The 72089-nt window shown below is 36.1% G+C and overlaps 1 pseudogene; it reads left to right on the top strand.

The window, feature by feature from the left end:
- Positions 1 to 27244: 27244 nt before the first annotated feature.
- On the top strand, positions 27245 to 51741 carry LOC116589307 (annotated as a pseudogene).
- Positions 51742 to 72089: the final 20348 nt, after the last annotated feature.

Below are 72089 nucleotides of genomic sequence, written 5' to 3'. Positions count from 1 at the left end.
TTTGTCCAAATATATCCGTTTTACACCCATTATTTAGCTTCAGCATTCTGTCTTCAAATAATATTTATGGTGTGATTTTCCATAAAATTTCTATAGGTATGAGGTTATTTTTTATCATTTAAGGAGGAAATTTGAGGAGGTATTTACTACCATACCAACATTGTGTACAGATAATCAGAATTCCTACTCTAAATATTCCACATTTATTTTTGACTTTTTTAACTGTCTTGTTTGTTCTTGTAATCAAAGAAGTTAAGTTTATTTTTGCTTATGATGTAAGGATATTCTTTAAACCTTTGATAATTTAAGGAAACAATGGGACATAGCTGTAAACCATTACAGCTTTAGGAAACATCAACTATTTCACTAGCTATAAATGTCTAAAAGTTCAGTGATTGTTTCTGGAGGCATTTTGTTAAGGATTTAGAATGTAAATGTATATTGCTGTTTTTACTGCAAATAAAAGCACATTATTTCTTTTAAAAAACACAAAGATGATGATAAAATCAAATTCATATATGAAAAATGGCAAAATCATCAGTCTGCAAATAACAATCTCTCATAATCTGATTCCCAGAATAAATGACCACCAAATAATATGTGTATTATTATGTGTATAATATGTCAAAACCCTTAAAATACAAATGCACTTTCACATATTTTACCTAAAATCCCACTATATAAAGGTAGTTAAGAATACACAGTAGAATGGGGGGGCATAATTTTACAAATTTGTATGTAAATGGAAAATATTCAGCTATATCATAATTCCTTGTGCCAGATGAGGATAAAATAAATATAGCAGGTGGTATTTTACTCTCTTTGAAAACAAAGCACTTAATTTGTTGAAATAAGCCTTGAACCCATGAGGAGATAATTTTAAAAATATAAAAATTTAAAATGTGTAGACTGAATTGCAATCTGATATTAAACCTTGGACCTCTGACTCATCTTTTATTCTCAGGAATATGGCACATTTGGGCACAATTATGTTTCTCGACACATATGTTTATCAGATGATGGGGGTAATAATCACAATCTAGGGTCAAAGAAATGCAAGTGAGTCCAGCTAGGGAGATTTAATGGACAAGTATTATTCAAATTGGATCATGAAAAATAGTTTAGAGTTAGAGAAAGAAAGGAACGGGAGGAACACACTCAGTATGAGAAATAATGTGACAATTGAAGAGAGCACTTGGTTGCCACCAGAATTACTCTCCTTCTCTATAGGACAGAACCACAGCTGGCCATGCAGACACCCATATGGAAAATATACTTCAAGTCCTTCTTTCAGGTAAATGCAGCCATATTAGTAAATTCTTGTCAATGAAATATAAACAGAAATGAAATAAGTCACTATCAACATTAAGTCACCACTGGTTATGGGTAGCTCTATATTTTTTTCTCTTCCAGTAACTTAGATATTGGAAACACTGATATGATCAGGAAGATGGAAACAAAAACTTTGGAAATTGGTAGAGAAACAAGATAGGACTTGCCTCACTGAGTGACTAACAGAGTAAAGATGTCCAGCCAATTCCGACTATTTACTTTGAGACTAGTAATGAAAGAACTAAATTTCTAGCATATTTAATTCATTATGTTGTAGGGATCTCATTTTTACAATGCATCAAACTCTTAACTATGTTAACTAATATTGACTAATATAGTAAACACAAATACAAAAGGGAGGAAGCACCATAAAACATTATGTACTTGGATTGTATTATTTGATTATAATCTTGAAAAAAAGCATGTGACTGAGGGAAATGTATATAAATGAGCTCTATCATCTCTTCCAAGAAGTGTCTTCAGAAAAGAGAGATGTGCAAGTTGATTTCTCTAACTGTAGAAAGGTTATTTATGAACAGTGGATTAAGATGACATACAGATCCTAAAATGTGAAGTTTCTTAAGACAAGACTGAAGAATAAATTTTGACACATACATTTGGACAATAACATTATCAATCTGTTTTTCTTTGTTTCTTCTCTTTGGATATAGAAGTAATTACAGGAAACATTTCACTTTATTCCTAACTCTTCTTAAGGAAAGAATGTAAATGTTACCATGAGTAACAACTGACAGGCAATCTTCTTGTTGAGGAGATATCAGAGAGTACATGTTCCATCCAGTGTGGGTAGTTGTCAATTAAAAGTCAGGCTCAAATTTCTCTATCTGCTGTCATTGTTTTATTTTGTTGTTGTTGTTGTTTGTTTGTTTGTTCCTCAAAATAAGCCTGGAATGTGGGCTTTAAAGAACACAATTTCCTTGTCTTAAGTGTCGGTAGAAAATTGTAGCTTATAATGCTGTGACAACCAAACTGACCACATCTGTAGGCCACATTTGGTCCATAGTCTACTAGCCTATGCTTTTTTGAGAACATTCCAACAAGGGAGAAACAGTGAAAATAAATCTTGAAAAGAGACACCCAACTGATGCACAGATGATTTGAAATAAGCAAGTATTACTTAGGGTGAAAGAAAAGAAAGGAAATAATATTTCTTGTGCTCAAAATAGTTATTATATAAAATGCTTCACATATTTTTTTTCATTATACTCACAAAAATCCTGTACTTTGATATTTTCTTTTCTTTTCTATAGTAAGTAAATTGGACCTTAAGAAAGTCAAATAACATACTGTTTTGGATTGAGTAACCCAAGAAGAAACCAAATAAAATATATGAGTGCAAATAATTTCTTTGGAAAGTAATCTCATGAACCAATGGTAGGAAAGTGAGACGGGGAGAAAAGGAAAGGAAGTCAATATAGTCTGAGTTAATGAATATATTACTTGGGTTGAATATAATATGCTCAGAATTGGTATGCCCTGCCCCTATCCTCCCAAGGTACAAGGAAGTGGGTTGGGTATCCACTACATCTGCCTGTCACTTGTTGAAAACTGCTTCCAAGAATATTAATTGTCTGCCACCTCTCACATGCCTCGTGTTGTGGCTGGAGAACATCCCTGTGGCCAGAGATAGTCCTCAGGCACAGAATTGCAGATACTGCAGAATCAATCTGCTGGCATGTATGGATACCCTGAATGCTGAGGGGTTATGGAGTCCCAACTGTATCTTCCACACATGACCAAATTTGCTTAAGTGTTTAACTAGAGATGGGAGCAGAAACTGAAGGATGAACAAGTGAAGGGGATAAAGAAGAAATATTTAAATAGTAAGCAAAAACTAGAGCAATATGGCTTTATAGAATTCAAGGGTGGTTGGAATGAGAGATTTCTAAAAATTAATAAAATCAAATAAATTATCTATTAGTGTATAAAATACATTATATTCTCGTTGGAAAATTCTCAAATGTTTAAATATTCCAGACTCATATTGAAATTTGAAATAGGGACCAAATGACAATTTTTGTCTTCAGAGAACTTGAAATTTCATGGAACATGGTCAGTAGAAGACAATATTGATTGTCTTACTCTTAACAATTTAGCTATGGACTTTAAACATTACAAGGTAATTTTATTTTCCTCAATAAGGTATCAGATCTATTTTCATTTGAAGCTTTCAGATACTTATGTAACCTCACATTCAATCCAGATTGACCTGGCCTATTTATTACTTTGTTGTGGTGCACACATCTATAAGATTTATTTAATATTCCTTTTCAGTTCAGATATCCCTAGGTAATAGTCCTTCATTAAGTCCACTTCCTGGCTGACTCCTCCTTGTCTTTTTTCTGCAAAATGTTTCTGGAAATTTATTCAGTTTTGTATATATATATTTTTAAATTTTATTTTATTATTTTACTATTTTATTTATTTATTTATTTAGTTAGTTAGTTAGTTAAGGATCCCAGCTGAGGGAAGGAGTAAATATTGTATAGTGAGATCTGTGTTGATTCTATGATAATCACTGAACAATCAAATATAAATAAAACCATTTTTTCCAGGTCAACTTCAGAAACACCAGAACCAATATAGATTTTGAAAGCAGAGTCTGGTTGTACCTTACTAACTAGCACAGGAGGGAATAAATCTTGCCAAGCAACAACTTGTTATTTGTACTCTCCCTGGAGGGAAAAGGTGATATTGACAAAGAACACACACAAGGTCACAATATGGAAAATATGTTCAGTAAATCCACACCAAACTCAGAATGATAACTGAGATTTGCATCGTCTTCCTGTTACTTTGCCCATACTTTCCTACTTAAAAGTTCGGTAATGTGTTGCTTTTTGTCAACTGATTTTTTTCAGTTTCTGGAGTTTAAAATTCTGTCCTTAAAAGCATCTTTCAGTCAAAAAGCATAAAAGTTTGTCCCAAGTCTTGGTTCCATGACCCGTGAAAAAAGTAAAGAACACTAGATCTGTCAGATAGAGAGCTGTTGCTTAGTAGCACATACTGGAGTGTCACTTTAGAAAAGAAAGATGTATTTATATGTGGAGCTAGATTTCCCAGAGAAGCAGTTTACACCATGCTCTGCAAAGTATTTATCTGGCAGTCAATAAATGACAGTGATGATGGTGATCTGTTAGACTTACAAGAGCACCTGAAGGAACTATCACGCCTGACTGATAAGCTGAGAAAAAAAAAAAAAAAAAAAGAGTGAGAAACAGAATTGGGACCATGAGAGCTCCACTTGATAAATTGCCCACAGTTCATAGTCCATGAAAAAAGATTGAAGTTACTTTTGGGGACTAATTAATGGGAGATGGCAAATAATCCTGGAATTCCTAAATTGTTATACCCTGCTAATAAGTACTGCCTAATGAACAATTCACATTTTGCTTTCAAATTATTTTCCATCAAGAAATGGTAGGGGGAAAAAAAATCTACCAAGGGCCAACTCATCTTAACATAAAATGTTACCAACATAAAATGACCAAAACCACTATGTGTTGAGATTTTATGTAGTAAGATGTTTTAGTAGTGATTAAAGTGAATGGAAAATAAAAATACAAAACTAAAAACTAACATTTCTGAAAGAATGGAAAGTGATATTAAACTAAGATTAGTGGTTCACAATCTTTACATATCAGGATGGAAAGCGTGACCTACTGTTTTATCTTACGGTTTACTCTAAGGGATACCCGTAGATATACTACCCTCCCTGGTGTTAAGCCTCAACATTTGGCAATTCTGTGCTGCATTAAATTCAGCAGTCTCAATGCAAAGAAAGAGGGAAATCTCACAAGCCAAATCATACAGAACTTCACCAGGGGAAAGAATGTGAAACAAGTTCAGGATACAGCAAAGAGCTCAGGGAACAGAGTTGAGAAAAGTTTCATCTATAAATAAAAGCAGCAGTACAATGTTGCCCCAATTTATATTTGAAGACATTATTCTTTGATGATTGCCTGTAGAGCAGTGCCAAGGTTTGACTCCTAATAGATTTACAGAGCCTTCTTTTGCACTTGTTCTATTCTCTGTGTAATTCTGAATTTCAAGCTGCTGGATAACCTAGAGGAGTTTATTGCTATGGCTACAATGAGGTGTGATTGTGAAAATAGATCAGAATGTTTGTTTTTCTAAGCATTCATTTTAAACACTTGTTTACAGCTTCTTCATGTTTTCAATTTGTTCATACAGTACCATTTTGGCTGTCCATTTCCCTTTGTTCTTACCACTTACCCCAAAGCAGAGGTTTACCTATTCTAACTAAAATTGCCACACTAAAAATAAATGCTATAAGTACTGTCCTTGGCATTCGCCACCTTTATTGCTGTAAGACTCTCATCTCGGTTTAGATTAATAATGACCATAGATTTAACAAGGTAATAAAAATTATTATCCCAACTACCATATCAATTCAAAAGAGATATACATCATGAAACCCATAAACTATTTTTAACATTTTATTTACATTGAACTGCACCAATTACACAAATGCAGACCTCAGTAGCAAGACTATAGCAGTAGGAAAATATAAAATAGGTTGGAAAACAGGGCCTCAAGGTAGACTCCCCTTAGTTCTCCATGTTTTCTGGGCCTTAGACATCTGAGCGTCAGAAGTGTAAGCTTTCTACTTAAATTATCTGTAACTTGAGAAATGTATTTTATTAATAACTATCACTGATAATGCTAACAGAATGCATTTAGGATGGAAAATTTCTACAAATTATCCTACGAGTTTTTTAGATTATATAGTGCTATAACGAGTCTGTGACATAGATAGAAAATGTGGAGGTACATTTGCATTATAGATAAAACCAACTAGTCCTAGATCTTATGTTAATAGTTGATAAATTCAGGATTGGAATCTTGCTGATTGCTTTGCTTTCCACAACAGAGTCAGCAACACATATGGTTTCAGCTAATTGGTAAAAATCATTTTACACTCCATTCAGAACCTGACACAACAAACACTGACATATTAGAGGAATAGATGTTTAATAATGAAGGACTGTTATCTCTACAATTCTATCTTTTCACCAAAATATTTTCAAAATAGTTAAGCTTGATTCCTTGTTTTTTTGTTTGTTGTTGTTGTTGTTGTTTTTTAATCATATTAGAGTAATCTCCACAGAGGCTAAAGCCCTATCTCAGCATCCAGTGTAACATCTGTCACATAGTAAAAAGTCAACGTAGATTTTTTTGAGTGAATGGATGGTTGGATGGTTCTCTGATTGCCTGCTGGGCTTGATGACTGCATTTTTTATTTATACCTAGAGATCTTGAAATTATTATTAGATTGTTTAAAATGAACAATAAAAGCTAAGGAATTCTTCACTTCATCTACAGCAGTGATAATTGTGATGGTTAAATTATTCATTTCTTGACTTCACTTCTCATGAAATGATTCCATGTGTCTAGGTTAGGATCTAAAAATCTGCATTTTTAACACATTCACATTTATACTAATGCAAGCTGTGGATTATGTTTTGAGAATACTCTTACATGGTATATAGGTCTGATTAGAACAGACCCTGTTAACAATTCTTGAGCAAATCTAGGATAAAATTGTCAGACTTTAGATTCCATACATCTTGAAGTACTAAACTGATCTTTGAACTCCTGGAAGAAGTCTCACAAAGCAGTAAATATTGCTATGAACATTAACAATAAAATTAAGAAATTTGCCTTGAGTAATGTTCATATTGCTATGAACATTAACAATAAAATTAAGAAATTTGCCTTGAGTATTATTTAGTGCCTAGAGATCACAAGTAGGCAGAGAGGCAGGCAGAGAGAGAGGTAAGCAGGCTCCCTGCTGAGCAGGGAGCTCGATATGGGGCTTGATGCGGGACTCGATCCCAGGACTGTGAGATTATGACCTGAGCAGAGGGCAGAGACTTTAACCCACTGAGCCACCCAGATGCCCCAGGGTGTAAGGTATAATTCTTGATTCAGATAGCTGGGTTAAAATCTTGGCTCTCTCCTTTAGTAGTTGTGCCTCCTTGGTCCCATTGTCTAACTTCTTTCTTCTTTAGTTGTTTTATTTGTACAATGTAGGAAAAACATTTAGAAATAACATTTTCTTTTTTTACCCTAAGATGTTTGTAACAATAAAGTGGATTCATTAATGTAAGGGACTTAAAACGATAGGTGTCATTTTATAAGCTCTTAGCAATATTTTCTCCCCCAAATCTCTATTCTTCTCTTCCATTTTCCTAATATCCTTGGGATGCTAAATTAGAGATTCATAAAGACAACAACAATCAAACAAATGTGAAGCTTAATAGAACTTGAAGACCTATTAACAGATCCTCTTCATCTTTTGAATAAAATATAATCAATTATGTTGAAAGATCACACATCTAGCTTGAGAAAGTGACTAAAGCTCCAAATTTTCTATGCTTCCTGTCTTATATTTATCTTTCAAAATGTATTTGTCAACCACTGATTGCCTGGGCTTGATCCCAGAGGTATAGAATGAACATTTTTTTTTCTTGGGGAATGGGGTGTTATAGAATTCAGATTCATAGACTGAGATTTTCAGTATATGAAATCTAAAAATTCACTATAAGCCAGCATTTCTATTTTCTTTAATAAGCTGATATTATTTGTTGTATACTTATTTATTGAGTAAACAATAATTCATGGGATATATCTCATCCTATGAGGTACTGAGGACAAACCTATTCTTGATTAAACAGATAGTGGATACAGAAAAAAACTGATCATTAACATTAAGAAAAAAGCCTTATGGGTAAAAATAAGTGTCTGAAAATTTCCTGTAATATAGAATAATGAAAAAAATACAGAAATATCCACTTGACAGATTTCTGCCTTCAGTTATTGTGATTTGTTTCTGTCATTGATTATTTTGAAGACATTGAAAATCAAATTTCATTATCAATTAAAATAAACACATTTCTTATTTTGGAAAAAATAAAGCAAGTGCATGCTAAGGTATTATGGGCAATATAATGGTTAATATTTACTCATAGAGGATGCAGAAAAAGGGGAACCCTCCTACACTATTGTTGGGAATGCAAAATGGTGTAGTTACTCTGGAAAACAACATGGAGGTTCCTCAAAATGTTGAAAATAAAGCTACCCTATGACCCAGCAACCACACTACTGGGTATTTACCCTAAAGATACAAATGTAGTGATCCGAAGGGGCACCTGAGCCTGAATGTTTATAGCAGCAATGTTCATAATAGCCAAACTATGGAAAGAACCTAGATGTCCATCAACAGATGAATGTGTATACATAAATACACACACACACACACACACACACACACACCACATCTTCTTTATCCATTATATATATATATAATGGAATACTATGCAGCCATCAAAAGAAATGAAATCTTGCCATTTGTGACAATGTGGATGGAATTAGAAATTTATTATGCTTAGCAAAATAAGTCAATCAGAGAAAGACAATTTTCATATGATCTCACTGATATGAGGAAGTTGAGAGGCAACGTGGGGAGTTTGGGGGATAGGAAATGAATAAATGAAACAAGATGAGATCAGGAGGGAGAAAAACCATAAGAGACTCTTAATCTCACAAAACAAACTGAGGGTTGCCAGAGGGAGGTTGGGTTATGGACACTGGGGAAGGTATGTGCTATGATGAGTGCTGTGAAGTGTAAACCTGGCGACAGACCTGTGCCCCTGGGGCTAATAATACATCATATGTCAATTTAAAAATTAAAAATTTAAAAAATATACATATATATTTACTCATAGTTAAACTAAGGCAATTTCCAAAGATAACTAGAATTTTTCATGAATTTTATACCTTTGTGCTATCATACCTGCAAGAATGGGCTTTCTTTACTAAATACTCTGAAGAAACTTTATCTAAGACTTAAAAATCATAGACAAAGCTGCATATAGAGATAGCAATACAAAAAATTTATGAGAGCTTCATCCTTTTTATCATATATTGGACAAGAAAAGAAAAGGAGAAATGGGAAAGGAATAAAATCCTGGAATGTAAAATTTGAAAGAAAGTTGAGAATTCCTCTAATCCACTGATGCCATTTTACAGACAAGCAATTAATCAATGAACATACATCTAGCCTTATTATAATAGCAAAAGATGCCCAAATCTCTAACACTATAATTCATGTTAATTGCCATGCTAGCCTTTTATATAACTGAAGCAATAAATTCTTGATTAACCAAAGAATTTAAGGTTTTAACCAAAGATATCATCACATTTTTTATATATGAAAAATACAGAGTGTCCTATGTATTTACATAGTGTCTTTAACAAAATATGTGTTTAATTAACATATATATGAGCTATGTAAAAATACATATTATATAATCAACAGAAATAAAAAACACATATATATACATATATAGGTACACATACTATATATATGTACACACACAATTATATAGCAATACTCAAACAAGGCTGTTATTATTCTTTGATTGAAACAAACACAAAAGCTGTCTTAACCAATCATTAGCACTAACACAAAGATCAAGTCTCTTTGTCACTTTCCAACATTAGTTGTTTTTTATTTTTTTGTTTTGTTTGTTTGTTTTTATAAAACAAAATCTTATTGTAAAATAATTTATTTGACAGACAGAGATCACAAGTAGGCAGAGAGGCAGACAGAGAGAGAGAGGAGGAAGCAGGCACCCTGCGGAGCAGAGAGCCTGATGTGGGTCTCAATCCCAGGACTCTGGGATCATGACCTGAGCTGAAGGCAGAGGCTTTAACCCACTGAGCCACCCAGGCGCCCCATATTAGTTGTTTTTTTCATAAATTTACTAAAGACTAATTCTAAAGTTTATTTTATTTTATTTTATTTTATTTTTTATTATAATTTTTTATTTTTTTATAAACATATGTTTTTATCCCCAGGGGTACAGGTCTGTGAATCACCAGGTTTACACACTTCACAGCACTCACCAAAGCACATACCCTCCCCAATGTCCATAATCCCACCCCCTTCTCCCAAACCCCCTCCCCCCAGCAACCCTCAAAGTTTATTTTATTTTTAAAGATCTTAATTATTTGACAGAGAGAGAGAGACAGCAAAAGAGGGAACACAAGTCAGGGGAGATGGAGAGGAATAAGCAGACTTCCCACTGAGCAAGGAGTTCAGTGCGGGCCTTGATCCCAGAACCCCTGGATCGTGACAGGAGCCAAAAGCAGACGCTTAACAATTGAGACACCCAAGCACTCCTAATTCTAAAGTTTAAAAGGAACAGCAAAAGAACCATAATAGCTAACATAATATTAATGGGAAAAAAAACAAAATCAGAAGACTGACACAACAGATCTCCAAGGCTTACTATAAAGTGATAGTGATCAAGAAAGGACAGTATTAGTAAAAGAATAGACAAATAATCAATAGAACAAAATAGAGATTCAAGAAATAGACTCAGGTAAATATAGACAGCTGATGTATGACAAAGGAAAAAGGAGAGTCTTTTCAAAAAAATAGTGCTGAGTGCTTGCTTTGGCAGCACATATACTAAAAAAAAAAAGAGAGAGAGAGAAAAAAAAGAAAGAAAGAAAGAAAGAAAAAGGAAAAATAGTACTGGAAAGACTGGATAGACACATTAAAAAAAAAACTTACACTTTTCACAAAATTAACTTTCAAAATGTATTATCGGTGTCAATGTAAGATGCACAACAACGAGTCTCCTACAGGATAGCAAACTCTAGGTGATTTTGGGTTTAGTGGTAACTTTTTGGATTTAGTACCAAAGCACTATTGAAGAAAGAAAAATGGATATTTTTATATCATTAATATCATTAATATTAATATCATAGCATTAATATTAATTAATATTAAAATATGCTGTGTAGAAAACATTATCTAGAGAATGAAAAGACAAGGCATAGTTTTGGAAAAAATATTCGTAAATACATATCTGTTACAGGACTGGAATCTAAATTATGCAAATAGTACTTAAAACTCAAAAACAATGAAACAAACAGCCTGATTAAGAAGTGGGCAAAAGTGAATAGATACCTCACCAAAGAAAATGTACAGGTAGAAAATAAGCATATGAAAATGATGCTAATCATCACATCATTAGGGTATCAAATAACAATGATATATCACTACAAACTTACTTAGAATGTCTAAAATCTAATAACAAATACAGTGATGATGTAGGTGGGAATCAAAATGTTACAGCCACTTTGAAGATAGTTTGGCAGTTTCTTACAAAGCTAAACATGTATTTACCATATAATCCAGTAATCACTTTCCTTGGTATTTACCCAAGGGAGTTTAAAAGATATGCACAAGAATCCTGGGCATGAATGTATATAGAAGTTTTATTCATAATCGTAAAACTTGTAAGCAACCAAGATATCCATCAGTAGATGAATCAGCAAACAGATGGGGTACATTCATATAATGAAAAATTATTCAGCACTAAAATAGAAATGAATTAAGACATTAAAAGACGTGAGGGAAACTTAAATGTGTAATGCTAAGTGAAAGAATCCCATCTGAAAAGGCTGCACCTTGTGATTTGAGCCATTTGACATTCTGGAAAAGGGAAAACTAGGGAGACTATAAAAAAGATCAGTGATTGCTAATAGTTTACAGGAAGGAAGAAGCAAAGTGGATTTTTTGGACAGAAATTATTCTGCATGATACTCAAATTGGTGGACATATTATGTTGTGTATTTGTCCAGAAGTTTAGAATGTACAACACACAGTGAACTCTAATGAAATCTATGGACACTAGTTAATAATAATGTATCAATATTGGCTTCTCTTTTGTAACAAATGTTTCACACAAAAGTGAAATGTTAATTATAGGGGAAACTGGGGGATGGGGGTATTTATGAGCTCTCTATATTTTACAATCAATTGTTCTGTAAACTTAAAGTACTCTAGAAGTAGTTTATTAACTAAAGAAACAAAAAATAGTAATATGACACATTTTAATCATTTAGAAGAAAAAAAACAATCATGAATCAGTTACTGAATTTATTATCATTAAAATTTAAACAATAAATAAATACTAGGAAAACCTTTTCAGATCACAAAAATTGTCCCCACAACCACTTAAAAACTGTAGTTAATAAAGAATTTTGGATGAATTAGGAAACACACACACAATCTAAGTATGACAACATTAAAGAGTTACACAATTGGAGAATTTTTGCAAACTTTATTTAAATAGAGATTATTAAATTCATTCTGAAAATCAGAATAGTTTGAAAGGATTAGCATATTTTTAAAAAAATTTGAGTATAGTTGATACACAATATCACATTAGTTCCAGGTGTGCAACACAATGATTCAACATCTCTATATGTTATGCAGTGCTTACCACAAGTGTAGCTACCATCTGTCACCATACAACACTATTACAATACCATTGACTATATTCCCTATGCTGTGCCTTTTATTCCTGTGACTTATTCATCCTATAACTGGGAGCCTGTATCTCCCACTCCCCTTCACTCTTTCTGTCTATATCCCCACTAACCTCTCCTCTGGCAAACATCAATGAGTTCTCTGTATTTATAGATCTGATTCTGCTTTTTTATTTGTTTTTAGATTCCATGTATGAGTGAAATCATATAATATTTGTCTTTCTCAGCCTGGTGTATTTTACTTAGCATAATACTCTCTAGGTCCATCCATATTGTTAGAAATGGCAAGATTGTATCATTTGTATGGCTGCATAATATTCCATTGTGTGTTGACATGTACATGTGTGTGCATGCACGCATACGCGCGTGTGTGTGTGTGTGTGTGTGTGTGTATACATAATATCATTTATGAATACTTAGGTTACTTTGCTTACTTTTATATATAGGTTATTGTAAAAAAAATGCTGCAAAGGATATAAGGGTGCATGTATCTTTCTGAATTAGTGTTTTCATGTTCTTTGGGTGGATACTTAGTAGTGGAATTATTAGGCCATATGGTTTTCTATTTTTAATTATTTGAGATGTCTCCACACTGCTTTACAATGGCTGCAATAGTTTACATTTCCACCCACAGTGCACAATTTTTCCTTCTTCTCCACATCCTCCCCAATGCTTGTTATTTCTGGTCTTTTTTATTTTAGCCATTCTGACAGATATAAGGTAATATATCTTTATGGTTTTGACTTGCATTTCCCTGAAGATGAAGGATATTGAGCATCTTCTCATGTGTCTATTGGCTGTCTGTATGTCTTTTTTTGAAAAATATCTATTCAGGGTTGAGTATAATTCATCATCCTTAATCAGTGTGAGAAACCGAAAACTCACCATGCCTCCAAAGACCTAATTAAAATGAGATATTTTGTTGTGTTCTTTTCCTCAACTGAAAAATATTTAAACAAACAGCACATATTTAGAAAATTACTGCTTTTAGTTAAGTTTAATTAATAAAGATTTTATTATTCTTGTTCTGGGCAAATCAAATATTGCCTTCCTCTAGGATAGGATTCTTTCTGGATATAATTCGCATAGATAATGTCTTAAAAGTGACTTCCGAAGTGTTCTTTTCTCTTCTACTTTTTTAAATTAAAAATAAATTCTTTAGACTTTAGGTTTATCATTTTCATTACAGTTCTTTTGAAGTTATGCTGAAAATAAATAAAAAATAAATTTAAAAAAAAATGAAATCCAAGATGTTAATTTTCCCTAGTTTCCCTCTTTGAATTCTGAGTGCAGCCAGGTTCCACCTTCAATATTGTGGTGGTTTAATGTTTGTTGACCTGAGGATTGCAGCAACATGGTTTTATTTCTTTGAAGACCAATATGTAGTATAATTATTGCCCTTAGAATAGAAAATAAACAATGTATGTCTAGTTCATTGCTTTCACTATTTGAAAATACAGCTCAATTGCCTTCAAACTCATTAATTGTCTCTGTGTCTTCAAATGAAATGGTGTCTCATATAACACCTGAACAAAAGTGAATTATTTTACTCCAGAAGATGAGGAGAAATAGTTATGTCCTATTGAACTTTTAATATAAACCAACTGCTCCTTGAAATACCTAAGGATTACAGAAGAGACCTATAGGGAGATTCCAGACTCAATCTCTTTTAGAAGAATAAATGAAACATACGGGTAATTAAAAGCAAATTTAGTTCTTGGTTTCACTGCTTGGTATATATGCTCACTAAGGTTTAGCAGATCAGGAGTAGGACTGCAGAATACCAAGCCTTTGTCTGGTAGAAGATCTTTACTGTTTTTCACTGAAAATCTCAGCTATCAAAAATCTTCAACTTTTATAAACAATCCAATACAAAACAGATCTATTCAACAAATTTTATGATAGACATGAATTGAAATGATATCAAATTTGTGTGACAGTGTGTATGTATGTGTGTTAAATTGGTCTTATTTAGAAGATGTAAGCTTCATATATGTATATGAACATGCCAAATTTCCCGAGGGCAACTATTTGAAGATTAGCTCTCTTTTCTCTTATTATTTCCCCAAATATTTAATAATTCTCAGTGCCTAGCCATGTTTCAGATATACTATCTACAGAACCAGTCGAACTTTCAAACTTTTCTCTTTCCTTTTAATATACTGTTTATAATCCTGTTCTACCCTAATACACACCTCCCATCTTTGTTTCACCCATGATAAACATCTTAGGGGTAGAATGAAAGTAATTTTGACTTTAATTTTCATTTCATTGAATCAGATGGATTTGGAAATGCTTCTTATGGTTTTATAGTTTCTGTACTGCCCAATTCAATTAGTACCGCTTATGTACTAATTTAATGCCCCCTTCCCACCCACAACCATGAAAGCTGTGTTGTGTGTAATTTTGACATCCAAACATACTTGCTCTGACTAGAATCTCTTACATGGTCTCAATGGGACCTTACTGAATGCACTATGGTTAATTGGCATTTGGACTACAAAGTACTTATCCAACATCCATTGTTTTTCAAAATTCTCTAGTGTCAGAACTCTGGATGACTTATTGCTGGATATTTACCTCACTTCTTAGTTTTATTTAATTTTATATTGGTAGGACCAATTGGATATAAGTAGAATTAGGGGGTTGGTTTTCCAAGAAAACTCTTTAAAGAAAGATGATTTTTTTTTTCATGATTGTTTTGAAAGCTTATTTCATAAAGTGTTATTTCTGTTTTTGTTGGAATCATAGAGATGATGACTGAAGCTGCACAGGAAAACACATGGACATAAGACGATCCTGACAATAGAATGATGTGTTAAAATGACGCTTGTGAGAGAAGAAATTGGGATGTTAATGATGCCATAGACCTTCCACAGCAGTTATGATGGACTTCCTACTCTGGAATTCCTTTGCATGAGAAAAATATCAACCTTTATCTTTCAATGTTATTTAAATAATTTATTCTAGAAAACAAATATAATTCCCAATGCATACAACTGTTTAGTGCTTGTCTTAGCCTATTAATAGAGATGTTACCAGCTAGATGTCTGAAGACATTCACCTGGCTTGCAGTGAGCTTTTCACAGACATCTTCTCTTTCCAAATCAGGGTTACAACTGGACTGACTCCTATGGCTTTTATTATGCTTGCAAAATGCCCTTCAGCAACAACCATCAGGAAACTTTGAAAGAAATAAATGTTTATTACTTACAAGATCTGGAACTGACACAATACATCTGGGGCCCTCTGGGAGAGAGAGAGAGAGAGAGAGAAAGAGAGAACTCACATATTGGGGGTTCTGCTTTTATTGGGGTCAAGAGTGGGAGCCTCAGGTTTCACAGGTTCAGTCTTTAAGGGTGAATTTAAAACATAACAGTGGGAATTTAAAGTAAGGGAAACAGAAAAAACATGAAGGTGAGTAACTGAAACCAACCAAATTTTCTAAAACACAGGAGCCTAGTTGGGGGAGAGGGGATTGGTCTTATGTCCTGGCTCTTTATCAAATCCTGTGGCTGGTAAGGTGTTTATTCAACATAGTTGACTTTGAATGGATACTTTGAATGGATACTCTTCCAAATGGATACTAGCAGTTAAAGCTTAGTTCAGGTACTTTCATTACCAAAAAGAAAAAAAAAAAAAAAAATCTGTCAGGGCTCCACTATAACAGCATTACTTCAGTTCAAAAAATCCAAATCAGGGGGCACCTGGGTGGCTCAGTGGGTCAAAGTCTCTGCCTTCAGCTCAGGTCATGATCTCAGGGTCCTGGGATCAAGCCCCGCATGGGGCTCTCTGCTCAGCAGGGAGCCTGCTTTCCTTCCTCTCTCTGCCTGCCTCTCTGCCTACTTGTGGTCTCTCTGTCAAATAAATAAAATTTTAAAAAAAAATCCAAATCAGTACGTTTGTATCTTTAGGGTAAATCAGATCATTTATATACATTCTTAGGTAGCCAGTTACATACTGAGCTTAATTTTACTGGGCTTAGTTAATTAGTAGAAGTGGAAACTGATACAATTGAACATGAGAATTATTTTCAGGTCATTCTTAGTATTGAACCTCCATAATTCTCAATAGAATCAAGAGTCATAAAACTTTCCCAACACTGCAGTACAGACTGGAAAACAAGCAAAAAATTCACATGCAATAGATGCAATTCAAATCCTGCAGAGAGCATATAGTCAAGGAATATGTATTAGAACTTATATTTAAATTTTCAACCCTTAAAAATTATTTTAAAAAATTGAGAATTGCTTCAGTTTGCTGTCAAACCACTTTAGTTTGTAAATCTCAAAAAAAAGAAAATTGCTGTACCTATATCAAAACCAGTATAAAAAGTTGAAGTTCAAACATAGATCTGGAAGTCCCTGATGCCCAGGCTCCCTTTGTCTTCTCTATCTTTGGTACAACTTAAAGCTCAGCAGAATTAATAATGGTAAAATATATTTGATGACACTTGATAGTTAATTTTCTTAGGGAAAATAACAAATGACTTCCACATATAGGGAGAAAAAATGGTAGTGATGATAGTGGAAAAGAATCCACAAAAATCAGGGGTGCCAGAGTGGCTCAGTGGGCTGGGCCTCTGACTTCTTTGTTCATGATCTTGGGGTCCTGGGAACGAGCCCCACATCAAGTTCTGTGCTCAGTGAGGAGTCTGTTTGTCCATCTGCTTCTCCCTCTGGTCCTTCCCCCACTTGTGTTCTCTCTATATATATCTTATAAATAAATAATAATTTCTTAAGAAAAAAAGAATCCACAAAAATCATAGATAGAAATATTCTGATTTGTCCAGCAAAATACAGTTTTACAAATCATTAATTCTTAAAAACAAAATCATAAAGGCTTTACTGTTTTCTTAGTTTTTGCTTTTGCTAAAAAGTATGACTAATTATTTAACAAGGTGAATATCACTCTGTAATTTTAAAGTGTGAAATGAAGTTTGGAAATAAATAGCTTGAGACATAGTATAATTAATGCAGGCAGGCCAGTTGAAGACGCAGCAGGGGTCCTACAGGACCAGCCAAGAGGGTTCTTGGCTTCATGCAGGATGGAAATAAAATGTGAACCAGCAGGAAGTGAAAGCAGAGTTTATTGAAGATATATTTATCTAGAGAGAGGGATGGAGCATCCAGGAGACTTGGAAAGGAAAAGAGCATAAGTTTCTTTGCTTGGAATCTGGGTTTTTACTGGTAATTGTGGTCTGGTGCACATGTCCTCTTAGGCATCCTGGAACTGTTCAGAATAAGGACAGCGTCTGGGTGTCCTTCATAAGTCACTCATTCCCTGAAGCCAGAGGTCTTGGTGTCAGGTGTTTGGAGTCAGTGGTTTTGGAGAATTTTTATGAGGACCCTGCTCAGTCATGCCTTAGATATTATTTATAGTTCTGGAACACTCCAAAGATATCATTATTTCTTTGTCCCTTACAAGGAGGACATATGCTATTTGTATTACAAGGTGTGTGTAGAGTGGGGTGGGGATGCATGTTCCAGCAAGAATAGAAACTGGATAAGAAGCAAAAGAAGGAAAAAAAAAAAAAACAGCTTTTTCTTTCATGGAGTCTCTTCAGTTTCCCTGCCTCATAATTATGTCAGTTATGATTGAATGATTGCCCTAATTCTCTACACATTTCTATTTTCATCCCTTTGAAATATATCTTTCCAGGGGCACCTCGGTGGCTCAGTCAAACATCTGACTCTTGCTTTCAACTCAGGTCATGATCTCAGTGTTGTGAGATTGAACCCCAGGTCAGGCTCTGGGCTCAGCACATACATACTCTCTCTCTCTCTCTCTCTCTCTCTGAAATAAACAAATAAATATCTTTCCAGATCCTGCCATCAAAGGTCAGAGTCTATATATTCACTCCTTGAATCTGAAGTAGCCAGATGACTTATCAGTGGAATTTCTGAATCTAAGCCTTAACAGGATTTTATACATTTTCTCCTAGACCTTATCCATGAAAGCAAACCAGTACTATTTTGCTGGAGGTCGAGAGCTGAGATACCCCAGCCAAGAACCCATTTGACGCCCAGATGCAAAGCCACCTAGCTTCAGTAGCAGCCATTTAAGGGAGACCAGCAGATGTAAGAACCCCTCAACCTGGCCTAATTTTTAACATATCAGGAACAGTCAATTATTGTTTAAAATACTTGGTTTTTGGGTGCTTTTTCACAGAGCAATAATATGACAAAAATTACCAGTACAATAGCCTAAAATGGTTACATTATTCTGAGGCACTAAAAAGATGTTGTAATTGTACAATAGCAAGCTATATATAAGCTATTATAATAAAGTATTATAATACTTTATTCAAAATAGAAAGCAGAGATAAAGTAAGTTTGGCAAACATGTAGATTTAGTTACAAATTTCATCATTATTATGTATGTAAAAATAGGGGCACCTGGGTGGTTGGTTAAGCACCCACTCTTCGTTTTGGCTCAGGTCATGATTTTAGGGTCGTGAGTTTGAGGTCCCTGTCCAGCTCCAAGCTCATCCCTGGGAGTCTGCTTAAGATTCTCTCCCTTCCTCTATGTATGCCCCTCCCCCAACTCATGTATATGCGAGCTTGCATATGCCTTCTCTCTAAATAAATAAACAGATAAATAAACTGATAAGGAAAATGATGGCAGACTGAGCCAACAAAGGAGTCCCAGTCCCTGTGCTGGGGCTCTTCCCAGTTCTCTGTACTCTGCATCCCGTGCAGGCCAGCCTAGGTTTCTCCCCCTGTCCTGCTTCCCAAGGGACCAAAAGTACCAATATGGGGAAGAGGAAGTGTATAAATTACCCCCTTTGTTTGTGCTGGGGGCTCAGACCTTTGGAGATCATTCTTCTCTGAGCCTGTTGATGTTAAGTTAATCTCCTATCCTCCAAAATCTCTGAGTGTCGCTTGATTATTCTGTTGGGCAATCCAGTCCAGGTTCCATAACAAAACAATATCTTTACTATCTATGTAAAAATAGAAAATCAATTAGCTTATTTGGGCGTTACTTTCCTCATCTGTAAACTGCCCTAATAATAGGATCTACCCCTTTGGTGTTAGCAAATAGCCCTGCTTATTAAAAGCAAAATGATCAAAACAAAATACTATAAATCATTTTTAATGCCTTGGTCACTGAACTACATAAAGATTCTGTGAACTAACATATATGCTAGGTATCTGGCTCTCTTACTAAATGAGTTACAAAAAATATCATTTACTATTTAAATATCATCATCATCATCATTAGCTAATGAATGCTACCAGAAGTCCTCAAGCTCAGAAAATGAAAATTATTTTAATAATCCTTTTAAAAAGAGTTTATACACTGGATTCATTTTTTTGTTACCTAAATTTAATGCAAAAAGATGTATTAATGGATCACATAGAGTTTTGTTGAACATAGATATAGTGAACTCAAACTTTCAAAAGACATGTTAACACATAAAATACTCGGTAACTTTTTGAAAAACATAGTCAATTCTTTTCACACAAATAATATTGTAAGCAAGACAGCATTGACTAAAATCAGTTACATTAAAGATTCCTAAGTAAAAAATAATATTAAGAAAACTTTTATATTAAAAGATATTTTTTCAAAAGCAGTTATTTGGAACATACAAAAGAAAATAAATATATTATGTGTAATATTTATACTCATGACCAGGTGTGATTTATTCCACAAATGCAAGATTATTTAAATATTGAAAATCAATCAATATAATCAACCACATTGATAAGCTAATGAAGAAAACTTAGACAATCATCAATTGATATAGAAAAGTCATGAAGGACTTACAATTTAGAAGTAATAATCTAATCCAACAAAATTACAGGACACAATAAAAACATTCAAAAATCAATTGTGTTTCTATGTACTAGAAATGAACATTCAGCAACCACAATTTAAAATATGGCACCATTTAAAATTGTTTCAAAGGAAATGAAATACTTAGATTTAAATCTATAAAACATGTACAGAATCTATATGGAGAAAAATTACCCAAAAAAACCCTTGATAAATAGGGACACCTGGGTGGCTCAGTGGGTAAAAGCCTCTACCTTCAGCTCAAGTCATGATCCCAGGGTTCTGGGATCAAGCCCTGCATTGGGCTTTCTGCTCATCAGGGAGCCTGCTACCTCCTCTCTCTCTGCCTACTTCTCTGCCTACTTGTCATCTTTGTCAAAAAAAAAAACAAAAACAAAACAAAACCCTGACAAATAAAGGAAGAGGCATACTATGCTCATGATTTGGGAGATCTGACATAGTTAATGCATCAATTATCCCAAATATGATCTTTAGGATCAGCACAATGCCTGCTAAAATTCCAGCAAGTTGGGAGTTTTTTGGTTTGTTTTTATCTATATTCTTTTTCTTTTTCTTTATGAATTTGTTTACTTATTTGAGAGAGATAGAGAGAGAGAGGGTTCAAGCAGGGGCAGGGTTGTGCAAAAGGAGAGGGAGAGGAAGACTCCCTCCTAAGCAGGGAGCCCAATGTGGGCCCCTCTCTGCCACCTCCTAGGACTCTGAGATCTTGACCCTTGCAGAAGGCAGCTGCTTAACCTACTGAACCACCCAGCACCCCTATCAACAAACATCATAAAATCTATGGAAATTAAAATGTACTAGAATACCTAGAATAATGGTTTAAAAAGAATAAAGTGAGAGGAAACACTCTACTTAATTTCAGGAATACTAGTTATCCACAACAATCAAGACAGTGTCTGTGGTATTGAAAAGGTATGGATCCATAGATCAAAGGAAGTTTAGAAAAGCCAGAAATAGATCCACACAACTAGGCACAATTGAATTTTGGCAAATTTACAAAGAAATTAAATGAAGTATGAGTGACTTTTCAACAAATATTAAGCATGGAATCTCATGGTCTATAAAAGAAAATATTGATAAATTGTACTTCATCAAAATGTAAAATTCATGCTCTGTGAAAGACTGTTGAAAGGATGGAAGAACAAGCTACAACTGGGAAAATATATTTACAAACTACCTACTGGACAGAGGATAAGTTTCTTACATATTTAAAGAACTCTTGAAACTTAGAAAAAATCAGGAATTCAATTAGGAAATGGGCAAATACCATAAACAGATATTTTACCAAAGATGACATCCCAATGGCAAGTAAGCACATGAATATGTTCAATACCATTAAGCAGTAAGGAAATGAAAATTTAAATCATGGCCTATCAGAAAGATTAAGTTAAGAAGATATGATAATACTGAATGTTGACCAGGTAAAGGATATACTGAAGTTCTCATAAATTGCTGATAAGACTATACAGTGGTATAACACTCAGGAAAATAATTTGGCAGTATCTTGTAAAACTAAAATACACTTACTATGTGACCTAACAACCCTAATCCTGGGATTTATCTCAGGGAGATGAAACCTTGTGTTCACACACACACACACAATTGTGCATGGATATTCATGGAAGGTTTATTTGTAATAGCCAAAAATTATAAATAGCCCTGTTGTTGTTCAGCTAGTACATGGTTTAATAAACCGTGGTGTATCTTTGCCATGAAATATTATAACTACTGACATGCTCTATGGATCTCAAGGTGCTTAGTGGAAATGTCAGTCTCAAAAGGCTACATATTATACATTCCATTTATGTAAGGTTTGTGAGCCAATATGTGGACGGAGAACAGATTGGCTGTTAATGTAAAATAAACAGTCAGAGTTTAGCAACAGTCGGGTTGGTACAGACACAAAGAGGTAGTGTAAGGGAGTTTCTCTGAGATGATGAAAGAGTTCTGTTTCTTGGTGGTTGCAGTGGTAAAACCAATCTATATGTGGTGTAGTTTCATTGAATTACACACTGAGAGACAAGCGAGTGCATGTAAAAATTGTTAAGATATGACTAAAATCTGTAGTCTAACAGTATTATATCGCTATCAATTGCCTAATTTTCTGTTTGTGTTGTAGTTATGTGACATGTCAGTATGGAAGGCAGTAGGGAGATAAGTAAACTGGACTTGCTGTACTATCTTTGCAAATTAGTGATGAAGTTTTAGAATATAAGTGAGGTCCAGAGCTGAAGACCAAGAAAGAATTCTTACAAAAAGTGACTTTATTAAGCATGGGAATAGGACCCTTGGGCAGAAAGAGTTGGCTGACCTGGGTTGTCAGGGGGTGGCTGATTATATACTTAAGGCATTGGGGGAGGTAAGGAAAAGGGAGGTCTCAGAAGAACTTTCATATGCTAAAGAGGACCTACAAGATACCAAGGACTTGCCATTGCTAGGTTAAGGTTGTTTTTCCCCCAAGCAAGGTATTAACATTAGGATAGTTGGGAGATTCCTGGAAGAATGTCACATGTGTCCCACCCAGGACTGGGGGGTGGAGAGAGGTTGCAGGCTGTCAGCTTTTGCTTTGTCCTCAGCTAGCTTTCTGTTCCCTCATTATTTGTGTGTATTTATGATCATTTCAAAATTAAAAATACTCTCCAGTTTCTTGGATTTTGTTTTTTAATAAATGAGAATTTGAAATTTCGTATTAGTTCTGTTACAATCTCATTGGCTGCCTATGCATGGCCAGGCCCAACCACATGGCCTTTGCCCTTAAAAGCTAGTCTGTAAGGCAGAGAGAGGTCCCCTCTTTGCAAGAGATGGCCCTGGCCAGTCAGTTTGATTCTTGATGCTTGGCATGAGATAAAGCTTTGCTTGACATTCACTTTGTATCAATCTCACTCCTTTGACCATGGACCCAAGATTGGGGGCTTGTCTGCGATCCAACGACAAGAACTGAGACAGCATCAGAATTTCTGGGGAAAGCCTCCAAAGGTAAGATCTCCAGATTTTATTCTGTGAGATCCGATCTGTCTGCCTGGTTGTGGAGCTCCAGGGTTATGGCCCACTGGGGAGAATTTGGATGCAGCCATGCTCCCCAGGGCTAGAGTAGTTGCGGGGATGCCCCATACCTCTTCTGGTAGATTGTCTAGGGGGTTTGAGTCCCCCTAGATGGTCAGGGGGCCGAGAAAACCCCACCAGCAGCAGGTTCTGGGTAAGGGCCGCTGGGTCTCCAGTTGTTTTTGTCTTGTCTTTTTGTTGCCTGTTGTGTTGTTTGCTATGTTTGAAGAAATGGGGCAATTGGAGAGCACAGGACCTATAACACCCCTAAGTCTTGTTCTCCAGCATTTCAAGGATTTTCAAGGTAAAGCCACCCAGTCGGGTGACAAGGTTTACCCAGGAAAACTAAAAACACTCTCTCAATTAGAGTGGCCCACTTTCTCCATAGGGTGGCCACTGGAAGGAATGTTTGTTTTAGCTCAAATCTACTCTACCCAGAGTAAGGTCTTTGATCTCCATTGAGACCAAATACCATACATCATGGCCTGGCAGTATCTGGTGGAAGAGCCACCGACATGTCTCAAGTCTCACCTTCCACCTACTAATAAAACCATTTCTCTCCCACGAAGGCAGGTCAGGTCACCAAAGCCAGAACAGAAAGATGAGGGGGAACTGGGAAAGACCATCCTGCCTCCATCAGATGTGGAGCATGTGGAATTTTCCCCTCCTTATCTGTCCCTTAAGCCTATTCTTGGTCCTGAGATGCCCTTACCAGTCCACCTCATATGTGGTCGGTGTCCACCTATGGGACTACGAAGCAGAAAGACCACCCAGATCTTTCCCCTTTTTTCTATCCCCTCTGCCACCCTCTACCTCACGGGTTCCATCGGCATCGATGCTGCCTCTCTGTGAGGTTACTCTAAAGGATGGAAGAGGGTGCCCCCACTTAACCTATAGCCCTTTCTCCTCCTATAACTGGAAGGCCCAACATAAAGCCTTCTCTCTCCACCCTCAGGATTTAATTAGTCTCTTGGAGACTGTCTTTCTTACCCACCAGCCCACCTGGGTGGATATTCAGCAGCTCCTTATGGCCCTCTTTAATGGGGAAGAGAGGGATTGCATTATGCGAGAGACCCATAAGGTGATAAGTGAGAGGTTTGGCTGGGACCTTGATACCCGGCAAATGGAGGGCTACTGCCCAAGGGAACCCCCTGACTGGGATCCAAACTCCGATGAAGGTAAGGAGAGCTTACGTTTCTACTGCCAGGCTTTATTGGGAGGCCTTCATGCAGCTGCAAGGAGGCCCATAAATTTATCTAAAATTAGTGAGGTGACTCAAGGTAAGAATGAGTCTCCAGGAGCTTTCCTAGAAAGGCTTACTGAAGCCAATAAAATGCATTTTACATTTTACCGATTGACCCTGAGGTGCTGGAAAGTCAGAGGGCAGTAAATCTTGCTTTGCCAGTCAGTCAGCCCGAGACTTAAGGAGGAAACTTCAGAAAATTGAAGGATTTGAAGGGAAGAATCTGGTTGAGTTAGTGGGAATAGCAGAAAAGGTGTTTAACAACAGTGATGCACAAGAAGATGAAATATACAGACCAAAAAAATAGTTAAGGCTTTGACATTACATGAGATGGGAAGGAGACAGGGGGGAAGAAGACAATGGAAAAGAAAAAGGCAGATAGGGGATGGTCAGTGGAAAGAAATCAGGCAGGAAGCCTTAGATTCAGATCAGTGTGCTTACTGGAAGGAAAAAGGACATTGGGCCAAGGAGTGCCCCAAGAAGAGGATGGCAGTGCTGGGCATGAAAGACTGAAGGGGCCGTGGTTCAGAGCCCCCCCCCCCCCAACTTCGGGTCAAAATTTAGGTGAAGGGGAAATCAATTCATCTTTTGGTGGACATGGGAGCCAAATTTTCATCATTATTTAAACTTATAGGGAAACTATCTGTAGAGGAACTCTGGGTACAAGGAGCAAATGGCACAGAGAGACATAAATGGACAACAGAAAGGACTTTAAATTTGGCCTCAAGAGTAGTCAAACATTGATTTTTGGTTCTCCCTAATGCCCCATATAACTTGATGGAAAGAGATCTCCTCCACAAGTTACAAGCTGGCATTCAGTTCTCGGAAGGAGACATGGCTGTAACCTTGAGACAACGCACTGTGCAGGTGCTTATGGCAGCAGTAGATGAATACCTCCTTTATGAGCCAGTCTCAAAACCAGAGGAGACAAAGAGGAGGGAGCCTTCTCCAAACCCTACAGGTTGAGTTTCCCAAGGTCTGGGCAGAAAGGAAGCTCCCTGGCTTGGCCAAAGGACAGCCTCCAGTAGTGGTACAGTTAAAAGTGAGAGCTACAGCTGTTCACATTTGGCAGTACTCCCTCCCCTGGAAAGCAAAGGAAGGGATCAGAAAACACATTAACCACCTCCAAGGAGATGGGATCCTAGTTCCTTGCAAGTCTTCATGAAACACACCTTTGCTGCCCATCAAAAAGGCCAAAACTGGGGAGTACCGACCTGTTCAGGACTTGCAGGAAGTTAATAAATGGGTTGAAGATATCCACCAAACAGTGCCTAACCTGTATACCCTACTCTTCCTCCTGGGCCCCAAAAGAACTGTGTATACCATCTTAGATCTCAAGGATGCATTTTTCTGCATATCTTTAGCAAGGGAATCTCAGCCTCTTTTTGCTTTTGAGTGGTCCAACCAACAGGAAGGATTCCAAGGCCAAGGGTTCAAGAATTCACCCACCATCTTCAACCAGGCCCTACACGAGGATTTACGTGAGTACAGAACCTCCAACCCAGGAGTCACTCTGTTACAATATGTTGATGACTTGCTAATAGCCGTTGAGGACTACGGTAATGCTTGCGGGGGACGAGAGCTCTCTTACAGACTCTGCAGGGAAAAGGGTATTGGGGATCATCAAAGAAAGCATAGCTTTGTCAGAGCCACACCACTTATTTAGGCTTTGATCTCCCTGAGGGAGTGTGTTAACTGTCTGAGTCCAGGAAACAGGTGATTACCCAATACCCCTGCCCCACCACGCCCCAACAAGTGAGGGAGATTCTTGGGACAGTGCGCTACTGCAGGCTGCGGATACGGAGATTGCGCGACCTCTCTATGAACTGACTGAGAAAGGACTCACTATTGTAGAGTGGACAGCTGAGGCAAAAGGAACATTTTGGGAATACAAACAAACTTACTGCGTGCCCCAGCATTGGCCTCCCAGATGTTACCAAGCCCTTCCACTTGTATGTGGATGAAAAGGCAGGGGTGGGCAAGGGAGTTTTGACTCAGACTCTGGGGCCTTGGCAAAGGCCAGTAGTCTATCTAATCAAGAAACTAGATCTAGTAGCAGCTGGGTTCCCCCCTTGCTCCGCATAATTGCTGCCACGGCCCTCCTGGTCAAGGATGCAAGTAAATTGACTTTGGGTCAAAATCTCATCTTGACCACCACTCACGCTATCGAGGGCCTTCTCTGGACTCCACCAGACTGGTGGATGACAAACGCCGAGTGACGTGGTATCAGGCCCTCCTCCTCAATGAACCTCCTCAATGACTTTCCGTCCCCCAGGGGTGCTAAATCCAGCCACGTTGCTACCAGAGGAGCTGGCTAACCACCCACATGACTGCGGGGAGGTCCTACCCCAGGTCACAGGAATAAGGCCAGATCTCAGAGACACTCCCCTCCAGATGCAGAGATGACTGTTCACAGACAGGAGTAGCTACATGGTCAATGGAAAGAGGTATGCGGGGGCTGCGGTGGTTTCTCCTGAACAAGAATTCTGGATGGCAGTCCTGCCACATGGAACCTTGGTGCAAAAGGCGGAGCTGATTGCACTAGCCAAGGCACTGCAGATGGCCAAGGGTAAAACTGTCAACATCTATATAAACAGTACGTATGCCTTTGTTACTCTCCATATGCTTGGGGCTATTTATAAAGAAAGGGGCCTATTAAGAGCAGAAGGAAAAGGAATTAAAAACAGAGGAGAAATATTGGCTCTCCTCCAGGCTATTTGGGACCCAAAAGAGGTGGACATTATACATTGCCCAGGGCACAAAAAGGGGACTGATCTGATTTCTAAAGGAAACCAATCAGCAGATCGAGCTGCAAAGCAAGCAGCCCAAGAGACAGTGCAAGAGCTGGTTACACTCCAGGCTCCAGCCCTACCAGAAAAACCGGACTATTCAGAGGAAGATTTAAAGTATTTACAAAAATGGGTTAAACTGGACTTTGAAGGGGACTGGGCTAAGACTAGAACAGGAAATGTAATTCTTCCTTGAAGACTAGGAAGAAAATTAGTAAGCCAAATACATCAGGGCCTCATTTGGGGACATGCAAGCTTAAGGAGCTTATGGGCAAACAGTTCCAGGTTTCTAAATTAGGGCGTATGGCTCAGGATGTGGTTTCTAGATGTGCTCAGTGTCAGGCAGTAAATGTGGGAAGAACTAGAATGGGAAGAGGGAAGAAAGAAAGAGGTAAGGAGCCAGAAATTTATTGGGAAATGGATTTTACAGAGATGAAACCAGGAAAATATGGACACAAGTATATGTTAGTTTTTGTGGATACCTTTTCAGGCTCGTAGAGACTTTCTCCGCCAAACATGAGATAGCAGCGGGGGTAGCCTAAAAGCTACTAGAAGAAATAATCCCTAGGTTTTGGTTGCCTCTCACGATTGGGTCAGACAAGGGCCCTGCATTTGTGAGTTCAGTCTCACAGGCACTGGCCAAGGCCATGGGCACTAATTGGAAACTACATTGTGCCTACAGGCCCCAGAGTTCTGGGTAAGTAGAAAGAATGAACCAGACTCTTAAAGAGACCTTGACAAAACTAATTCTGGAGACTGGCAGAGGATGGGTGGATCTCCTTCCCTTAGCTTTCCTCAGGATGCAATGTACACCCTACTTAAACAAGGTGACCCCATTTGAAATAATGTTTGAAAGACACCCCCCTCCGCCTGCTCTGCCCTCAGCTACAGAAGGTTGCCCTAGCAGAAATGACTGATAAGTCTGTAATCCAGTCACTGCAGGCATTACAGCTGTCTTAAAAAGAACCCACGCAGGGATCCGAACTGCCCAACTGAGATGGAGACGGAGGTGGAACCACACCCTTATCAACCCAGAGACTTGGTTTGGATATGCTGCCACCAAGTGGGAAACCTGGAGTCTCACTGGAAGGGATCGTTTACTGTCATCCTGACCACCCCCACAGCAATAAAAGTAGAGACATCAGGGCATGGATTCATGCGGGTCATGTCAAACAAGCCAAGGATGAGGATGCCCCCCCTCCAGAGATGGATGCCACTACTGATGAACCCCGCTGATTGTGGACTTAAAGCTAAGACTCAAAAAATGAGTTCATTGAGTTAGCCTCTATTGTTAAAGTATAGGTGGGAGATATAGATAATTGCAAGATAGAGGAAGGCTTGACATACTATTCCTAGAAGAAAGGGGGCTCTGCGTAACTCTAGGAGAGAAATGCTGTTTCTGGGTAAATCACTCTGGAGTCATTAAAACAGTCTGACAGCCATTAAAAAGGTCATAGAACTGGCTAAAAGTCAAGGATTTGACTAATCTCCTAAGAAAAAAGGGGAATGTAAGGGCTTATTTATCCAGAGTGATTCCATCCGGTTAAACAATGACCTTGTTGTTTATATAGTAAAACTTAAACTGTCCTTGTCCCCCCTTTCCCCCAGGGGACTTTCTTAAAACAAGTCCTGGAAACTAGTCCCAAGTAACAAAGCCCAAATACAAGGGTGGTTCAGGCCAGGTGGAAGTATTCAATCAGTGGGGGCGCATACTATCTCCCTAGGTACCAAGGAGTATGGGCCCCACCCTTTGGGTGCCTTTTGGGCGCCAATTCTGACGAAAGTGATAGGCTCATTCAAACATCTACTATTGGGTAAATTGTAATTCAATTGGTCACTTATGCATGACCTAGCAGGACTGTGCAGCTTTCTCTGTGTTACAATCTCATTGGCCACCTGTGTGTGGCCAGGCCCAAAAAACATGGCCTTTGCCCTTAAAAGCTAGTCTTTAAGGCAGAGAGAGGTCCCCTCTTCCCAAGAGATGGCCCTGGCCAGTCAGTTTGATTCTTGATGCTTGGCACGAAATAAAGCTTTGCTTGACCTTCGCTTTGTATCAGTCTCACTCCTTTGAGCATGGACCCAATAAGTTCATCACAAGGCCATGGAGTTTCCTCAGATGTTATCCTCTAATTTTAACGTTCCAGACATACATATGTAACTAACCAAAAATATCTTATCAACGAACTTTTGTCTCCCTCTAGCATTGCATATTCTATATTCTTCTCTTTCCATACCCACAGGTGGCTAACTCTTACAGTACAGACAAATATAATCTATTCTGGAAAGTTCTCTTAGTCTTACTGTAAATGGTATTGTATTCTAAATCTACTATAAAGACTTCTCCCCACATCCGTACAGATACCTGTGTATGAATCTCTACTATGAAATTTGTTTTGTTATTACAGAGTATATGTTCCAGCTAGGATTAGGGTACAATTTATAAGTAAGAACTGCTCTTGATATTTCCATCTTCTCAAATGATATATAGAATATAGCGGTCCATATATATATAGGTTGATAATGACAGATTAAATGAATGAACAAACAAAATATTTTGGAGGGACATTACGATCTAGAAGTTGACTGTTTAATTATCTGGTTTAAAAGATAGGTTTAGGGTCACCTGGTTGGATCAGTCAGTTAAACCTTTGCCTTTTGCTCAGGCCATGATCTCAGGGTCCTGGGATTGAGCCCCATATGGGGCTCTCTACTCAGCAGAGATCCTGCTTCTTCCTCTCCCTCTCCCTTTCACTCCCCCAGCTTGTAATCTCTCTCTCTCTCTCTGTCAAATAAATAAATTTAAAAACTCCAAAAAAAAAAAGAAGATAGGTTTAATTTTTCAAATGGATCTGGAATATTTTTAAGGATATATATATATATATATATATATATATATATATTTTTTTTTTAAGGATATATTTTTTTTAATTTTTATTTATTTATTTGACAGAGAGAGATCACAAGTAGGCAGAGAGGCAGGCAGAGAGAGAGAGAGGAGGAAGCAGGCTCCCTGCTGAGCAGAGATCCCGATGCGGGACTTGATCCCAGGACCCTGAGATCATGACCTGAGCCGAAGGCAGCGGCTTAACCCACTGAGCCACCCAGGCGCCCGGATCTGGAATGTTTTTAACATAATATTGAGTTTTAGATCTTTATTATTATCTACTGTGAAATCCTGCAGACACTGATTTATTTGGTGAATCAAATTATTAAATATTGAACTCTTAGGAAATATTTTTATGAATATTTTAAACATAATTCTTATACCACATATATCATTTGACTTTTACAGTTCCTTAAATTATACATATAAATAAATGTTCTATGAAATTGTTTTGGGGAACTTCTAAATCTGAGAACGCTTATTTTACTTTCTCGTGAAAATGTATCTCGAGTTTAATTCTGAAGATCATGCATGCTGTGATATATCATCTATTACAATATACACATTTATTTTCTGTTTTTTACATTTCCAATACTTATTTTGCAACTCAACTTAACTCATCTTAACTTTCAACTCAAAAACACAACTTGCTTCTACTTACTGTGAATTTCATCTATGTCTTTCTATTAGAAATTTTACATTTAAATTTGTGCACTATAAATGGAAAATTCATTTAGAAGCTTTATTCTTATTTTTCATTCCAATATCTTCCCTTGAAGTTAAAAGAAGTAAATACTTTGTTTTCTGGAAATGTTTATATAACAAGATGTTCTTTTTGTATTACTTGTCGAAATTTCACATTCCAGTAGTTTAATAGAACAGTTAATTTGTTTCTAATTATGCAAATTTCTTTTTACATACTGTAGTTTTGATGTACAGGTATAGAAAATTGTAACACATAAGTTCTGTTTTTTTTTTTTTTAATTGAACAGATGCTAAGATTACAAAACTTTCCAATAGTAAAATACTTAGAGAAAACAGGCACTATGCAAATAGAGTCTACAACAAAGGCTGTTGAAAGCTGGAAAGCCTATGCATACCAAAATGTCTAAGCACATAAGAAGATAAAGGTTGGTCTATTCTCAGATATCCTTTTATATATTGTGTATATGGTAATATCTTTATGTATACATAATTGTAAGTGTATAGAAAGTAAACAAATATAGCAACTATTCTATAAGGATTTGGGAATGACAGAAGCTGTTTAGGGGAGAATTAATTTTAAGAAAGTGAAAGGAAACTTTATGACATTATATAACTACTTGCTGATAGGAACAGCTTTTATTTATTTTTTAAAAATTTTTCCCATGTTCAGATGGCAATGCCATTTGGATATGGTGAATACTTGGTGGATAATAAAAAAATAATGATAACAGTAAAGTTTAATCCAGGACCATATTGCAACTAAATAAAGAAATGACCTCTGCTCTCAGTACTCACTGCTCACATATGTGCAGGTGATGGACTTGAGGTCTACCTCCCTTCATTACATTTTGGAGACCATGTTATCGAACTAGACTTCACCAGCACTTGGAAATCCTTTTAAGTCCCCTACAGAGGTTTATTCTTTATTCCTCACACTAACTCTTTCCCTCCTTTCCCAATCCCATTAAATGCAGTTCAATCCTCTCATTCTCAGATGACCTTCCTTCTCATTTCAGAGAGAAAATAAAATGCATTAGATAGGAACTGGATCAACTTCCTCAAAAAGGCAAAACACACACAAAGAAAGAAAGAAAGAAAGAAAGAAAGAAAGAAAGAAGTCAACAAAGAAAGACAAGGAAAAAATACATACATGGATAAGAGTTTCTCCTGCAACTAAAATCTGATTTCCTTATCTCTGCCCTGATTCAATGCTCTTCTGTCTTCCCAGGGATTTCTTTAATAGCATACTCTTATCTTTATTTGCTTCCTCTTTTCTGGATCTTTTTATATGTATATGAAAACATTCAGGTTGTTTCACTGATGAAAAAAGTAAATAACTGTCCCTTCCTATGTAACTATCTACATCATCTAGGCCCATCTGGGAAGCTGTCAAATCCCATTTTAGAGCCACCTTGCTGCATGATACCGTTTACCACACTGGTCATGTGCACTACTTTTCCTTTGCTTTAGGTGAGAACACACACACACCACCTACTTTCCTTCTTACATCTTTGACCACTCTTATAGAAACATTTTTTTTTTAATTCTTTTTCCTGGGGCACCTGGATGGTGCAGTTGATTAAGCTTGGGATCAGGTCACGATTTGAAGGTGGTGAAATCGAACCCTCTGTGGGCCTCCATGCTCAGCATAGAGTCTGCTTAAGACTCTCTCTCCCTCTTCCTCTACTCCTCCTCCTTCCCAACTGTCTTTAAAATAAATCTTTAAAAACACACACACACACAAAAAAAAACTTTTCTTTACCAAACTTTGGTTTGTGTGTGTGTTTGATTTTATTTATTTATTTATTTATTTGCTTACTTACTTACTTACTTACTTATTTATTTTTAAATTTATCAGAGAGCACAAATAGAGGGAGCAGCAGGCAGAGGGAAAGGCAGACTGCCTTCTGAGCAGGGAGCCCGATTCTGGGCTCAATTCCAAGACCTTGGGATCATGACCTGAGCCTAAGGCAGACACTTAACCAACTGAGCCACTGAGGTGTCCCTCTTTCCTAAATTTTGTTTTTCTGAAATGTGTCTTCTAAGTCTTAATCTTAGTACGACAAATTTTCCCTGGGCTGTCACACTGATTTTCATGACTTTGGTTTTCATCCATTTTTTTAACTTCTCCAAAATGTACCTTTGTATCACAGCTTCTCCTAGATTTGGGAATGGAATTTTCAATAAGGCATTAGAAATGACTTTTTGGATATTAGGAAAGAACCTCAAACTCATCATGTTTGTATCTGAAATCTGGAGTTTCTCTCCCTGGAGCCATTGTCTTATGCCTCTGGCTAATACTAACACTAATACTAGAACTAGCACTAATACTAACACTCATACTAATAATATTTAAGGTAACTTATTTAGGAAAAAATGCAATATTTGATCAACTTAATGTTCAGTCTTCTCTAGTATTCTCTTAATTTAAATAGATTTCTTCAATTATTGATATTTTTAAGATTATTTTCATTAGATCTGTTGTGAAAATATATCATTTTTTTCTTGATTTAGTAGAGCTCATCTTTGGTCAGGTCTTTGGTTTTGTTTTTTCAATCTTATACCAAGAAATGAATATTTCAAATAATTTTCTTAAGAAACTTAAAAGAGGGAGTCAAGATGGCAGAGAACTAGCAGGCTGAGACTACATCAGGTAGCAGGAGATCAGCTAGATAGCTTATCTAAAGATTGCAAACACCTACAAATCCAATAGGAGATTGAAGAGAAGAACAGCAATTCTAGAAACAGAAAATCAACCACTTTCTGAAAGGTAGGACCGGCAGAGGAGTGAATCCATAGCATCGGCAAGATAGACCGTGGGGGGAGGGACCAGCTCCCAGCAAGCAGCGGAGCAACGGAGCATTAAATCAGGACTTTTAACTCTATTCCACTGAGGGACATCGCTCCAGAGGCTAAACCGGGGTGAAGCCCACATGGGATCAGCGTGACCTCATGTCCCGCAGGGTCAAAGAAGGATCAGGGGTGTCTGAGTGTCACAGAGCTTGCGGGTATTAGAACAGGGAAGCCTGCTACAGAGACAAAGTTGAGGAGTGAGCTCTCAGCTCGGGGTTACCTTGAACCGGTCGCAGCTCGGTGAGCTTGGAGTGTGGCTGGGGGCCAGGGAGACGGGAGTAATTGGGCACTATTCTCTGAGGGCGCATGGAGAAGTGGGGTCCCGAGCTCTTGGCTTCTCTGGGCCAGAGACTGGGAGGCCACCATTTTCATTCCCATCCTCCAGAACTCTATGGAAAGCATTCAGGGAATAAAAGCTCCTGAAAGCAAACCCGAGCTAATTACGCAGCCTGGCCCTGGTAAGGGCAGTGTAATTCTGCCTGGGGCAAAGACCATTGAGATTCATTACAACAGGCCCCTCACCCAGAAGATCAACAAGAAATCCAGCCAGGACCAAGTTCACCTTCCAAGGAGTGCAGGTTCAATACCAAGAAGAGCAGCGAATTCCAGAGGAGGAGAAAGCAACGCAGGGAACTAATGACTTTCTCCCCATGATTCTTTAGTCTTGCAGTTAATTTAATTTTTTTTCAATTTTTTTTCCTTCTACTGCTAAATTTTTTTTTAACTTTACCCTTTTCTTTTTAACGTTTTTTAACTAGTTTATCTAATATATATATATATACGTATATGTGTATATATTTATTTTCTTTTTTATATGTTTTTTTAATTGTTTTCTTTTGTTAATTATTTTTTTTTTATGAACCTCTTTTTATCCCCTTTCTCCCACCCATGATTTGGGATCTCTTCTGATTTGGTTAAAGCGTATTTTCCTGGGGTCTTTGCAACCCTTTCAGTATTTTACTTGCTCCTTCATATGCTCTTATCTGGACAAAATGACAAGGAGGAAAAATTCACCACAAAAAAAAGAACAAGAGGCTAGGGACCTAATCAATACAGACATTGGTAATATGTCAGATCTAGAGTTCAGAATGACGATTCTCAAGGTTCTAGCCAGGCTTGAAAAAAGCATGGAAGATAGTAGAGAAACACTCTCAGGAGATATAAAAGTCCTTTCAGGAGAAATAAAAGAACTAAAATCTAACCAAGTTGAAATCAAAAAAGCTATTAATGAGGTGCAATCAAAAACGGAGGCTCTCACTGCTAGGATAAATGAGGCAGAAGAAAGAATTAATGATATAGAAGACCAAATGACAGAAAATAAAGAAGCTGAGCAAAAGAGGAACAAACAGCTACTGGACAACAAGGGGAGAATTCGAGATATAAGTGACACCATAAGACAAAACAACATTAGAATAATTGGTATTCCAATAGAAGAAGAAGAAAGAGAGAGGGAAGCAGAACTTATATTGGAGAGAATTATTGGAGAGAATTTCCCTAATATGGCAAAGGGAACAAGCATCAAAATACAGGAGGTCCAGAGAACCCACCTCAAAATCAACAAGAATAGGTCCATGTCCCATCACCTAATAAACTCTACAAGTCTTAGTGACAAAGAGAAAATCCTGAAAGCAGCCCCGGAAAAGAAGTCTGTAACATACAAGGGTAAAAATATTAGACTGGCAGCAGACTTATCCACAGAGACCTGGTAGGCCAGAAAGAGCTGGCATGACATATTCAGAGCACTAAACGAGAAAAATATGCAGCCAAGAATACTATATCCAGCTAGGCTATCATTGAAAATAGAAGGAGAGATTAAAAGCTTCCAGGACAAACAAAAACTGAAAGAATTTGCAAACACCAAACCAGCTCTACAGGAATTATTGAAAGGGGTCCTCTAAGCAAAGAGAGAGACTAAAAGTAGTAGATCAGAAAAAAACAGTGACAATATACAGTAACAGTCACCTTACAGGCAATACAATGGCACTAAATTCATCTCTTTCAATAGTTACCCTGAATGTTAATGGGCTAAATGCCCCAATCAAAAGGTACAGGGTATTAGAATGGATAAAAAAACAAAACCAATCTATATGTTGCCTCCAAGAAACTCATTTTAAGCCCGAAGACACCTCCAGATTTAAAGTGAAGGGGTGGAAAACAATTTACCATGCCAATGGACATCAGAAGAAAGCAAGAGTGACAATTCTTATATCAGATCAATTAGATTTTAAGCCAAAGACTATAATAAGAGATGAGGAAGGACACTATATCATACTCAAAGGATCTATCCAACAAGAAGATCTAACAATTTTAAATATCTACGCCCCCAACGTGGGAGCAGCCAGTTATATAAACCAATTAATAACAAAATCAAAGAAACACATCAACAATAATACAATAATAGTAGGGGACTTTAACACTCCCCTCACTGAAATGGACAGATCATCCAAGCAAAAGATCAACAAGGAAATAAAGGCCTTAAATGACACACTGGACCAGGTGGACATCACAGATATATTCAGAACATTTCATTCCAAAACAACAAAATACACATTCTTCTCTAGTGCACATGGACATTCTCCAGAATAGATCACATCCTCGGTCCTAGATCAGGTCTCAACCAGTATCAAAAGATTTGGATCATTCCCTGCATTTTTCAGACCACAATGCTCTGAAGCTAGAACTCAATCACAAGAGGAAATTTGGAAAGGACCCAAGTACATGGGGACTAAACAGCATCCTTCTAAAGAATGAATGGGTCAACCAGGAAATTAAAGAAGAATTGAAAAAGTTTATGGAAACAAATGATAATGAAAACACAACAGTTCAAAATCTGTGGGACACAACAAAGGCAGTCCTGAGTGGAAAATATATAGCGGTACAAGCCTTTCTCAAGGAACAAGAAAGGTCTCAAGTACACAACCTAACACTACACCTAAAGGAGCTGGAGAAAGAACAAGAAAGAAACCCTAAACCCAGCAGGAGAAGAGAGATCATAAAGATCAGAGCAGAAATCAATGGAATAGAAACAAACAACAACAACAACAAAAAATAGAACAAATCAACAAAACTAGGAGCTGGTTCTTTGAAAGAATTAATAAGATTGATAAACCCCTGGCCAGACTTAACAAAAAGAAAAGAGAAAAGACACAAATAAATAAAATCATGAATGAAAGAGGAGAGATCACAACTAACACCAAAGAAATACAAACTATTATAAGAACATACTATGAGCAACTCTACGTCAATAAATTTGACAATCTGGAAAAAAATGGATGCATTTCTAGAGACATATAAACTACCACAACTGAACCAGAAAGAAATAGAAAACCTGAACAGACCCATAATCAGTCAGGAGATTGAAACAGTCATCAAAAATCCCCAAACAAACAAAAGCCCAGGGTCAGACGGCTTCCCAGGGGAATTCTACCAAACACTTAAAGAAGAACTAATTTCTATTCTCCTGAAACTGTTCCAAAAAATAGAAATGGAAGAAAAACTTCCAAACTCATTTTATGAGGCCATCATCACTGTGATCCCCAAACCAGACAAGGATCCCATCAAAAAAGAGAACTACAGACTAATATCCTTGATGAACACAGATGTGAAAATTCTCACCAAAATACTAGCCAATAGGATTCAACAGCACATTAAAAGGATCATTCACCATGACCAAGTGGGATTTATTCCAGGGCTGCAAGGTTGGTTCAACATTGCAAATCAATCAATGTGATACAATACATTAATAAAAGAAAGAACAAGAACCATGTGATACTCTCAATAGGTGCTGAAAAAGCTTCTGACAAAGTACAGCATCCCTTCCTGATCAAAACTCCTCAAAGTGTAGGGATACAGGGCACATACCTCAATATTATCAAAGCCATCTATGAAAAAACAACCGGCAAATATTCTCAATGGAGAAAAACTGAAAGCTTTTCCGCTAAGGTCAGGAACACACAGGGATGTCCATTATCACCACTGCTATTCAACATAATACTAGAACTCCCAGCCTCAGCAATCAGACAACCAAAGGAAATTAAAGGCATCCAAATCGGCAAAGAAGAAGTCAAACTATCACTCTTGGCAGATGATATGATACTATATGTGGAAAACCCAAAAGACTCCACTCCAAAACTGCTAGAACTTGTACAGGAATTCAGTAAAGTGTCAGGATATAAAATCAATGCACAGAAATCAGTTGCATTTCTCTACACCAACAACAAGACAGAAGAAAGAGAAACTAAGGAGTCAATCTCATTTACAATTGCACCCAAAACTATAAGATAGCTAGGAATAAACCTAACCAAAGAGGCTAAGAATCCATACTTAGAAAACTATAAATATACTCATGAAATTGAGGAAGACACAAAGAAATGGAAAAATGTTCCATGCTCGTGGATTGGAAGAACAAATATTATGAAAATGTCTATGCTACCTAAAGCAATCTACACATTTTATGCAATCCCCATCAAAATCCCACCCATTTTTTTCAAAGAAATGGAACAAATAAGCCTAAAATTTATATGGAACCAGAAAAGACCTTGAATACCCAAAGAAATATTGAAAAAGAAAGCCAAAGCTGGTGGCATCACAATTACGGACTTCAAGCTCTATTACAAAGAGCTTGTCATCATCAAGACAACATGGTACTGGCACAAAAACAGACAAATAGATCAATGGAACAGAATAGAGAGCCCAGAAATAGACCCTCAACTCTATGATCAACTCATCTTCGACAAAGCAGGAAAGAATGTCCAATGGACAAAAGACAGCCTCTTCAATAAATGGTGTTGGGAAAATTGGATAGCCACATGCAGAAAAATGAAATTGGACCAATTCCTTACACCACACACGAAAATAGACTCAAAATGGATAAAGGACCTCTGTGTGAGAAAGGAATCCATCAAAATCCTTAAGGAGAACACAGACAGCAACCTCTTTGACCTCAGCCGCAGCAACATCTTCCTAGGAACATCGCCAAAGGCAAGGGAAGCAAGGGCAAAAATGAACTGATGGGATTTCATCAATATCAAAAGCTTTTGCACAACAAAGGAAATAGTTAACAAAACCAAAAGACAACGGACAGAATGGGAGAAGACATTTGCAAACGACATATCAGATAAAGGGCTAGTGTCCAAAATCTATAAAGAACTTAGCAAACTCAACACCCAAAGAACAAATAATCCAATGAAGAAATGGGCAGAAGACATGAACAGACATTTCTGCAAAGAAGACATCTAGATGGCCAACAGATATATGATAAGGGCTCCATATCACTCGGCATCAGGGAGATACAAATCAAAACCACAATGAGATATCACCTCATACCAGTCAGAATGGCTAAAATTTACAAGTCAGGAAATGACAGATGCTGGCTAGGATGTGGAGAAAGGGGAACCCTCCTACACTGTTGGTGGGAATGCAAACTGCTGCAACCACTCTGGAAAACAACATGGAGGTTCCTCAAAATGTTGAAAATAGAACTGCCCTATGACCCAGCAATTGCACTACTACTGGGTATTTACCCTAAAGATACAAACGTAGTGATCTGAAGGGGCACATGCACCCAAATGTTTATAGCAGCTTTGTCTACAGTAGCCAAACTATGGAACGAACCTAAATGTCCATCAAGAGATGACTGGATAAAGAAGAAGTGGTATATATACACAATGGAATACTATGCAGCCTTCAAAAGAAATAAAATCTTGCCTTTTGCAACTACATGGATGGAACTAGAGCGTATCATTCTTAGTGAAATAAGTTAATCAGAGGAAGAGAACTACCATGTGATCTCCCTGATATGAGGAAGTGGAGATGCAACATGAGGGTTTAAGGGGGTAGGAGAAGAATAAATGAAACAAGATGGGATTGGGAGGGAGACAAACCATAAGTGCCTCTTAGTCTCACTAAACAAACTGAGGGTTTCGGGGGGGAGGGAGAGGGGGGTAGCATTATAGACACTGGGGAGGGTATGTGCTATGGTGAATGCTGTGAAGTGTGTAAACCTGGCGATTCACAGACCTGTACCCCTGGGGATAAAAATATAATATATGTTTATAAAAAATTAAAAATTAAAAGAAGAAACTTAAAAAGTATCTCTTAAAAAAAAGGAACTTAAAAAGTAGTATAAATCATGCTATTTTTATTTATAATCCTATTCATTATGGATAGGCCAGCAAATCTATTTTTTAATTCTGATCCTCCATTATTGATACATATGAAACCTGCATGTAAATATGAACTAAAGAAATAAAAATTCATATCCCTGTCTCCATCCTTATAGAATTATGGCAGTCTTGTTTTTAATCTGTGAAATCCCCATTTCTTTTGCCTGATTTCCTGTTTGGTTATTTATATTATTTACACGTTGATTTGTTACATTCATTCTGAATACTAAACTTTTATGTATTGAACATTTTCTCCACTATCTGAAAGTGGAGCATTCTTATGAAATCTTTTGTAAGCTGAAATGATATAAAGTGAAGAAACAATTACTATTAATTTATATAGAGAAGTTTTTAAATGTTCCTGGAGCCAAAACTACCTCTGTTAGGCTTTTCTGATCCTTTAGGATGCATCTTGCTAACAGATGCACAAAACAAATCAAGATGAAGCACAGATGCTCACAGACACCATTCAAAGCTCTGGTGGCTTGATGCTGAGATGCTGAATGTAGATCCCAGGGAAGGAGCTTGGTGGCGCCACTCTCACTACCTGGGTTAGGTGCCACCTCTATAATGCTTCACTACAAAACAAACTCTGAATGTTATTTTTGGTTTTTGACTTTTATCTTTGATGTGAAAATCCTTTTTGTATTTCTTTCAGATAGCAGGGGAACTTGTACTAAATTAGGGTTTTGTTTGTTTGTTTTAAGTAGTTTACACACCCAGGAAGAGCCCAAGGCAGTGTTTGAACTGAGATCAAGAACTGAACTGAGATCAAGAGTTGGATGCTTATGGGGTGCCTGAATAGCTCAGTCCTTAGTCCCCTGTCTTTGGCTCAGGTCATGATCCCAGGGTCTTGGGATTGAGCCCTGCATTACGCTTTCTGCTGAGTTGGAAGCCTGCTTCCCCTCTGCCACCTCCACTCATCCTGCTATGTTCCCTCTCTTGCTGTCTCTCTCTTCAAATAAATAAAATCTTAAAAAAAAAAAAAAAAGGTAGAGAGAGTTGGATGCTTAACCAGCTGAGCCACCCAGGTGCCCCTAAAGTAGGTCTTTTGTAAAGCCAAGTAATATAATGTGACCTTTTGAAAAGTGGGGGATACATATATTTTCATATTTTCCCAGTTTTTTACTTGTCCTTTAATTTTAAAAAAGATATTTGTAATACACATTTACAAGTGAAGTATAACTCCATATTTAAGGATAATTCTACCCTACCATTGTTCATTTTTCAAAAGAATTTGGAAATCTCTGAGCAGTAATCAATGATATTTTTCATTTCACCTCCCTCTCTTCCTTCAGTTTGACATTCTGATCAATAGAAAAGTATCCATTATAGTTCTTTTATACTTGTAGGAAACCACTGCTTCTCAAACAAATAAATACACCTGCCTCTTTAAATATATTATTCTTTAATGATACATATTTTAATATTAAGAATTGACGATTCAATAAAGGTATACATTGCAGACACAAGAAATTGCCATCGTACTATCTCTGACCCAAATGGAAACACGAGTCTTATCTACAATAACCTTCCATTATAACTTACCACAATGCTTTGTTTTACATGTGTCTTGTTCTATATAATTACTTTTGCTACCCCAGTAAGAGTTGTATCTACCAATATGGTTTGTAGTGTAATATTATATACATGAGTTTAAGAAATTGCATTTTTATTAAAATTTTCTTTGTGTGATCAGAACTTTATTATTTATCTTCAAGTGCATATTACCTCTCACTGGTACTTGATTCTTGCTTGTAATATAAAAACATCATCAAAACACTTTGATATGCATAGATGAATGGATATTATATATCAAAACCATGTTGCTGGCACCGCCTCAAATATCTGTTTTCACATAAAAATAATTATAGGATTTTAGTACAAAGAAAAGTTAAAACAAATATACCATACATCTGTTCTGATGTGTCAAATATAGCCTTTTTTTTCAAAACTCAAAATATATACAAGGTATACATTTTTTAAATGTTCTGATACTAAAATGTGATATTCGTATCCTCTTTAAGATATTTATAAATAAAAAAACAGAGAGTTAGCTTAAGTCTCTGTACTACAAAACATCTGGTGCATTCCTGTAGAAGTTAGTATCACAGTAACAATACCCCTTACTACTATTACTATTCATTATTGTTTTACTATTCATTTATTGCAAGTGCAATAAAATAAGATAAATAAATGAGGTTAATAAGGTAGTAATGAAAATGTTTATTATTTATATATTATATGAGATATCACCATCTAATAAGTCCCAACAGAGTTAACTACCCACTAATCTTAAATAATTTAAAAAAATCTATAAAGTGGCAAGTTAAAAAGTCAATACAAATAATATACAAAAAGTAAGAAAAACATATATGAATAAAAATGAAAAATTTTGTTGACTGTCATAAAAGGAAGTTTGAATAAATATAAAGCCTTAACTTTGTCAATTATTTCCACATTTTACTAAGTTATCCATAAATCAAATTCAACCCAAATGTAATTATATAATTTGTGGAATTCTACATATTTATTCTAAAATTAATATTGTAGATTAAGGGGTTAAGAATAACCAAGAAAATCTTGAAGAAGATGCAATTTTTTGGTATGAAATTAGTCCTATTTCAATATATCGCTAGGAAATACATTTATTTTTTACGTCAGCATTGCTTTTTTTATACTTTTCATCAGCTATTTCTATTTGTTATTTATAATATTTTTACTGATCTATAGAAGTTCTCCATATATTACTAATAAGATATTTTGATTATTATACATAGAAAATGAATGTATCCTTCCACTATCACTTGTCACTTAACTTAGTTTAAAATGTCTTTTCTCAGACAGATGGCTTTAATTTTCCTTCAAGTCTTTTGAAGGAATTTCGCATTTTGCTTGGGAAAGACTTCTGTACTCCATGATTATGTTATATGGTATTTGTTTTTTCTTTTGCTTGGAAAATTAATAAGATTTTGGCTTAATACAAGGTCCAATCGTGCAACTATTTTACAGGTCTTGGAATATAAGTGAATTTTTTTTGAATATTACATAGACTTATCGATTAATGTTTCCTATTGATTTTGTTAAAAACAAAATCATGATTTTTCTTTGTAATTCTATGATCATAACTGTTCAGTATACAAAATTTTAATGACTACATCTTTGTAATATGCATCAAAACAGTACCATAAAATGTCATAGTAAGAACTCTACATTTATCCAGTCTTTTTTTACATTTATTCAGTCTTAACTAGAATTTAGTTTCTTCCTATTGCATCTTAAACTTGTTGCCATTCTTTCTTTAGTTCATTTTTATGTTGCTAAAAAAGATTATTAGTATTATTCAGATATCATGATTAAATTGATTAGTTTCCAATTTTGCATATTTTAAAAAGCATTTATTATTCATTTGTTTTTATTGAGATGTAACTGAAATACAGTAAAACACAAATCCTAAGTGTACATAGAAGTGTAACTGAAATACAGTAAAACACAAATCCTAAGTGCACATTTGTACATGAGTTTTACAAATGCATGTACCTATGTGACTGGCAAAGGGAGAGCAGAAAGCAGGCTCCCTGCAGAGCAGAGAATCCAATGCAGGGCTCAATCCCAGGACCCTGAAATCATGACCCTAGCCAAAGGAAGAAGCTTAACCCACTGAGCAACCCAGGTGACCCTAGTTTTTAAATTCATTTAAACATTGTTTTCTCTATTTTAATATTATTACTTTATTTTCCCCTTATGTAAAAATTACTAAATTGCATAATTAAATCTGGCAATATATTTAATCATTATTTCTAATTTGATCTAAGTAACCAAGGTGTTTTAGATAATTTTTAGGCTCTCCAAATGTAGTGTTTTCCTTACACATATTGAAAATAGACTAAAATGTTCATGCATTTTTGTTACTAAAAGAAAAAGAAAAACCACATGGTACTTGCTCTTTGTCAGGAAATATTCTAAAACCTTGACCTTTATTGTCGCTCTCGCCAGCAAGAACGACCCGCAAACGTGATGAGGAGCAAACTTCTTTATTAGCGTCTCTGTTAGCGTCTCCCGTCTCAAGCAAGTTCTGGCAATATATACATGTAGGCGGTCCAGCCCAACTATCCAATCACTGCCCTGTGCACACGGTCTCCTCGTGGACCCTTACGTAACCGCGCAGGGCTCTATTGTTCTCAAGCAGTAATCATGCGTTTCTCTCTTGGCTCCTGGTGCTGTTCATGTGTCAGCCACGAGCGCACCCAAACCCTATCTAGCCAATCATTCTCACTTCCTCATTCTTCAGGCATATTCGTCTACGTGACTCCTTGCATCTGCTGGATGGCTCTCCACACTTTATGAATCCACTTAATCCTCTCAAGAAATGTATGAGATAGGTGTTATTGTTTTCACATTTTTTTAGATTTGAATTGATGACAGGGAAGCTAAATGACTTGCCTAAGGTGGCATTACTGGTATCGTTTGGCCTGTAGAAGTTGGCTTCCCTGTGTAAGCTATAGTCACTTCACTACACTAAAGGGTTTTTATTTTTACATGATTCCTATGAAAAACAAGCAAGCCTGACATGACTATTGTATACTCTTTTCCCTTCTTTCCTTGTAATTGTTTTGAAATTGAAGGTAACATTTAATTAACAAATTAGTTTGGTATTTTGTAACAAATGGACAGTTCTAAATTAATGATTCTGAAAAATAGAAAACTCCTTTAGATAAACATAGCCTATATATCATGAACTGTTCACTTACTATTTTTTTTTCTCCAGTAGAGTTTGTTGCATATAATTGCAAAATAATACCCTTCGTCCTCATAGCTCTGCCTGGCAGTTTTGGAGAGGGTAATGTACTTCTGACAATGGAAACTCATAGGAGTAAAAGCACATTTTACTCTGGGATTACCAAGTATGAAAGTTAAACACTTATAAACTACAATGGATCTGCATTGGATAGATCAAAACCAAGAAGAGTGTTCTAACAATTAAATACTCAAGTCTGACTGAAGATTTTAGGAAAGAGAGATAAAGTCATTGACTCCATAATATTTTTTACCTAGATTCTACTAGGGTTTTTTTTTTTTTTTTTAAGATTTTATTTATTTGACAGACAGAGATCACAAGTAGGCAGAGATGCAGGCAGAGAAAGAGAGGGGGGGAAGTAGGCTCCCTGCTGAGCAGAGAGCCCGATGCAGGGCTTGATCCCAGGACCCTGGGATCATGACCTGAACTGAAGGTAGAGGCTTTAACCCACTAAGCCACCCAGGCACCCCAAGATTCTACTAGTTTTCTAATGGAAAATATTTAGTTTTTTAGAATAAATATAATCATTTGGACTGAAGATTTAATATAGTTAAACATTATCTTGTTATTACTTTTTATTTTAAGATTTTATTTATTTATTTGACAGACAGAGATCATAAGTAGGCAGAGAGGCAAGCAGAGAGAAAGAGGGAAGCAGGCTCCCTGCTGAGCCAAGAACCTGATGTGGGGCTCAATCCCAGGACCCTGGGATCATGACCTGAGCCGAAGGCAGAGGCTTTAACCCACTGAGCCACCCAGGTGCCCCTCTTGTTATTACTTTTAACCTCTATTGCAGGGAAGAATCAATGATTACAGCCTTAATGCTAACCAATTATTAAATTGACTACTAGAACTATTTCAAATGGTTTTCATGGTAGACAACAAAACATTTTTTAATACTCTTAATGTTGTCAGGGTACCTGGGTGGCTCAGTTGGTTAAGCAGCCAACTCTTTATTTTGGCTGAGGTCATGCTCTCATGGGTCATGAGATTGAGCCCTGTGTCCAGCTCAGAGGGGAGTCTACTTGAACATTCTCTCACTCTGCCCCTTCCTCTACTCTCTCTCTCTTTAAATAAATATTTAAATAAATCTTTAAAATATACTCTTGATGTTGTCTTTTGTTCTTTCATTTTTATTTGTCTTGAGAAATTTTTCCCTATGCACATGGTTGAGAATATAATCCCCATATATTTTTTCTAGAAGATTTATATTTCTAGTTATATGTTTAATGTATGATATTTAAAACTAAATTTTTGTATCATGTGAGATAAGGGTTGAGATTCATTTATTTAAATATAGCCATCTAGTTCTAGCACCAATCACTGAAAAAATTTTCTTCTTTCATTGGATTATTTCATGCATATTTGGGAAAATCAATTAGTTATAAAAGCATGGGTCTATTTTTACACTATATTTTGTTCCATTGTCCCATTCAAATATCTTTATATTTAAATACCATACTGTCTTGATAAATGCGACCTTATTATTTTCCTTTTTAAAAAGATTTTATTTTATTTATTAGACAGGGAGAGACCACAAGCAGAGGAAGTAGGAGAGGGAGAAGAAGGCTTCCCCACCTGAGCAGGGAGACTGGTGTGAGGCTCTATCCCAGGACCCTGGGATCATGACATGAGTAGAATGCATACTCTTTAACCTAACTGAGCCATCCAGACGATACATAACTCTTACCTTACATTAAGTTTTGAAGTCAGGTAGAATCAGTCTTCTAACCATTGTTCTTCTGTTTCAAGACTCTTTCATTACACTTGGTTTTTCACATTTTCATGTATACTTTAAAACATTTCCTTTAGGGGCACCTGGGTGGTTCAGTGGGTTAATGCCTCTACCTTCGGCTCAGGTCATGATTCCCAGAGTCCTGGAATCAAGCCCCGCATCAGGCTCTCTGCTCAGCAGGGAGCCTGCTTCCTCCTCTCTCTCTGCCTGCTTCTCTGCCTACTTGTGATCTCCGTCTGTCAGATAAATAAATAAATAAATCTTTTAAAAAATACAATAAAAACATTTCCTTTAAAAATGTCCTCAGAAACTTATTTTGAAATTGCTACTATTAATCTATACATAAATTTATAAAGAATTGAACTGTTGGCAATATTCCATCAGCTAATCCATAGACATTGTTTAGTTCAGCCATGTCTTGTGATTTTCAATAGAGATATTTCACTTTTTTAAATTAATCTCCATTTTATTTTTGTCACTATCATAAATACATTGCTATAGGCATACATAAACACAACTACTGTTAATATACTGAGATGCATGTAGTTTTGTATATCGATCTGTGGTCTTGATAAATTCCCCTATTAGTTCTAGCAGTCTGTAGACTCTTTAGGATTTTCTACATGAACAATCTTGCTTTTTGTGAACAAGACTTGTTTTCTTTGTTTGCAATCTTTGTGTCCTTTATTCCTCCTTCAGGACATATTGTATGGACAGGAGCTGTAGGTAAAATGGTGAATAGAAGTGGTGAGAGTGGATAGTCTTACCTGGTTCTTGACCTTAGAGGGAAAGAGTCTAATACTTCATAATTTATGTTAGATATTAAATGTAGGTGTTTTGTATGTACCCCTTATTACATTTCAGAATCTTTTACATTTCTAGCTTACTGATAATTTTTATCAAGTATGGATATTAAAAAGTTGTCAAATGTTTTTTACTCCTTCTATTCAGTTTTCCTCTTTGGCATATATTAACTTTCATTGTTTTAATTTCAAATACTTTTTTTCTGCTGATATCAACATAAATTAAGTTCGGTTAATGTTAAAACAATTATATACTCACAGAATAAACTCCACTTGGTTATACTGTAATATCCTTTTTATATATTGTCAGATTTGTTTTGCTGAAATTTGTTCAAAATTTTATCTATAGTCACAGGATAAACCCCCAGTTAGTCATGATGTATTATTATTTTTATTTCTTGATGGATCTGATTTGACAATATTTTAGTAAAAGATTTATGCATGATGTTTTGGGGACTCTGTTATATATGTATATATATATTTTTTTCCTTATCATATCTTTATTGAGTTTTGAAATCACAGTTGCTTTGGTTTCAAGAAACAAGTAAAAAACTTTATTCTCTGTTTTTACTTTCTAACAATGTTTATAAACTTGTTTATTTGTTTTTGTGTTTGTTAAAATTTATAATTAAAACTATCTAGTCCTGGAGTTTTCCTTGAGAGACATTTTGTTGTATCCTTTTTTAAACACATTTTTATTTTTTTTGACATAAGGTTATTCTGATTTTTGGGGGGGTATTTTTATAAATCGCTTTCATTGACTGTGTCAATATAGTCTAAGCTGTCAAATTTATTGATTTTACCTTTTTATTAATTATTCATTTATTTATTTAAACCTTTGTCTATATTTAAAATCTGAAGGATCTATATTTCGATTTCATTCCTGTTATTAGTAATTTGTGTTTCTTTTCTTTTTTTCTAATAATTTGCTAGAGTTATATAATTTTTCATTGTTTTTTAAAAGAACTGATCTCTTTAAAATATCTGTACCATTTGTCTGCATGTTAGTTTCTTGACTTCCAATGTTAGTGTAAATTTATTTCTACATACTTGCTTCTTACATTTAAACACATATATTAACTTTATCATTCAGTACAGTTTGCAATTGTTCCTGCAATTCTTTGAACAATTCCTGTATTCTTTTTTGAACAATGGATTGGTTATAAATTTGTTGTTTAGCTAATAATACTTGTGGCCTTTCTAGATATTGTACAGAGAATTGTTTTTATTTTAATTCTGTTTGTTGAAAATTACCAAGAATTGCTCTATTAAGCATATAGTCTATCTTTGGGAACAGTCCACATGAACTTGAAAATACTCTGTAATTTTGGGGTGAAATGTCTATAAGATTCTATGAAACAAAGAATGTTGATAGCGGTATATAACTTTACTTATTTTTTCTCCATTTTTTACAATCAAATATGAGAGAAGTATGCTAGAATCTTCAACAAAGATTGTGGATTTTTTTTAAAAAAATTCTCATTCTACTTGAGTGTTTATTTTTGTATTTATTATGAAGCTCTATAACTAGCCAAACACACATGTACACTTGTGATTATCATCTACCTGATAAATGAACACTAGTATTATGAAATTTCCCTTTCTATTTATGACAATATTCCATTATTGAAAATCTATTTTATCTGATGCTGATATAGTCATTTCATTTTTATATATTCACAATTTGGTACAGTACAATTATTTTCTTCCTTTGACTGTCAATCTTTCTAGATCTCTATTTTTAATATGTGTCTATATTTAACATGGATCTTGCTTTTCTATTCAATCTGACAATTTTATCTTTTAATTGGAGTCTTCATTCTCTGTTTTATGAAAAGTTGACATAACTGGATTTAGACCTACAATTTTGCTCTTTTTTATTTTTCTTGGTAAATTTATTTTTGCATTTGGGTTTGATCCAGATTTTAATTCATCATACAAACTATGCTAGCATTAACATTCGACTATTTTCTCCTCATCTCAGTAACATGTCTGCTTGTGTCAAACCCACTCCTCCTTCCCCTTGTACCCAGACCAGGCAATTATTACCAGACTTAAAAGTGACTGCAAGCTTTGATCCCCTACCAATGGCTCATCCATCTCTGGACCTTAATTTATTAGCCATCTGAAAATGTGTTAAAGAAACCTAACTCAAAACTGGAGTCAGGAATCCATGAAAGGAGAGCTGTCAAGCGCAAAGCATTCTATGTAGCTCGCATAGTCCAGCAGGAAGAAGGAAGATTTACTCTCTGGGCAACAGCAGGCTGTAAGTACCCAGCAAAAGCCAGCTGCCCTGGCTTGCAGCCAAGGAGAGGCCACCACTTCAAACTCTTATTTTCTTTCAGTGAACATGTCTTTGAAACAACCGTCTCAACTTCCTCCTTTCCTCTATAAAAGGAAGCTTTCCTCTGTTCTCTGGACTTGCCCATGGTTCACCATAGTTGGCTTGTCCTGAATTGTAATTTTTCTGCTATTCCCTAATAAACTTGATTTTGCTGGCTGAATTAATTGCTTACTTATTTTTTCTTAAAGTTTGACAGCGACCTATAGCATATAACTTCTCAATAACTTTAAACAAATGCATTATTTCCAAGTGTATCTTGTACTTCCTTATTGCTCCCAGAGTTATGGTCTTTTGTGACTTTGTACATTATAATTAGATATGGGTATATGATATGAGATATCTTCTCCAGCAATTTTTAAGCAAAAGTTATTGACTTATCAATAAATAAACAAATAAAATAAATAAAGCAAATAAATAACAAATAAAATAAAACAGGATTTATAGTTATACAGTCCTGGGCTTGTTTCTTAGTTTCTTCATTTTCTACCTGTGACTTGGAGAAGTTACTTAATTTTCAGAGCCTTAATTAGTACATTCATAAATCCTATTTCTTACAACCAACCACATATTAGTATGAAAATTAAATAAGATCTTATTATGTAAGTTACTCATTTCCTAGACAATGATGGAAACTCAACAAATATTGAACTTTTGTACATATATAAATTTGGATAATTTCTTCATAAGTTTATATCATAAAATAGGTACAAAAATGTTACATTTTCTAAAATTTAAAATTATTTAAGGCCCCATACCACTATGTCTTCTATGCCCCCAATTATGGTGGGAGCACTAGAAGTGGCAGGACTCTGCTCAGCCTTCCTACCTACCTCCTCCACAGCTTCTTTAAGGCAACTACACCCACACCCATGACCATAGTTGTTCATACCCATGTGTCTTCCCATACTTTGTCAGTAGTCAGTGACCAGGCTAAAGAAGCAATTCTGCAAAGCCACTCAAAAAGTGGATGAGAAGAAGGAGTCAAGCTAGATGATGACTTCAAAGAGGTAGAGAGGAAAGTAGAAGTCACCATTAAGACTGTGATGGAAATTATTAACAAACCAATTGAGTACCTTCAAGGGGCGCCTGAGTGTCTCAGTGGGTTAAACCTCTGCCTTCGGCTCAGGTCATGATCTCAGGGTCCTGGGATCAAGCCCCACATTGGGCTTTCTGCTCAGTGGGGACCCTGCTTCCCTCTCTCTCTCTGCCTGCCTCTCTGCCTACTTATGATCTCTCTCTGTCAAATAAATAAATAAAATCTTAAAAAAAAAATTGAGTACTTTCAAGCCAACCCAGCTTCCAGAGATTAACTCAGTATGATCCACATCATGTCAAAAATCTGCAGCCAGGAGAAGGAGCCAGGATATCCCCAGGTAGAAGGTCTGCTGGCAGAGGTAATGCTCATGTTTGGAGGAGAGCTTAGAGATTATTGTAACTTTGGCTCAGCACTTGGTAAGGTGGGAGAAGCCATTCAAGAACTCTTGGAGGTTTAAGACTTTTTGGACATGGAAATGAAGTGGAACTTCACTGACCTCCTTCAGAAGCTTCATGACAGAATGCTGAAGGAAATTCATCTACAGAAGTTAGAGGTTGAAGCCTGGACTTTGATTATAAGAAGAAACAACAAGGCAAGATTCTCAATGAAGAGCTCTGTGAGGATTTAAAGAAATTTGTTGAGTCTCAGGAAGTTGCTGAGTCAAGCATGTTCAGCATGTGAGCCAGCTCTCTGCACTCTTTCAAGACCAGCTGGAGTACTGTAAGTGGACAGTCCAGATCTTGCAGCAAGTTATGCCCAGACTGGAAGAAAGAATAAGATAAGCTTCATCTCAGCCTACAGGGGAATATCAGCCTAAACCACAAATGAGTCAGGTTTTCAACTGGAGACAGCACTCAACCCAGTGAAAACTTCTCCCACAGGGAAACTCCCAGGAGCCCCAGGGGATCAGTCCTGCTGCTGAGTTCTGTACAACTTTGGACCAGCAAATGAAGGGGAATTGGGTTTTAAACATGCTAATATCATCATGCTCACTAACCAAACTGATGAGCACTGGTACAGGGGATGGCTTCATGGCCAGTCAGTCTTCCGTCCTGTCAACTATGTAGAGACTCTGGTCACTTTGTCCCATTAAAATGTTAAGCTGGCAGGCTCACCTCCACTATATCTTGATATGGATATTTACATTTAACTGCTGCTTTAATAATGTTGCTTACAACACATCCCAGGTGCGGGATGCAGTGGTCCAAGTCATCGAGCTCCACCCTTCTTTGATTATCTTGTATGATCCTACAAGAGTCATGGTGATGGGTACTATCTTCTTAGCCTGGTGAGCATGGCACGTACTTTTTTTTTTTTTTTAAAGATTTTATTTATTTGACAGAGAGAAATCACAAGTAGATGGAGAGGCAGGCAGAGAGAGAAAGAGGGAAGCAGGCTCCCTGCTGAGCAGAGAGCCCGATGCAGGACTCAATCCCAGGACCCTGAGATCATGACCTGAGCCGAAGACAGCAGCTTAACCCACTGAGCCACCCAGGCGCCCCATGGCACATACTTTTTAAAATACCATCTGAGATCAGCCAGTAGTCATAGAAATCTGTTTACATGGTTCTCAGGAGTCTGTAGCTTCCTAAAAGATGACCACGAGCCACATCACAGAAACACCATCCTAATGAAGATATTATTCGTCACCCATCTCAAGGTTTCAGTCTTTCCATTTAAATAGAAGAATGTTCTTCCTTCCCCATTTTCTTCTCCCAAATAGGTACATCACAGAATTATGGAAGAAAGCTTCCCTTACCAGCAAATTGTTTTTGGATCTGAATTAATTGGTCCCATATTGCTGTCTGTAGAAAAGCATTGAATGTGTGTTCAAAACCTTCTCTGAAAATGGTCATCTTTGTTTCTCTCAATTATGCCTACTCCAGAGGAAAGCCAGTTTTCTTCCCTCCCTGCTAATAAAGCCAGAGGAGACTTCTGTTTATCTCTTTTTTGTTCTAAAAATCTAAGTATCCATGTTAATTATCTTTGAATTAACTCAAAAAGAAAATTCCCTGTAATTATTTTTATATTTTTGGTACTTCATTGAAACAAAGTCTTTTCCTTTCTGTTAAATATGACTTTACTTCATCTGTCTCTCTACTTTTCCTCCAGTTCCTATTGGAAATAACATATTCTCATTTTCTGATCATAAAATATTTCAACCCCTAACTCAAACCTATTATGATACATCAAAAATATTTTTCTTTAATAGTTGAAATAGAATATTATATTCATTTTTAAACAAGAAAATTAATAAAGAGTTATGTTTAAAACAACAAATAACAATTAACATTTATAACAGGGAAGTCAGGTAATACACACATAAATATGGCTTAGGATATATTTCCTTAGGAAGGTAGACCTATGTATACTTAAAATCTGAATTTGCCTAATTAAAGATATTAATGGAACAAGTAATTGAACATTTGAATTTTACACATCTTCATTTCAGAATAGATACATGGTTATAATGAAAACTATGCAATAATAGTTTTCAAACAGAAGTATAAAAACAATTGAAATTAGGAACTACATTTTTTCCTATGTCTGTCAATTCAACATACATACATGTATGCGTTTTCATGTAGACATAAACAGACAAAACCACAGTCACATAAAAAGTATACATTTAAGAGCTTTAAGGGACCAGAGTAATAGCAAAAATAGGAACACTTGGTTTGGAGTGCATAGTTCAGATATGTCTCTTTGGCTATTTTAGAAGGTCTTTCTAATGCAGAATTGTCTAATACATATAATATTAAATAATAAGCACACATTGCAAAATGAAAGATATTTACTAACATTTAATTATGCATATATTTGCATATGAATATATTTAGTAAATTACTGTAGTTATGTATTTATAAATAGCATGTGTGATTGGGTTAAGAAGCCTTTCTTCCAGCTAATGTGCTCATGACACCATTTGCCAAATTCCGGCAACTCCACTCTGCATGTGGGACCAACAATTGTACTTGGAAGGAACGCACAATAATTGATTTTTTCTAAAAGTTTGATTATAGAGAACACACATTTTTTAATAAGTTTTGCTTATTTGTAGTAACTTTAAGCATGCGAGGCATGATACTCTTCCACTACTCTTTCTCCACCACCTAGAAGCAACCTGTTTCGCAGCCAGTGCAGACAAATGAAACCAGAGATTTTCTTCATTCTTTTAATTAATTAATTAATTAATTAATTTGTCAGGGTGTGTGTGTGGGGGAGAGAGAGAGAGAGAGAGAGAGAGAGAGAGCACAAGCAGGGGGAGCGGCAGGCAGAGGGAGAAGCACATTCCCCACTGAGCAAGGAGCCCAATGCGGGATTGGATCCCAGATCATGATCTGAGCTGAAGGCAGATGCTTAATCAACTGAGCCACCCAGGTGTCCCAATTTCCTTTATTCTGGCTAAAATTCCCTTTTTCTTAGTTTCCATCCTTCTACTATTTACTTCCGGATTCATTTTATTTTGCTTGTTCCTAATCTTAGTGATAATGTTTTGATTATTCTCTATTTACATCTATAACCTTTAGAGTTTGGTCCTTAAAGGGCAGATTTTATGTCTTAGTTATAAACTTAAGTAATCATGTTTCTAATGATAAATTTTTTTGACTTTTCAATTTTTAAGCTTATGTATTTTGCACATCTTTGAAAGAAGAGCTTCAAGAGATGTATTTCTAATTCAACAAGCACTTGTCGACATGCTTATGGTGGAAGGTAGTATTTTTACGTGTAATATTTCATTTAGTCTTCACAAATTCTATGACAAAGGTATAGATAATCATGTTTCTCATATTAGATGTAAACATACTGCCCTGAAATTTTAATTCCATCCGAAAATCTGTGAGTACTCACTACTGTGCTGTTGTGTATTTATGTGCCTTTATGATTACACAGGAGGGTTCCTAAATTAACCGTTGTACAAAAAAAGCTACTGCATTACTAAAATGCTTCTTTCTAGATATTTTGCTAAATAGTTCTTGCAACAAATTATTCTACTGCAAATGAGTTGTCTAGCCTGAGGTTATTTTAATTCTTAATGCCAGGACTGTCCTGACACACTAAGTATTACACGTTCCTCCTATCTCCTTCAGTTATTGCTTTGCTAGTTTTTCTTATTTAATTATGATATGCTCACCACATGTAAAAGTGGTTTCCTCTAGCATGTATGCATATACATGTACACACATGTAAGGACATGTGTGTACTTGCACAATTGCACACACATGTGTGTGTGCAGACATACGCACACTACTTGTTCTTTGTTCGAAAGATCTGGATATAATGAACTGAGTTAGGAAATACCCAGTCTACTTTGGATAACACCTGGCAGGTATTTGAAAGTACATATAATTGGGCTCAAATTGGTTTGGGTTTATAAAAAGTAAATCCTAGTGCAGAGACAGGTTGATAAATACTACAATAAAACTTAAGCCAACACTTTACTTAAAATGGAACATACTCTATATAATTGGAGCTTATAAACCACAGAGAAATTATAAACAATATTCCAGATTTCCGGCCAACTAAAATTTCACTGACATCTTGTAGGTGGAAAAAAAGTAAATAATCTCTACAAATCTTACTGACTTCAAACCAGAGAAACAGCATCATTTATTAAAATGCTGGGAAGTTGATAATGATGATGATGATAAGCAAAATGGATAATAGTGTCTGGGATTTTGGAGGCCTTCCACCTACACTTCCTGCATGTATAAAGAGAAAAGCAAGCATCTGGCATACCAGATGGTTTATATTTGTGATGCCCAAGGAAAAAAAAGAATATGGAAGACAGAAAGACATGTTCCTACTGATACTAATAGTTTGGTATTCAAATTATGCTACAAGCATTTTTTTCTCTATAGGAGATTAATGTTACTATGCATCAAAAAGAAATTTTAAAAATGAACTCTTAAGGCAAGAAGCAGACTGAATTTAAATGTATTTTTCTTTGAGAAAACTGAATTCCCTAATTATCTGAGGAGTTTTACTAGTTCTAACAGTATTGTTTTTCCCAACTTTTGGCTAACCGTAGCTCAGCAAGGAAAGGCCCCTCATAGTCTTCACTCTGCTTGTGTTTCCTCCTGATTCAGAACATGAGAGGTTGACTGCCCATTATTTCCTGGTGTATTTTAATGTCTATCTAAGGAAGGATTGTCTCACAAAATATATAAGGTACTGTGTGCTCCAGTATGTATTTGGGACAGGGCATCTCTCAATGGGAGCCCTGTAGCTTAGCACCCCCTTGCAGAGCATAAGACTTCCCTAAGGATTTTCTCTCATAATGGGATGCTGGAACACCAACCACTTATGCCATTCGAGCACAAAAGGGATTTTAGATTCTTTTAGACCTTTGACGAGAAGAAACTGAAGAGAAAATGGACTGAATCTGGAGAATCCAATGCTAGACTTAGTGTGGTATTTAAACCCAAATAACTGACGTTTTGGAGTAAACATAAGTATCAGATTATTGTGTGATTATTTGGTTGAGGTAATATGGCTAGATCCTCTGAGTGATGGTGTTTTCTTCAGAAAAAAAAAAAATCAGTGTCAACACTCAACCATTCATGTAAGTAAGTGGTCAAGACTAAGGCAAAAATAGGGTATCAAAGGATAGGTTTAGTGTTGGGGTAGTTTGGACTAATTCCCCAGCATAGAAAATCTAGGGTATTCAGATTAGTTGGCTAAACTTTCCTTAGTTATATGGAGTCAAGCCATGACTGGAGAAATGAACTGGTCTTTAAAGAACCCCTAAAGAAATAGTAATTATCTGTTACTTACTACATTATTCTTTCCATCTATTCCTTTGAGTCTTGAAAATACTTTTAACCCAGTGTGTACTGTGTTGTGGAGAACTAAGAAGTGTCTGCTCTCCATTTGGGACTAAGTGAAATCTTGATCATTCTTTTTCATCTTCTACCTTAATGCATTTGCTGTAGTTTATTTATAAGGGTATTTTCTCAAATATTTTCCTCAGATGAGTTGCTTGGATCAGATATTCTCTGTCTCTGTGATGATCTCATTTATCTTCCATTCACCCTGATAGAAGAATGATAGCTTGGCTAGATGTAGGATTCTAGGATTGCAGTCATTTTTTCTCAGTAGTGTGTAGATTCTCCTATATTTTCATCTAGCTTTCAAAATTGAAGATGAGAAATACAATGATATCTTTTTTTTTTCTCGTTGTACAAGTTTTCTTCTGCCATAAGTCTTATGAGGTTTTTTTTTCCTCTTAAGAATAACAAATTTTAAGCAGACTATTCTTAAATAAGTATTCCTTCTTAAAAATATAGCTTATTACTATATAAACACCTTAATTCTTCAGGCATAGATCTGCCTTCTACTCAGGGATATTTCTTTCCAGCAGTTCCTAATTTTCTTCCTCATTTCTTAATGTCTCTCTATATATATCTTTTTTTTTTTTTAAACAGTTTTCACAAGTGAGTGCCCTTGGATTTATTGGCCACATCACTACCCCTTTTCTCATAATTCCCTTTTTTTCTTTTTTTCTCTTCTTTTTTGAGATCATTTTAAAATTTCCTATTTCATATAATTAAAAGTGTATATGTTTCTTTTTGGTTAAATTACTGATTTTTTGTTGTTTTTAGTTTGAACATATGTTCTTAACTTTCAGGACATACTTTTTCCTTCATATACATCTTCATAAATGATACATATATGCACTTAATCTTTTTTATCCAACAATTCTGTTTCACTGATTTTGCATTTCAAAATTCATTTGATCTCTCTAGCCATTATTGATCTCTTTTAGCTTAATGGAGTCAACACATCGTGCTTGGACATTCTTAAGACTGGGTTTATTGCAGACAGTGAGAGGAGGAAATGATTTTTCCTCCTATGATGGGTCGTGGTGTGGGAAAAAGGGGGGGGTGCTTTGGGCTCCTATAAAGGCTTCTTTTGTGCAGCAGGAGAAAAGTCAACCAAAACTATTAATTCAAACTTTATTTAAAACATTGTAATATGGAAAAGGTCAAGATGAGTGTTACAGGAAACCAGTTGCCTAAAGTATTAATGGGATAGATTAGAGAAAGTCAAAGTTGAGTGTTGCTCTGAGAATTGTCCTGTATTCAATTTATTAAAAGTATGAGAAAATTAAGATTGTGTTAACTGTGGTAAGGATACATAAACAGTAAAACTTGCTCAGAGTCAGTTTGGACTTAATAAAAGGGGGAAGGAAGATAGAGTTGAGGCTAAAGTCTTCTGTGCATCAGTAAAAATGTTTCATTTCCTAAGAATATTTCACACTTCTTTACCTGCACAATTGCAACATTAAGACAGGGAAGACTGGGGCCAAACATTCAACACTATTGTACAAGCCTTTTGGATTTAGAGATTAGAGAACCCTTATTACCAACTATTCCAAAGCCTCCTGGTTTTGCTACTGGATTCGATGGCTTTCTTCAGTGAACATCTCGGGAATATTCTTAAGCATGGAAGGGAGCCCCTTTCAGTTCTCTCTACAGAGATCTCAATGGAATCTTTATTCATATTAATTTTCTGGATTAAAATTAGCAAGTGTTTTAAAAATATGAGGCACCCCTCTGGCAATTCTGAATTAATGAAATAACCTACATGTATTAAATAACAAAATCTCCAAATCATAACTTAACATTTTAATTGAAGTGGATTATCTTAAAATGTAACAAAAAATGCATGTCCGTTTTCTCTTTCAATATATGAGGAAGGAAGGCTAATATTCCATTCATCTGTTTCCAGATTTCACAGTTCTTTTGTTTTTTGTTACTTACCTGATAAGAAACTTGGTGATTTCTTGTAAATGTTTCCTTTTTGTTAATACGTACAATTTAGAAGACCTGGAAATGCATTAGCAAGTTGGTATCTCATATGCCAAAATGTTTGACTACATAAGTAATTTAGAAATTAATAGTGATAATACATTACCTATTTAGAACTGAGGGGGAAATGTGGTCATGTCATAAATCATATCTTTCATTAAATAATCCTATGAGTTTCTCTGCCTTGTGAAAAATATGTGTATTCATTCCAATGAAGTGCATTAAAGATGGTAATTTCCACCATGGTGTCAAATGTCCCAAAGACAAACAGTTAAATTTAAGCCATGGAACAAGGAAAAGTGAAGACAAATAAAATAAAACAAAATAAAAATAGAATAATTTACTTATTTGTACTAAATATGGTTAGTATTTAGTTTTTGACTTTTATTTTGTCACATTATGTCAAGTTTTTAATGAAATGCAGAGCTTCTAACATGATGGATTTATTCTTTCTATAAATGGATGTCTAAAGGCTTTTAAAATTAAATGATTTTTTATGAGAACACATACACTGTTTTACCTGTACAAAAGAAAGAGATAAATATTCACCAGACTATAAATGGTTACAATGAATCTTTGACAATTAGTTGCTAATTTTATATTGTCAGTAAATACATTGTTATTATGGAGTAATGCAAGATTAAACATTTAAGACATAGTAATTTTTAAAAATAACTGTCAGCCTATTGTTTTAGTTATTTAAGTTTACATACATATTTTAATAGAATTAGATCATAAAATTAGCATTGTTTAGCTACTTAAGTAATAAAATATTTTATCATGCTATACTAAGCCTGACATATTTCTGAGGAATACAACTGACCTTTGATCAATATGGTCTTGACATACATGATCTACTTATATGTGAATTTTTTGATAAATACAATACATACTGTAAATGTATTTTCTGTTCCTTATAATTTTCTTCCTATTTTCTTTTCTCTAGCTTACTTTAAGAATATAGTATATAACACATATAACATAAAAGTTTGTTAATTTTTTTTGAAGATTTTATTTACTTATTTGAGAGAGTGAGTATAAGCAGGGAGGCAGAGGTAGAGGGAGAAGCAGCCTCCCTGCTGAGCAAGAAGCCTGATGTAGGACTTGATCCCAGGACTCTGGGATCATGACCTGAGCCAGAAGGCAGCCACTCCACCAACTGAGCCACCCAGGTGACCCAAAATGTGTGTTAATTGATTATGTTTTCTCTAAGGATTGTAGTCAACAGTAGTCTATTATTAGTTAAGTTTTAGGGAGTCAAGTTTTACATGTATTTTCAACTACAAGGAAGTCCCACATTTATATTTTCATGTAAAGGTAATTATCTTGTTTTAGGGTCAGTATTCAAATACAGTCATATTAGGGTTAGGGCGGTAACATATATATTTTGAGGGACACAATTCAATCCATATTACACCTTAAAATATATGCCAGAGATATTAAAAGCAAGCCGGCCATAGGATTTACAATATTAGAATAATTTATACATGGTTTGGGGTTTTGTTTTTTTAAAGTAAATTCTAAATAGTTTCATGTGCAACTATGGACACAAATATTGAATAAAGTTAAAAAGTAGTCATTACAATACATAAAGATGTCCTGTACTACTATGTGAGCAGATTCCTGTGTAATAAAGATTGTTACATAGATTTAAAAGAGAAAACTGACATGCATTTTTGTTACATTTTAAGATAATCCACTTCAATTAAAATGTAAAGTTATGATTTGGAGATTTTGTTATTTAATACATGTAGGTTATTTCATTAATTCAGAATTGCCAGAGGGGTGCCCCGGTGACTCATCTGGTTAAGCATCAAACTCTTGATTTCAACTCAAGTCATGATCTCAGGGTTATGAGACCAAGCTCTGTGTTGAGGTCTGTGCCACTGGGCATGGCACCTGCTTAAGATTCTTTCTTTCTCCCTTTCCCTCTGCCCTTTCTGCTGTCTGCTCCTGTGCATGCTCTGTCTTAAAAATTAAAAAAAAATTAAAACTAAAATATTCAGAATTGCCAGAATAGTTTTGTAAAAAACCAAATAACTTTCTGAAGGTGAGTAGTGAAATAGGTGAAGGGGTGGGTGAAATAGGTGAACGGGATTAAGAGTACAATTATCATGAAGACCCTGGAGTAATGATGTATAGAATTTTTGAATCACTCTATTGTACACCTGAAACAAATATAACAATGTAGGTTAATATGCTAGAATTAAGTTTAAAACTTAATTTAAAAATTTTTAAAAAATCAATAATTCTCTGAGTCTGAGATTCTATTTCAGTTTTACCTACCAATGCCCGTTTTTCAAATCTCTCACCTCCCAAATTTTATTTTGTTTGTCTACTGCTATTTATTTATTCATTCATTTAAAACACATACCTAATAGATAACAATTTAGAGTTTTTAGCAGCCTCTGCTATTAATAAGTCAGAGCTCAAAGTCTCATAGAAAATGAGAATAAGGGAACATATGATTGTCTGCCATTTGATAAATACTATGAAAGAGGATAAAGAATGAATAGTAGACATCCTTTAATATATTCAAGGATGACATTAATGAGACAGTAAACTTAGGCTTAATCATCAAGACCTATGGTTTAATGGCAGATGAATATCTGCACATTGGCATGAAGGCTTGAGAAGATAGCATGATTTGGGAGTCCCAGTAGCATTATAAAGGAAGGACTAAAGGATACAATAAAAGGAAGCAGAATTAAATAGGAGATAGTTTCAGTGTTCTGGATAGCGTATCCTTCTTGATTCTTCTATGCTACTCAAAGTGACAGTTTTCCACCTCAACTTTTTGTGTGGCCAGAATTATGAACTTAATTAGTCTCTACTTGGCTGGGAAATACCTGGATCCTAGATCCTCTAGGCTGTTTTTTCCCTAGCATAACCTGTCTTTAATGTTGAACCATCCTGCACTGCTGCTCACCATGATAGTAAAGGCAAATATAGCCAGAAGATCAATTACTGTGAAGGAGAGTAATGTGCCTGAGAAGAGGGTTGGAATGTCAGTAGCCTAGAGTCAAAATCTCAGTAAATTCATAGTCAAGACATAAATTCCAAGAAAATTTGACTTAAATAAATCAAGAAAGATAGGAAATAGGTTCTTATTTCCATAAATGTGATTGACAAGAATTAGAACTTATGGGGGTACCTGGGTGGCTCAGTTGTTAAGCGTCTGCCTTTGGGTCAGGTCATGATCCCAGTGTCCTGGGATTGAGCCCCACATCAGGCTCCCTGCTTCACAGGAAGCCTGCTATTCTCTCTCCCACTCCCCCTGTTTGTGTTCCCTCTCTCACTGTCTCTCTTTCTCGCTCTCTCTGTCAAATAAATAAATAAAATCTTAAAAAAAAATTTAGACCATATGGATAAATGCATAGGTAATAGAATATTATTCAGCCCCAAAAAGTAAAAAAAAAAAAAATCTAAAAAAAAAAAATCATCTATGATAACATCAATGAAACTGGAGGTCATTATGCCAGTGAAATAAGCCAAATAAAGAAAGATAAAGTTTGAATGATCTCATTTATTTGTGGGATCTAAAAACAAAAACAAAACAAAACAAAAAAAAGAAAGAAAAAAATTAGCTGATAGAAACAGAAAGTAGAATAGTGCTTGCTAGGAAATGAGGTAGAGTGGAGGAAATTGGCAGATGTTAGTCAAAGGTACAAACTTTGACTTACAAATAAATCAGTTTTTATCTAATGTACAGCATGGTGATTCTAGTCAACAGTACTGTATAGCATTCTTGAAATTTTCTGAGATAGCATATCTTAAGCATTTCACCGTATACACCCAAAAATGCAACACAAAAAGAATGTATGCAAGGTAACAGACATGTTAATTGACTTGATTGTGGGAACCACTTCACCGTGTATACATATATCATATCATCATGTTGTATAATTTAAATATATATACAATTTTATCTGTTTAATCAATTCTACCACACTAAAACTGGGGTGGTGGAAAGGACATAAATACAAACTATACAGCTAAAGACTGACACACTTGACTCTAATATATGCACATACATGTTTCTATTCATTTTTGTGTATCTAATACATATATACTATAAAAACACCACATAACTTTGTAAGAGTAGAATTATCCCTAATAATTTTTATCTTAGTGGACTAAAAATTTTTGCCACATATGTGACAAAGTATTAATAACTCTAATATATTTTCAAAACTTATAACAATAATTAAGAAAAAAAGATAGACAACAAAAAGACAAAGACACAGTATACTTTTGGAAGTATATGTTAACTAAATTATGGTGATGGTATCACATGTGCCTGCATATGTCCAACTTCATCTAATTGTGTGCATTAAATATGTACAGTTTTTGTATATCATTAATCCCTCAATAAGGCTGTAAAAGATACATCACAAAGATATTTTCTTAATTTGGTTTCCCTTGAAAGCAAAGACCAGGAACTTTGGTACAGGCACTGTAGTTGGAAGATAAACTCGTGAAATAAGAGTGGGGGAACATGGAAAGGAATACAGGAAGGAAGAGAGGTCAATGTAGTTAGGTCTTAATGAAGCTTGATGCTATGGACAAAGACTCTCTACTGTTGGTCTAAGAAGCAAACCAAACGCCTACCAGATTTTTCTATCAAAAAGACAGGAAGCTCGAGGATCCGAGTTCTAGCAGTGTGGTTCCTAAATTCCATTGTAAGCAGATTGGTGCTGAGGATTAACACTAGCATTTCATAGTAGTGCTTGAGAACAGTCAGAGCAAACTCTGTCTGGTCTTTAGAAAGCCCTGAGTTAGAATACATAAAGTCTATTATTGCAATCTTGAGACTGGCTGCTCAGTGTGTGAGTTTGCACAGAACTGTCCACTAAACTTGTCAGTGTTGAAATCAGAGTCAAGCAGATGTGACCTATACAAGAGGCATCTTCTACAAATACGAATGAATAATTTTCAGAAATGTAATCTCAAATAACTAATGAGAATTTCAAAATAATACTCAATATTTTTATACCTGGTAAAATAAAAATTTTAAACACAAAGAAATAATATTCCACTTCTTCAGAATTAGCTAAAAATAAGATTTGAAACCATCAGTTAAAGGGAACTATGTAGAAATAGTAACTCTCATGATCAAATGGTAGAAGTTTAAATTGGTATAAACTCTTCTATAAGATTTGAAACAGGAAGCTAAATAGGATAACTTCTGATCAAGCAATTATCCTTTGGGTATACCTGAAAACTAATCCAAACTACTATCTCCAAAAAAAATATTGTATATTCATAGGATAGAAATAAAAAGTAGCAACTAAAATGAAACAACTTGATTTATATTTAAAATCATGGATTTCAAAATTACAACATGTACAAGAAAAAGTTTTGTAGCACAGAAAACATATCAATGATATGGATTGAAATCCATGTTAAACAGTGATGTATAATGTAAAATAATATTATAGAAATATGGCCTAGAAGGGCTCTGAAAGGCCACAAATTCATGAAAGTAGAAAGAAGGTTAATAGTGGGGAAATTTAAAAAAAAAATAGTAGATTTCAAAGTAGTATGTAAAATTTTACATCTTTAATAAAATATCAACTGAATTTTAAAATAAATCAGCATTTGGGCACCTCAGTGGCTCAGTCAGTTAAGCATCTGCCTTTGGCTCAGGTCATGATCTCAGGGTCCTGGGATCAAACACCCCATCGGGCTCTGTGATCAGTGGGGAGTCTGTTTCTTCCTCTCCCTCAGCCCCTTCCCCTGCTCATGCTCTCTTTCTCTGTCAAATAAATAAACAAAAAGCTTTTAAAAAGTTATTTTGATAAACATACATAAGTACACACAAATATATTTTATTAATTATCTTCCTTTCATTGTTTTTTCTGTAACTTCATAATTTATCACCACAGTATCTCTGTTCTACTTAAAAGATATTTACTTCTTAAATAGTCCATAATATTTTAATTTATAGGTAATGATGGTAGCATCATTGAATCACCTGATTGACCATCAACAGACATTTATTTTTAAATTAGTATCATTCACATGCAGCTGTTTAAAGAATATCATAATGTATCAATCTGGATTTTAACTGCAAATAATAATAAACATGGCAATATGGTAAGTAGTTTAATCAGAGCCAGAGATCCAGAATCTCTAGCAGATCGAAAAAGTCAGGATAGGAGGCTATGCAGCCAGAAGCTGCTGTAAAATGTAAAAGGGTAAATGCAATACCTACCATGGGAAGGATCTCAGTGCTGTGACCATGGGTACAGACTTCCAGATCACTAGTGAATGCTGATGGCCAACTTCAGACACTGTGCTAACTCTGTTAATCCTGAATGCCAGATGTCTTTGCCAAGAGAGTTTGATGGAAATTGCTTCTATGGCACACCTTTTTCCACTTTTGTTAAAATCCATGTCTACCATGCAGTAATGGGTCTAGCAATGCTTATTTCACATAACTGTGTGCCAATGATAGGTGAGGATGAGAAAGCAAGTTTGTGGCTTCTGTCTTGGCCAGACAGGATTCAGTGTAGAGAATTTCCTCCTAAATGGAAATGATGTGGAAGAGTGCTTGTGTCTGCACACATCGCAAATAAGCATATGATCCAACCTGCTCACTGACCCATATCAACGCCACATTCTTTAAAATTTAGCTTCCAAACAACACAAAATGTCCCTGGATCACATGATGTCACTATTCTAGAAATTTTCAGCTCTACTCTCCTCTTCTCTCCATCCCGCCTCTGATCCAAGTGACTGACCTGCAGGACCAAAATAGCTCTGTTGTTTGATTTCAGCTATGGGTTAACCCAGAGTTCTGGCAAGAGGCCAGTGGGAAAGAGAGTGAGGAAGTGGGTGTGTTTTCTCCTCGCTCATCCCTGTGGGGTAGCCGGAGGTTGGCTCCATCTCTCATTTGAAAGTTGACTCTGCATTTGAAACTCTAATTGAACTCAATTGTTCCCTTCTGGGTTCCATAATTGCTGCCTTTTTTTTTTCCCCTTTGGGTCTGGTGGTAGCATAGTCTCAAAGTACTTACTGTACCATCTCTGTGGTTTCCCTACATTTTGTCACTTTTTTGACAAATAAGCCCTTTTTTAAAGCACTCCTGGAACAGAGTAGGGATGCTGTTTCCTGCTAGCAGACCAATACAGTAATTATACACTATTCCAAAAAAGAGGCTTCCCTCTAACCAAATAATGTAAAGTCTAATGCATTATTGTATCTAGCTTTAATACAGGGTTTTTATTTTGCTGTATTTTCTATTTTATTAAAGTCCCATGTTATTATATGATAACCTATCGAGTAGATTATTAATTTACCAATATTAATAAACTCTCCAGAATGGAAGGGAATAAGAATTTTTTCAAATAGTTAAGAAGGATGAGTCAAGATGGCAGAGAAGTAGCAGGCTGAGCCTACTTCAGGTAGCAGGAGATCAGCTAGATAGTTTAACTAAAGATTGCAAACACCTACAAATCAAATGACAGATCAAAGAGAAGAAGAACAGCAATTCTAGAAACAGAAAATCAAAGACTTTCTGAAAAGTAGGACTAGCGGAGAAGTGAATCCAAAGCAATGGGAAGATAGACCCCAGGGGGAGGGGCCGGCTCCCAGCAAGTGGCGGAGCAATGGAGCACAAAATCAGGACTTTTAAGTCTGTCCCACTGAGGGACATCGCTCCAGAGACTAAACCGGGGTGAAGCCCACGTGGGGTCAGCGTGGCCTCAGGTCGCTCAGGGTCACAGAAGGATTGGGGGTGTGTGAGTGTCACAGAGATTGCAGGTATTAGAAAAGGGAAGCTGGCTACAGAGACAGAGCCGAGGAGTGAGCTCCCAGCTCAGGGTTACCTTGAACTGGTCACAGGCTTGGTGAGCTCGGAGTGCAGCCGGAGGCCAGGGAGACAGGAGTAATTGGGAGACAGGAGTAATTGGGCGCTGTTCTCTGAGGGCGCACTGAGGAGTGGGGCCCCGGGCTCTCAGTTCCTCTGGGCTGGAGACCGGGAGGCCACCATTTTCATTCCTGTCCTCCAGAACTCTACGGAAAGCGCTCAGGGAACAAAAGCTCCCAAAAGCAAACCCAAGCGGATTACTCAACCAGGCCCTTGGTAAGGGTGGTGCAATTCCACCTGGGGCCAAGACACTTGAGAATCACTACACCAGGCCCCTCCCCCAGAAGATCAACAAGAAATCCAGCCAGGACCAAGTTCAACTACCAAGGAGTGCAGTTTCAATACCAAGGAGAGCAGTGAAATTCCAGAGGAGGAGAGCAAAGCACGGAACTCATGGCTTTCTCCCCATGATTCTTCAGTCTTGCAGTTAATTTAATTTTTTTTTCTTTTTCAATTATTTTTTCTCTTCTTCTGCTAATTTTTTTACCTTTTACCTTTTTCTTTTATAATGTTTTTTAACTAGTTTATCATATATATATATATCGTTTTTATACTTTTTCTTTATTCGTTTTATTTTTTTTAATTGTTTCTTTTCTTTCTTTCTTTCTTTTTCTTTCTGAACCTCTTTTCATCCCCTTTCTCCCCCCTCATGATTTGGGATCTCTTCTGATTTGGTTAAAGCATATTTTCCTGGGGTACTTGCCATCCTTTTAGTATTTTACTTGCTCCTTCATATACTCTTATCTGGACAAAATGACAAGGAGGAAAAATTCACCACAAAAAAAGAACAAGAGGCAGTAACAAAGGCTAGGGACATAATCAATACAGACATTGGTAATATGTCAGATCTAGAGTTCAGAATGACAATTCTCAAGGTTCTAGCCGGGCTCGAAAAAGGCATGGAAGATATTAGAGAAACCCTCTCAGGAGATATAAAAGCCCTTTCTGGAGAAATAAAAAAACTAAAATCTAACCAAGTTGAAATCAAAAAAGCTATTAATGAGATGCAATCAAAAATGGACACTCTCACTGCTAGGATAAATGAGGCAGAAGGAAGAATTAGCGATATAGAAGATTAAATGACAGAGAATAAAGAAGCTGAACAAAAGAGGGACAAACAGCTACTGGACAACAAGGGGAGAATTCGAGAGATAAGTGACACCATAAGACAAAACAACATTAGAATAATTGGGATTCCAGAAGAAGAAGAAAGAGAAAGGGGAGCAGAAGGTATACTGGAGAGAATTATTGGAGAGAATTTCCCCAATATGGCAATGGGAACAAGCATCAAAATCCAGGAAGTGCAGAGAACCCCTCTCAAAATCAATAAGAATAGGTCAACACTCCATCACATAATAGTAAAATTTACAAGTCTTAGTGACAAAGAGAAAATCCTGAAAGCAGCCTGGGAAAAGAAGTCTGTAACATACAATGGTAAAAAGATTAGATTGGCAGCAGACTTATCCACAGAGACCTGGCAGACCAGAAAGAGCTGGCATGATATATTCAGAGCAATAAATGAGAAAAACATGCAGCCAAGAAAACTATATCGAGCTAGGCTATCATTGAAAATAGAAGGAGAGATAAAAAGCTTTCAGGACAAACAAAAACTGAAAGAATTTGCAAACACCAAACTAGCTCTACAAGAAATATTGAAAGGCATCCTCTAAGCAAAGAGAGAGCCTAAAAGTAGTAGATCAGAAAGGAACAGAGACAATATACAGTAACAGTCACCTTACAGGTAATACAATGGCACTAAATACATATCTCTCAATAGTTACACTGAATGTTTTTTTTTAAAGATTTAATTTATTTATTTGATGGACAGAGATCACAAGTAGGCAGAGAGGCAGGCAGAGAGAGAGAGAGAGAGAGAGAGAGAGGAGGAAGCAGGCTCTCTGCAAAGCAGAGAGCCCGGTGTGGGGCTCGATCCCAGGACTCTGGGATCATGACCTGAGCTGAAGGCAGAGGCTTTAACCCACTGAGCCACCCAGGCGCCCCTAGTTATCCTGAATGTTAATGGGCTAAATGCCCCAATCAGAAGACACAGGGTATCAGAATGGATAAAAAAACAAAACCCATCTATATGTTGCTACAAGAAGCACATTTTAAACCCGAAGACACCTCCAGATTTAAAGTGAAGGGGTGGAAAAGAATTTACCATGCTAATGGACATCAGAAGAAAGCAGGAGTGGCAATTCTTATATCAGATCAATTAGATTTTAAGCCAAAGACTATAATAAGAGATGAGGAAGGACACTATATCATACTCAAAGGATCTGTCGAACAAGAAGATCTAACAATTTTAAATATCTATGCCCCCAATGTGGGAGCAACCAACTATATAAACCAATTAATAACAAAATCAAAGAAACACATCAACAATAATACAATAATATTAGGAGACTTTAACACTCCCCTCACTGAAATGGACAGATCATCCAAGCAAAAGATCAACAAGGAAATAAAGGCCTTAAATGATACACTGGACCAGATGGACATCACAGATATATTCAGAACATTTCATCCCAAAACAACAGAATACACATTCTTCTCTAGTGCACATGGAACATTCTCCAGAATAGATCACATCCTCGGTCCTAAATCAGGTCTCAACCAGTATCAAAAGATTTGGATCATTTCCTACATATTTTCAGACCACAATTCTCTGAAGCTAAAACTCAATCACAAGAGGAAATTTGGAAAGAACCCAAATACATGGAGGCTAAACAGCATCCTTCTAAAGAATGAATGGGTCAACCAGGAAATTAAAGAAGAATTGAAAATATTCATGGAAACAGATGATAATGAAAAGACAACAGTTCAAAATCTGTGGAACACAACAAAGGCAGTCCTGAGAGGAAAATATACAGCAGTACAAGTCTTACTCAAGAAACAAGAAAGGTCTCAAGTACACAACCTAACCCTACACCTAAAGGGGCTGGAGAAAGAACAAGAAAGAAACCCTAAACCCATCAGGAGAAGAGAAATCATAAAGATCAGAGCCAAAATCTATGAAATAGAAACCAAAAAAACAATAGAACAAATCAACGAAAGTAGGAGCTGATTCTTCGAAAGAATTAATACGATTGATAAACTCCTGGCCAGACTTATCAAAAAGAAAAGAGAAAGGACCCAAATAAATAAAATCATGAATGAAAGAGGAGAGATCACAACTAACACCAAAGAAACACAAACAATTATAAGAACATACTATGATCAACTCTCTGCCAACAAATTTGACAATCTGGAATAAATGGATGCATTCCTAGAGACATAAACTACCACAACTCAACCAGGGAGAAATAGAAAACCTGAACAGACCCATAACCAGTCAGGAGATTGAAACAGTCATCAAAAATCTCCAAACAAACAAAAACCCAGGGCCAGATGGCTTCCCAGGGGAATTCTACCAAACATTTAAAAAAGAACTAATTCCTTTTCTCCTGAAACTGTTCCAAAAAATAGAAATGGAAGGAAAACTTCCAAACTCATTTTATGAGGCCAGCATCACCTTGATCCCAAAACCAGACAAGGATCCCATCAAAAAAGTGAACTGCAGATGAATATCCTTGATGAACACAGATGTGAAAATTCTCTCCAAAATACTAGCCAATAGGATTCAACAATACATTAAAAAGATTATTCACCACAACCAAGTGGGATTTATTCCAGGGCTGCAAGGTTGGTTCAATATCCACAAATAAATCAATGTGATACAACACATTAATGAAAGAAAGAACAAGAACCATATGATACTCTCAATAGATGCTGAAAAGCTTTTGACAAAGTACAGCATCCCTTCCTGATTAAAACTCTTCAAAGTGTAGGGATAGAGGGCACATACCTCAATATTATCAAAGCCATCTATGAAAAAACAACCGGCAAATATCATTCTCAATGGAGAAAAACTGAAAGCTTTTCCGCTAAGGTCAGGAACACACAGGGATATCCATTATCACCACTGCTATTCTACATAATACTAGAAGTCCTAGCCTCAGCAATCAGACAACCAATGGAAATTAAAGGCATCAAAATCGACAAAGAAGAAGTCAAACTATCACTCTTTGCAGATGATATGATACTATATGTGGAAAACCCAAAAGACTCCACTCCAAATCTGCTAGAACTTGTACAGGAATTCAGTAAAGTGTCAGGATATAAAATCAATGCACAGAAATCAGTTTCATTTCTCTACACCAACAACAAGACAGAAGAAAGAGAAATTTAAGATTCCATCCCATTTACAATTGCACCGAAAACCATAAGATACCTAGGAATAAACCTAGCCAAAGAGGCAAAGAATCTATACCCAGAAAACTATAAAGTACTCATGACAAAAACTGAGGAAGACACAAAGAAATGGAAAAATGTTCCATGCTCTTGGATTGGAAGAACAAATATTATGAAAATGTCTATGCTACCTAAAGCAATCTACACATTTAATGCAATTTCTATCAAAGTACCATCCATCTTTTTCAAAGAAATGGAACAAATAATCCTAAAATTTATATGGAACCAGAAGAGACCTCGAAAAGCCAAAGGAATATTGAAAAAGAAAGCCAAAGTTGGTGGCATCACAATTCTGGACTTCAAGCTCTATTACAAAGCTGTCATCATCAAGACAGCATGGTACTGGCACAAAAACTGACACATAGATCAATGGAACAGAATAGAGAGCCCAGAAATAGACCCTCAACTCTATGGTCAACTAATCTTCAACAAAGCAGGAAAGAATGTCCAATGGAAAAAAGACAGCCTCTTCAATAAATGGTGTTGGGAAAATTGGACAGCCACATGCAGAAAAATGAAATTGGACCAATTCCTTACACCACACATCAAAATAGACTCAAAATCGATGAAGGACCTCAATGTGAGAAAGGAATCCATCAAAATCCTTGAGGAGAACACAGTCAGCAACCTCTTTGACCTCAGCCGCAAAAACATCTTCCTAGGAACATCGCCAAAGGCAAGGGAAGCAAGGACAAAAATGAACTATTGGGATTTCATCAAGATCAAAAGCTTTTGCACAGCAAAGGAAACAGTTAACAAAACCAAAAGACAACAGACAGAATGGGAGAAGATATTTGCAAACGACATATCAGATAAAGGGTTAGTGTCCAAAATATATAAAGAATTTAGCAAACTCAACACCCAAAGAACAAATAATCCAATGAAGAAATGGGCAGAAGACATGAACAGACATTTCTGCAAAGAAGACATCCAGATGGCCAACAGACACATGATAGAGGGCTTCATATCACTTGGCATCATGGAAATATAAATCAAAACCACTATGAGATATCACCTCACACCTGTCAGAATGGCTAAAATTAACAAGTCAGGAAATGACAGAAGCTGGCGAGGATGTGGAGAAAGGGGAACCCTCCTACACTCCTGATGGGAATGCAAGCTGGTGCAACCACTCTGGAAAACAGCATGGAGATTCCTCAAAATGTTGAAAATAGAACTACCCT

This window comes from Mustela erminea, chromosome 4, assembly GCF_009829155.1.
Source record: "Mustela erminea isolate mMusErm1 chromosome 4, mMusErm1.Pri, whole genome shotgun sequence".
Lineage (NCBI taxonomy): Eukaryota > Metazoa > Chordata > Mammalia > Carnivora > Mustelidae > Mustela > Mustela erminea.
Note: the sequence above shows the minus strand (reverse complement) of the source record. Positions and strands in the feature narration are given on the sequence as shown.